General features: G+C 36.4%; 5 protein-coding genes and 3 pseudogenes across 25 annotated transcripts; 6 read left to right on the top strand and 2 right to left on the bottom strand.

Moving 5' to 3' along the window:
* Positions 1-7,532: 7,532 nt before the first annotated feature.
* LOC116189760 lies at positions 7,533-9,438 on the bottom strand (annotated as a pseudogene).
* Positions 9,439-9,574: 136 nt separating this feature from the next.
* LOC116189763 lies at positions 9,575-14,612 on the top strand (annotated as a pseudogene).
* A 1,126-nt stretch (positions 14,613-15,738) lies between these two features.
* Positions 15,739-21,106, top strand: LOC116189759. 8 transcript variants are annotated; one of them, XM_031519479.1, is made up of 9 exons: positions 15,751-16,501; positions 16,608-16,750; positions 17,279-17,668; positions 17,898-17,939; positions 18,121-18,249; positions 18,765-18,872; positions 19,048-19,234; positions 20,021-20,061; positions 20,534-20,972. In XM_031519479.1, the coding sequence occupies exons 6-9, from the start codon at positions 18,837-18,839 to the stop codon at positions 20,834-20,836; spliced, it is 567 nt and encodes a 188-aa protein (XP_031375339.1). In that variant the 5' UTR covers positions 15,751-16,501; positions 16,608-16,750; positions 17,279-17,668; positions 17,898-17,939; positions 18,121-18,249; positions 18,765-18,836; the 3' UTR covers positions 20,837-20,972. The 8 variants fall into 8 exon arrangements, 6 of the variants coding, with proteins under 6 accessions (XP_031375339.1, XP_031375341.1, XP_031375342.1 ...); XR_004152472.1 differs by lacking the exon at positions 18,121-18,249 and having other exon boundaries at positions 15,740-16,501; positions 18,765-18,986; positions 20,534-21,106; XM_031519481.1 differs by lacking the exon at positions 18,121-18,249 and having other exon boundaries at positions 18,780-18,872.
* Positions 21,107-22,681: 1,575 nt separating this feature from the next.
* On the top strand, positions 22,682-27,683 carry LOC116189758 (disease resistance protein SUMM2-like). Its single transcript, XM_031519475.1, has 2 exons — positions 22,682-24,648; positions 24,729-27,683. Exon 2 carries the CDS (start codon positions 24,742-24,744, stop codon positions 27,514-27,516), a length of 2,775 nt encoding a protein of 924 aa, XP_031375335.1. The 5' UTR covers positions 22,682-24,648; positions 24,729-24,741; the 3' UTR covers positions 27,517-27,683.
* A 15,175-nt stretch (positions 27,684-42,858) lies between these two features.
* Positions 42,859-44,766, bottom strand: LOC116189757 (annotated as a pseudogene).
* A 136-nt stretch (positions 44,767-44,902) lies between these two features.
* LOC116189756 (ribonucleases P/MRP protein subunit POP1-like) lies at positions 44,903-49,936 on the top strand. 7 transcript variants are annotated; one of them, XM_031519468.1, is made up of 12 exons: positions 44,903-45,063; positions 45,161-45,245; positions 45,457-45,904; positions 45,994-46,090; positions 46,226-46,333; positions 46,418-46,648; positions 46,991-47,109; positions 47,181-47,681; positions 47,808-47,916; positions 47,997-48,493; positions 48,812-48,979; positions 49,400-49,936. In XM_031519468.1, exons 2-12 carry the CDS (start codon positions 45,221-45,223, stop codon positions 49,596-49,598), a joined length of 2,502 nt encoding a protein of 833 aa, XP_031375328.1. In that variant the 5' UTR covers positions 44,903-45,063; positions 45,161-45,220; the 3' UTR covers positions 49,599-49,936. The 7 variants fall into 7 exon arrangements, with proteins under 7 accessions (XP_031375328.1, XP_031375327.1, XP_031375333.1 ...); XM_031519467.1 differs by having other exon boundaries at positions 45,454-45,904; XM_031519473.1 differs by lacking the exon at positions 49,400-49,936 and adding an exon at positions 49,060-49,377 and having other exon boundaries at positions 45,454-45,904.
* Positions 49,937-51,066: 1,130 nt separating this feature from the next.
* Positions 51,067-56,432, top strand: LOC116189761. 8 transcript variants are annotated; one of them, XM_031519486.1, is made up of 9 exons: positions 51,078-51,827; positions 51,934-52,076; positions 52,605-52,994; positions 53,224-53,265; positions 53,447-53,575; positions 54,091-54,198; positions 54,374-54,560; positions 55,347-55,387; positions 55,860-56,298. In XM_031519486.1, exons 6-9 carry the CDS (start codon positions 54,163-54,165, stop codon positions 56,160-56,162), a joined length of 567 nt encoding a protein of 188 aa, XP_031375346.1. In that variant the 5' UTR covers positions 51,078-51,827; positions 51,934-52,076; positions 52,605-52,994; positions 53,224-53,265; positions 53,447-53,575; positions 54,091-54,162; the 3' UTR covers positions 56,163-56,298. The 8 variants fall into 8 exon arrangements, 6 of the variants coding, with proteins under 6 accessions (XP_031375347.1, XP_031375348.1, XP_031375346.1 ...); XR_004152474.1 differs by lacking the exon at positions 53,447-53,575 and having other exon boundaries at positions 51,067-51,827; positions 54,091-54,312; positions 55,860-56,432; XR_004152475.1 differs by lacking the exon at positions 53,447-53,575 and having other exon boundaries at positions 51,068-51,827; positions 55,347-55,443; positions 55,860-56,432.
* Positions 56,433-60,715: 4,283 nt separating this feature from the next.
* Positions 60,716-62,019, top strand: LOC116189754 (disease resistance protein SUMM2-like). Its single transcript, XM_031519466.1, is given in 2 exon segments — positions 60,716-61,749; positions 61,752-62,019. Coding segments are annotated over 2 exon segments (1,107 nt in total). The 5' UTR covers positions 60,716-60,834; the 3' UTR covers positions 61,944-62,019.
* Positions 62,020-62,025: the final 6 nt, after the last annotated feature.

The following is a 62,025-nucleotide window of genomic DNA, read 5'->3' as shown; positions in this document are numbered from 1 at the left end:
AGAGAAGAGGAAACTATAAATAAAGTGCAAAAGAGATACGACCATATAGAGTTAGGCACATTTTCTAACTATTACCATCTTTGTATTCTCTCATAATCTATATGTGCTAATTAATGATTTTAATGTAACATGAGTTCCATCGTATTTCATCTTCACGAGGACACAAGATTTTATATACATTTTAGGTGATATTTTAACACCTTATTTAGAAAATATGTGTATGACTTTTATTTCTTATTTTCAAATCAAATTTTCTTAATTATTTTCTCACGAGTTCATATATGAGTTTTCATATATACAGAGTACTCATTACTAATATTCCACAAGTAATCCAGTTATTGACAATCTCATATAAAACATTTGATTAATGGGTGATGCTGTTCAATGAACTCAAGTATCTAAACTGAAAATCTTTGGCTACTGTATATTTTTTATTCATGTGAGTAGGATTTTATAGTTCATACACATATAATGTATGCCTTATAAAATATAGTGCAATAATTTAATAAGATAATTCAAGACCACAATCATACTATGTACTCATGATAAAAGTTAATAATAATACTTCTTACTAGTTAAGCATATAAATAAGCTAATTCATATAGTTGAATAATTTATAATTGATTCAAACAATACCTAATTGAAGTTGTTGTCTCCCGCCGCGAAGCACGGGCCTTCTTTTCAAGTATAAGCTATTATTGTACTCTTTATATAGTTATACATGAAATGGTTCAGTATTTTATAGAAATAATGTGAAATGTATTTGATATCAATTACCTTCTCAAATATAGTATCTTCTTCGTAAAAAAAAACATTTTTATATATCATTTATACAAGACATTATTCGGTGATCTTACTTCGCCACATGGCATGAGGAAAAACTAATTAAATTGTAATAAACTAAATAATAAGTGTTAATCACTCGATTAATTGTGGTAAGTCTTCTTAATTGAAAAAATCTTATTGGTTCTCCTCGCCGCATCATTATGAGGTAGGATCAATTAATATTTTCTCAAGACTTTCGAACACAAAATAATATGCATTATATGTACACATATTTACACATATTGAAATGATATATGTTAATATCGGATTTTATGTGCCTATGAAGTTATAATTATTCTAATGTTATTTATCACTTACAATATTAAAAATTCTATTAAAAAAAGTTAAAGAATATTAAAAATTCTATTAAAAAAAGTTAAAGATTATATCTGGGCATTACCCATGCAAAGCCCAGGTTTTCACATGGTTTTTTATCAATTGATTTCAGCTTGGTTTGAAGAGTTATTGCTGATGGGCAAGTACTGAAATAAAATTACTGAAAAATGATTGTTGATTTTAGAATAAATTTAAGTGTTTCGAAGAAATAATTTAAAATCGCTGAAAGTAAGAAATGAATTATTATTGGCAGATTCTATGATGAAACGCTAATTTTATTCCATGGTGCGATGCTATTTTTTATAGTCCTTCTAATATTGAAGATAACATTTCCTCCTATAGAACTTTCAATTTCGTCGCAAATCCATCGAGCTATATATAAGGTCAAATAATTTATATGTGCAACCGCTTACATGTCGAAATTAGTATTGATGATGTGGCCGGATTATAGTGGACCGTTTTTCTTTTGAAACTGGTTTATACGGTCCGAAAGCAACCCTAATCTCTACTTCAACGGGAAATTCCCAATGCGAAGTTTCTGCCAGAGCACGATATTTGATCGTTATGATTGCAATTTAACAATCATGCAATTTGTGAGCTTGAGCTAGCTTTAGTTGTTTATTTCTTCCTCTATTTTTTTTTCCATGATACTCTATTAATTTATCCGAGCATGGAAGAAATCAAACAGCAAAAAGTTACATCTACGAGATTTTAATGATTTTGTCCATAGCCAAGTCCCTTAGGATTTTAATCCATGAGAGGAAGCTGAAGACTCTACGAGATTGATTGGATTAACTGTAGTCTGTATTCATTCTTATGCTGATGTGTTATCCATTTGGTTAGTTACCTTTCCAAAGCTGTTTATTGTTTTGATCCAAATCGTTATATGGAACAGGTGACGCTGGGGATTGGTTCTGGCACAAATAAAAGTGTCGTTCATTGTAGTTTGCAGGAAGATCAGGAGAACCTGGAGGTTAAGCTTCGCCGAATTATAGAAAACGTTCCCGTGCCTGTTAGCAACACCTCCGGTAGCTCTGCTGGTTCCAGTTCCGGGCGACTTTCACGAGGTTATTTGATTTTTCTAGAAGGTGAATGGCAAGCTTTGCATGGTGTTCGTCTCGTCTGAGCTTTATCTCTCTGGTGAATAAATTGATGAAATATTCGCGAGCATCAACTGTCGTTCTGAGCGTGCATGCTGTCAGAAGGACATGTCTTTGCGATCTTTGGCTCTTCCATGGATGGGTGCCGGCTTTCTGCTTGACACTTCTTTAGTAGAGTGAGGATGGGAAAAAAAAAAATCTGAAGCAGGTTCTTAAAGGTGGAGACACTAGATTAGTTGATAAGAGGGAATGGACATCTTACAAGTGAAAAGAACTTTGAAGATTCTGCTGAAGGTTTTTGAGTTGAGACGGTGAAGATAGAATCCATTAGTGGGTGTCCCACAGCGAGCAAATATAGTTACTGGTCTGGTGGTCCTGTCGAGTATATGAAAATTTTTCCATCGGAGTTTAGATGTGAGGAGCCATGGAGAAGGGACTGTGATTGCTGAAAGATTCAATTAAGAACAAAAAAGTGATTGAAGACCAAGTACAAGGTCGTGGACTACCTGATTTTCTTTTTCTTCTCAGTACTAGTAAGTGCCACATAGCCAGTTATTGGGTGCGGCTTAATCATTCATTTGAGCTTTCACCTTGTGATAGTGATTATGTTTTGGAAAAATATGGAGCTTACTGTAGAGTTTATCTACCACTCCTTAGGTTGTCATCATTGATTTATTTTAGATTATTTTAGAAGATGTTATGGAGGTTTATCCAAGTCATAGATAAATTTGGTGGAAGAATCATCTCAGTAATGCCATTGGAGTACTGAAGCTGTTTTCTTTGTAGAGAGATGGGACATTTGAAGAGTGAGCGTCTGTCTGAGATGCTTCTCTGTTGTTAAGCAATTGGGAAGCACCGCACAACCTTTAGGAAATCCATATTGAACTGACGCTCTTGGAGTTTGAGGGGCAACGGTTTGCCCACCACTCCATTGTTTGCACTTGTTCTTCATTCTGCAAGATGGGTATTGATTACTGAAATCTTGAACTGACTACTTCTGTTTTTCTTCTACTGGCTTGTAATATTGTCAGATTTGTTGGGTTTCTGTCTATCGGCTTATGATTTATCAACTGTGGCTTTTTCTTCTTATCCATTTATCCACAAGTAAGTAGTGCAATCTCCTTTGCGTTTTATAGTATCAGGCCATCTGCAGATGAGAAGGAGCAGAATCTAATGATACCAATGTAACTCCGAGCCGAATACCCTTTTTTTCTTAACTTGATAAGTCAAACATCATTAAGTTTTTTTCACAGCTCTTTCGAAATCCTCCCTCTCCCCTCGAATATTATGGCCTGTAATGTTCAATTTAGCATAAGTTGTCGGTTTACCCTTTTATAAACTGATCTTACTTTTAGTTTTACTAGTGAAACTTCCCGCCTCTTTGCGGCTAAACATTTTCTGTTCTTATTATATACAATATCAACTCATTAATAATGACAAGAAAAAGTTAGACGATCATATATAAATACTATATTTTTTGCTCGTGCAATGCATGGGTTATTATCTAGAAAGGTTATTTTTAGATGTATTTTTAAAAATTTGACATCAAAATCAAAATTTTCATTAAGTTCTATATATATATATTATTAAGTTGAAGCATTTAAATATTAATGCATACAATACAATAACAAATTTAGAATAATTGAAAATGAATTATTACAAAATATAGATTAAGAAAATGATTTACTTAGAAAACATATCACATTTTCTTAACTATCAAATTCTAAAAAAGTGTAATAAATGACCTCCACGTATTTTGTAAAAAATTCATCTATTTTTTAAAAATTTAAAAATATTCATCTATTACTATTTCAAAAGTGTTCAATATTTAAATGTACTTATTGCATATAGTAGATTTTTCTTTTAATTACTAATTATGTCAAAAAAATTTATAGATATTTAGTTTAAGAAAGTATGTTTTTATATATAAAGTTTGAGATTATATATTTTAAATCAAGAATGTGCTTGTATAATTAAATTACCAAATGTATGATGATTTATATGCATTTACTAATTTAGTCCTAATTGTATATACATTTATAATTGTATATTTAGACATTTACCTTTATGACTTTATATCATATATAAAATTATTTTTCTAATTCTATTTATTATGGGGATACAACTTTATCTATATATATATATATATATATGATCATTTACTATGTTACTCAACAATAGTTCTAGAATGATAATTAACAAACTCATAGAAAAATAAATATAATTTGAAATATCACATTACTTAGAAAATGTTGTTTGAATTATTGTTTCAAATATCTTAATTTAGAAATTGACAAAAAAAATCCTAATTTAGACACATATATATACTAATAAAAAAAAGATTATTAGGTTACATAACTTAATATCTTTTGGTGGATTCCTTAGTATTTTTTTCAAATTAACATCGTTGAATCCTTCAAAAATTAAGCATAATTATTTTATTGTTCAATATGAAATTCTCCTTATTGACATTTAAAAGAGGGTTATATAATTAAAAAAAAGTAACTTGTTTAAAAATAAAACTATTTTAAAAATTTAAACAAATGTCTTAAATTAGAAAATTATTACCATTTTGAAATATTAAATTATTAAAATCCCACCACCTAATTTTAGTTTTAATATATAAAGAAGATTTCTTTTTTCAAATGAATTAAAATAATATATTTGTTTAACTCTATGAATGACATGTGGAGGCTTAAGAGAGCTCCTTTGAAACTCTTCTTTAGCCTAAAATATAGACATAAATATAGATATAGATATAGATAGATTAGTTATAGACTTGCTCTTTACTGTGGACCATATCATTTTTTCCAAGAGCAAATTCTTAATATATATTTATTACATATTTATATAAATACTTAATGTTATATGGAGATTTATGTGTTCGTACAATATATACATATATATATATATATATTGCATTATGCAACATGCACTAATCAATTTAAACAGCTTAAAATATTTTCTATACTTTAATTTCCTCGATTTAGGTTATTCATGGAAGGTGGAAACTCTATAAAGTTTAGATGGATAAAGTGAATGAGTTTGTTGGGAAAAAAAAATAAGTTTGTTGGAAACTTGAATCTCAAGAAAGAATAAATAAATAAAAATTCTTCTTCAATATTTTTTTTAAAAGAAAGAGTAAAAAAGAGGAGAGGAAATTTTACAATATTATAAAGTATTGGCACGAATCGTTCCATAAGTTTGTTTAAATGGATATGAATGGCATGAGAAAAATATTAATCTTTCTTTTTCTTTTTCTTTTTAGAAGAAAATGGTCGATATTGCATTGGAGTTGGATTTGGAGGAGGGAGAAGAGAAGTGGGAGGCGTCGACCGATTCGGGGGGCTGGGGGTGTCGAACTGGGGCCTTGACCCCCCCTTCTAAGGTTTTCCTATGCATAAGTGAACAACCTTGTCAATTCAATATCTGCTCCCCTAACAGAAAGAATCTATCTTTAATCCTTTTGTATAAGTTGTCATTTTGCATTTGTTGTTTTTTTTTTTCGAGGTATTGTATGGTTTGTACTATGTGATAGGTTAGTTCAAATTATTATAACATTATATGATAAACTCTTGGATTAATTGCCTAAAAAATACAAACTTTTTTTCTTGACCTCAAAATGCACGAACTAATAATTTGATATCAATTTTAACATGCCTCAACTTTTTCGTTAATTTAAACGAGAATCTATGGCTACACCATCCGATAGAGATAGCCGAGGTCGTCGGTGACCTTATTGGGACAGCGATGGCCCCGATGAGGCCCTCATTGCCCAAATTAGAAAAAGTAAAAGTAAAATCGAGAAAAGAATGAAGATGGTACATGGTAAAAGTCTCATCGGCGGTCACCATCCCCCTAATTAGGGTTATTAGAGACCTTTGCGTCATGGCCAATCTGGATTGGGTGGACAATGGTTGTCGTTGAGACCCACCTATCGAAAAAAAGGAAGTTGTTCTAAAATTGTTATCAAATTGATAGTTTGTGTATTTTTAGATCAAGAAAAAAATTCATACTAAAATTGATAAATTGTGAAAAGTTTGTATTTTTTTGGCAATTAATCCTAAATTCTTTCGCTTTAAACATTGGTTCCACTTAAAACTGCTATTTGCCTAAACTAATATGCTCAAGAAAAAAAATAATATGCCAATTATAAGTTAGTTTGAACCAAATCTAGTACTTGTTCTAACTAATGTGTTTTGCATAAATTAATAATGTTCATCTTCGTCTTAAGGAGTAAGATATTTATATAATTGATTCCATTCCTTAAATAACTTGTAATTGGAAATACATATTTAAACTAAAGTTACAAACAAATAATTGTAAATAACATTAAAATAAAAAATAATGGTAAATTATGCTAAAAATAAAAGTGAAAATAAATTTAGTTTTATAAAATAAAATAATTATCTAAAATAAAAAAAGTCCAAGATAAAGTTATAGTATAAAAAAGTTTGCCCCAAAAACTCACTTTGCCATTAATCCACATCGTTTAAAATCATATTTATTAGTTTGTTATAATTTAATGTATTCACTAATAGCGCTATGAAGGTGGAGTTTATAATGGGCTCAACATCAGTTACAATTATCTCTGCATACACATAAATTGGATTCCGAGTAGAAATCAAATCAAGATCCGAAATATAGAATCCTTACATACCTCAATCTTGCTGGCAGAATAGAATCTCAAAGACATCCCTATTAATCCGAAGGAATGGGGATAAAAACGCTCGTTGAAGAGAGCTTTTAAATCTAGAATTGTAATTTTACATTAGACATCATCATTGCAAGTTCACAAACAGTAATAGTGGGCATCAACAAACACGCAATCTTAGAAAACACTCAACGAGACCCCGGAAGTACATTGTGTAGCTGATTCACTTTGAACTTTTGTCCCCTCTTCACATTCAGTAGCATGTCATTAAACTATTGCAAAGTTCTCGACCACCTTCGGTGTGATTCGAGTCGAATAAGAATACATGTTTCAAGGCCTTTGCATGATCTCGTGCAGTTATGAAGAGCGTTGGACCTCTTATGGATGGTCTTGACAACATGATTAGCACATGCATTACTTTTCAAACTGGACCATACTCCCCTGATTTTGATCAAAATAGGAATATGGCTGCCATGACAAGGGAATCAAGCTCCCCTAATATACGGCATAGTGGCACACGTCCTAGTCTGGTAATAACGAAGTTCCATGATATAGCACTATAACTTGTATCCGCTACTACATTGAGGAATGACTAAATTGAAAATAATCAGCACCAATCAACAAAGTTAAGGGGATATTTCTTATTGGAACATATTCAAAACAATCTATCCATCCATATTCAAGAGCAATACACAGTGTGAGGATGAACGAAATTTCGCTGCATGCTCATTTTTTCTCTAAGGATGATTCTTCTATATACTGGAAGAAAGTAGCCGAACAGTGGCAATTCGAGTCAAATAGGAAACCAAAGGGAAAGGGGAGACATAATGGAACAGAACACATGCTTCGGCCTTTGCATGAACGATCTCATGCAATTCACAAGGGAAGAGCGAGTTGGACCTCTGCTGGATAATCTTGACAGCATGATCAGTTGCATCCTGGACCTAAGGATATGCACGGGCACTTCTTTCCAACCCAAACCATCCTCCTCTGTTTTTTTTTAATCAAAATGGGGATTAGTTCTCCAAAACACATTCGAAACAAAATATTTCACCAAAGAAGGGAGGAAAAAAAAAAGCTGCTATAAGATTGGCAGGTCAATGTGAGATATATGATCATGATGAACTTGAAAACACAATGATTTTCGAGGGTGCCTTAATTGAAAACAGTGAGCAATAATGAATATAATCTTTATTACCACATATGCCTCTCATCTTCGATAGGCAAGCTCAAGAAAAAGGACTACTCTGAGCATTTTCTATGACACAAGATCGTCGGCTATGAGTTTTATCCACTAGTAACATGCTCATGTTACCTCCCCAACCGATGAGGTGGCATATCAGAAAAGCAGCCTAGTACTAATTAAGTATGTTATTCCTTCCAAGCATACTACAGACATAGTACTCTATCAAACTCAGCAAAACTTTAGTCCCACAAACTTCATCCACTTTCTTCCTATCCGAACTATATACAACAATGCGTCGTACGAACAATATATGTTTGGAGAGAAAATCTAAGAGTTCAGGAGTTGATTAAGTCAATTTATCCAATCCAAACAATATGGATGGTGTTCTCAAGGAACTAAGAAAGCAGCAGTTAGTTAGAGCATACGGAATTTGGCATGAATTGCTGCAATGTTGTCAACTACCTTTCCAAGCATTAAAATTCGAAAAAGTGAACGAGGGGACATCACCAGCGTGCTTGAATTCCTGTAGTTCTTTGAAGTTCAGCCACAGCTTCACCCACACCTTCGCTTCATATAGCTTCTTCTTCCCAGTATCAATGGCCTCAATTGTAAGATGATGAAGGGTCCCAGCAACCACCTGTTCTTGCCTTCACCACCCTCACAAACTCGAGCAGTGCATTCTTCAACCAAGAGACCCCAGTTAAATAAACAGTTCACTTGAAACTACATTTTCGAGTCTGAATCATAAAATTCATACATTCAATACCGAATGAATCATGAGGGATTTTTAATGCAAAATCGAGTTTTTCCCCTTCCGAATGTCTTTATCGTTAGCGTACTTCAGACAAGGTAGCAAATTTACTTCATCTTAGTCGAATTAACCGCAACATTGCCATTGTTAAAGGCTACTGAGCCTGAACTATGGCAAAGTAAAGCCGAATCCCTTTACGGTTAATTGTGCCTCGAGATCGAATTGCTAGCAGGTACACGCATCGACGGAGAGCTTGAAGCATGCGAAATCCCATTGCAAGGAAATCAAAAACCGTCATCTCGCAACAATTATCTAGAAATGGATATTTCATATCAAAAAACAGACTCAAAAATCAAACCCCAACTCCAACTGCTGAATCAATCCAAAGTGTTCATATACATACCTCCTTCTTGTTGTGCTCGGCAGGGTTAAACGAGCGAGGTCCTCGACGTCGGCGCCGTTCTTCGCGCCTCGAGGCTCGTGGACTCCTCCAAGCATGGTCATCCGGTCTTGGTGGCGGTGGTGGCGTCCTGCTCCTTGCGGTGGTGGCTGCAATTGGTTGCTGGCTCAGAAAGGAATCAAATTCAGTCCGGTTCCGATTTATTCACAAGACATCGACTCGGTTAGGTTCGGTTCGGTTCGGCTCTTCAAGTTTTGGTCCCCGGTTCGATTTTCGATTTGAAGGTTGAACCGGTTTGGCACCATTAAGCAGCGTCGGCTGTTCCTCCGTTCCCTCTATTAGGGAGCTGCTTCCTCAGTGGGCGGTGCTTCGCTGTGCTCTCTCCCGCCGGCTATATCTCTGAAGGGTTCAGCCACTTCCGATTCTCCGATCGCCGCCTGTGATTCTCTCCCGGTACTCGGTGCTAACGAGGCTCCGCTCACGGTAATATCCTCTCTCTCTCTGCTCTGCCGCTGTTTCCCGTTTCTCCGAGGCTGTCTTCTGCAACTGATTAATATACCTCTGCTCTTTGCTACCAGAATGTTGTGTAACTGTTGTCTCCTGCAAGCTTGATTGTGTATTCTTCCCATTCTTCCTCCATGAATGACTCCGTCCACAGCCAAGGTGTGGTTAGCCTGATATTGTTTCAGTAGGATCATGTATTCTGTCCTCGGAATGTTCTGGCTTATTCAGTTTTCAGGTTAAGGAGGAGAATTATCTGGTCTGTCGATTGCTCATTGTTCTAGGATGACTGTTGCAATACTAGGATCTCTTGTTTATAATTGGTTTGCTGCTTGCCGTATGTTCTCATTATTGGTTTGGTCGTGTTAAGAAGGAAATCTCGGACCGTATTTAGCAGCAACTATGGGCCCGAGTGGAAGCAACGGACAACTGGCTCCTCGGACGATACGTGTGCAGAAATTTGCTGAGGCTAGAGGCCCTGAACTTGAGAGACTTCACTCAATTGTTGCCCAGCGGCTTGGCAACAATTTCCGGTCTCAGAGAAACAAGAGGAGGAGGACCACTTCTCATGATAACCAAGCTTCGAATAGAAGAAGAAGGAAGAGGCAAAAGGGCTTACAATGTGACAATCCTGAACTCAAAACCCAAGAAAAGCTTCCTCGCCGCGTTAGGCGTAGGAACGAGCTCAGGATGAATCCTCAAAGCGGTTTCTCTACCTCTGGGGATGGAACGAAGAGGTTGAGAACACATGTGTGGAATGCCAAGAGGTTTACTATGACCAAGTTATGGGGGTTTCACCTTCCTCTTGGTTTGCATGGCAGGTAGTAGTTTTGTTTGGATGAATCTGGGCAGGATTATTCTTCCAAAACGGTTTATGCATTTATCTTGTTAATGTTGTAATGATACAGAGGGAGAGGTTCAAGGGCTCTCTTGAAAAGGTGCAGGGAAGGAGTAGTTGTGCATGATGCTAGCTACCATCTTGCTGTCCAATTGGACGGTCCAGAGGTAGGTATTCCATATTACTACTGTTTCCAGCGTGTTTTATGATTGCCCACTGCAAACCTTCTAAAATGCGTGGCAATTCTCTCTCGGTGATATAATGAGATTGTCGCAATTGGTTTACGTGGTAATAAATTCCAGGATTCGTTAATATCAATCTTGAGGATGGTACTGGTTCCCTCTCCTCGCGGGCATCCTATAGATGGGCGGCCTTCTGTTCTATGTGGCTCTACATACGAAAGTGCAATGGTAAATGACTCGTGAACTCCATCTGGACAACGGATGACCTATATTTGCATATATGAAACTTTTCTTTCTCATCCTCTTTTGCAGCTTCACCACGTTGGAGAACCAACAGGTCGGCCAATTTGTCCAGTTATCTGTATATGGCGACCTTTGAATGAGAAGAATTTAGAAAATGCTGAACTAGATTATTCTGATAATGGCCATACTGAACCACGGAATAGTGAGGGCTCCAAACTATTTCGCCAGCTGTGGGTGTGGATACATGCTTCAGCTTTTGGAGAAGGATATAACGCTTTGAAATCTGCATGTCAGAAGGAGGTGATTATTGATGATGATTTTCTAGTCTACTTTACCAATTTTTAAGCCAACACCCACCCATTTTTCATGCTTAAAAATCAGTCTGAGTGTGAAAACTGAGGTGGGTGCAAAACAAGTAGCTAACAATTTGAGCTGATAGATCACCAACCAGCCGTATTTGATTCCTTCTCTTGCATTCTCTGTTTATCCCTAAAGCTAATTTTTAGTTCACTGGTTGGGCCAAGTATATTTTTGTAAATGTGATCAGTTTTCACCTGTTACTCCAGAATGTTTCCATCTCTGTAGCCAACAAATAAATAGTTCCATCCATATGCTTAAAAATTTGCTTGTTTGATCTGTCAGATGGATGCAAAGAGTATTTCCATCAACTGCTTTTCACTCGAGGGTCGCATTGCAAAATTAGAACTCATGGGATCAGGGGCTTTTCAACTTCTCAAAAAGATATTGCATCCCATTTCATGGTGGGTACACACTTTGAATCAGCTCATATTGTTTGGAGTTAAGAAAACAAAGTTGACTCATTATGCTGCAGTGTTCCAGGAAAATCTTTTCAGTTGAAGAAGCATTCAGAAGCTGTCAGCAATGATGACAAGATGAAGGATCATTCGTCTCTTAAAGAGGAGCAATTTTCTGACTCCACAGTTCTGTCCCTAGTAGTGAAGGACCCAAGGGCATATAGGGAGGAAGGAGTTACCGATGTTAAATCGGTAACTACTACTAAAGTTGAGTTTACATCGCCTGTTCAAGTTGAAGAGCATACAATACCTTCAGATGACCATGGAGTGTCACCCCCTTCATCACTTGTATATCCTGAAATTGAAGATTTATGGGATGCTAGTAGAGGAATAAAACCACCAGTGGACGAGAGTGTCCTTTGCCAGGAGAGACATGACAAGCGCCTGGAATTTTATTGCCTTAGTGATCCGAACTGCAGGACTTCGAGTACTTTGGAAGCCTTTCAGTCTTCAACATGCCCTATTATGCTTCTGAGGAAACACAGCCAAGCACACAGCCAAGAGCACACATCACTGGGGTAATTGCTTACTTCTTTTCAGATTTATCCAATTTGCTTTTTGATTTACCAAATGACTTCATTTTTGGTTATTCCGATTTGGAAGAATTCTTCATTGGTCTTTAAATCTCGTGCTCATCCTTTCAGATGGTTCATTATACTCCCTTTGAGTTGGGTCAAGGCGTTTTGGGTTCCTCTTGTTACTATGGGGGCTCATGCAATCGGATTGAGGGAGAAACGCTGGATCTCGTGTGAAGTAAGTTGTGTGAATTCACATTTAAATTCAGGCGATCAAGCTTGAGATAACAGCTAATGCTTATGTTTTTTATCTTACAGGCTAGTCTTCCATATTTTCCTTCTGATTTCCCGACTGCAGTGCGTACACTTCCTTAGTGGCAGCTGAAGCTGCTGCTTCTAGTTCAAAAGCAGATCTTCGGCCTCGTAAATTAAGACCTATGAAAATTCCCATTCCACTTCCTTGGAGTACTGTTCAAACTGCTTATGACGAAGTACCTTCTTTGGAGGGAAATTCTCAGATCCCAGCGGGGAGAGAAATATATAACATGAGGACATCTCGTGAACTTGGTTTATTTAATGAAAGGTTTGGTGGTCATTTGCTTCTATTTCCTCATGGAGTGGGGAATGAGGGGAGCCTGCAAAAGGCTTTGATTAATGAAGTTGTACCGTGCCAAGATGGCATAATTCAATTCAAGGATGAAAAGAAGTTATATTTCCTTAGAGTCATTCTGCGCGCTTTCAGAGAAGGTGCTTTTGAAGAAGGAGCAGTTGTGTGCACTCCTCATTTCTCTGACATATCGTTGTGGTCTTCAAGGTATGTCAGATCTCAGGATTCTTTCTATAATTTACGGCTTGACAGTAAAATGTGAGATAATGTCCTCTAATTTTCTGAATTTCTATCTAATAACATAGTTACTCCATATTTGTGTTTAATAAATCTGATTGGATATATGTGAGACGCCGCACTATTTTCCATATGAATGAGGAAATATGAGAGAAATCTGAGTTCTGCCTTTGCAGTCTTGAGATGATCACCATACAATTTTTGTCAAATGGTTTAGTTAAATTTGCAGTGTTTCCTCTTCTTATTCCTTGATCTTTGATAAGTGGGATCTGTGCCACTTCCTCCTAGGCCAGAGAACTATGGAAAAGGACTGCAAATTTCCGAATCGGCTGTGGCGTCATACTTTAAGGAGGAGTCCTCTGGCACATGGGTCCTCCAAACACCATTGGACCCGCTTGCAAGGGAATCTCACCGTCGGGGAATTGGATTTGTCACCACAGGGTTCGTCCGAGGGAGGTCAGTGAATCCTCTCTTCTTTCATACATAGAAATCTGGAATTTGTATGAAAGTATCGAGATATTTCCCTCTTGTGGTAGTTTAAAGCCTTCACGGCCTCAAAATCATCATCGTCCTAGCCAGCTGCTATGACCAGGAATGGATGTGTCTAGTCTGGTTCTTGAGAATCGGCTTGAAAGCATGTGCATCAGTGCTACCAGTTGCTACCTGGATGATGAACCTGGTCTGGTCCTGTCTCCAGTTGAGACTGAACTGGATAATTGCCAATATTTCTTTTATTTCAAATTCAGTTTTCTTCTTAATTTTCTCAATGTAAGTCATAGAAGCTGTTGGACCCATAGGATCTCTTCGAACTATGAACCCATGCCTCAAGCCATGCAATGGCTAGGCGAAAAACTGACCAGAGCGTCAAATTACATGTGCAGTAAGAAGCCTGCTGCTGTGGCTATCTGCGAGGCAACCTCGCTAGCTCGACTCAGAGCAGAGCAATGGAGTGAAATGCCGTGAAGCGGAGGAAGGAAGAAATATATGTCCTGGTCCGGAACTTGAGGTCATCTGCTTATAGGCTTGCTCTCGCCACAATTGTCTTGGAACATCAGAAAGAAGATGTAAAGTCATTGTAATCAGACTTGTTAATAGGTAGAGATAAGATGTCTCGCCACAGTTGTCTTGGAACATCGGAAAATGTGAAGCACATTGAAATTGGCCTCGGTTTTTGCCATAACACAGGAAAGAGATATCGGGTTAAAGAGACTTACCAAGTGGATGGATGCTGGTGGAATCAACTCCTTGGGTCCAATGGAGTTGCTTATTTCATGCGAGAGGAATGTACTTTTTACTGAACTCGAAGAAATATTTCTTGAAAATATCTAATTGACTGTATTAATTTATTAGTTAATGGAATATTCTTCTATATTTTCCGGAGAATTATTTTCCAATAAAAGAAATTGGGAATTTATTACTTTATTGGGAGAAACAAGTCTTATATTTTCTAATTATTATTATTTTGTTTTTTATTGGGAAGTAAAGTAAAGTGGGGGAGTCCACATTCGGATACGGATAAAGCTTGATACTGATGGGAGGGGAAGCATGAAAAACGTCTCTCTCCATTTGGCATTCACATGTAAGTTTGCGCCTCCCATTTTTTCCTTCTCTGGTGTTGGGATGTCACCCTCAAGTTGATTGCGTCGAATTTCCTTTTCCTTTTTCCCTAAACAAACTAATCCTCGAATCCAAATTCAACATCTTAAGGCTCTGCATCCTCAAGTTTCTCTCCCTTCTTCAAGCCATGTCGACTTGGGGATTTGGGAGTTGGCAATCGTTGCGAACGGCATTTAATGTGATAAAAACCCACTATTCTTCTATCCCTTTCAGTTTTCTTCTTAGCATGCTTTTAATCTGGTGAACGAGTTTTGAGTTCAGACTTAGTCTATCGGTGACATGATTTCTAAGTAGTCGGTGGATGACACCGCATTGAATTATTGGATGCATGCTCCATCCAATTATGTATTAGGGACATTTTCGCAGTGTTGAATTTGTCATGCAAGCACAAGTTATTCATCGTCTCCGTGTGGCCTTGGGTGAATGCAATATATAGATGGCTTGAGGTCTTGTTAGTCGCGTAACAAAGAAATGAAATTGAATGGATTTGATAGAATGAGATGGAATGATATTTAAAGAAAAATGAGATTTTTATAGTTAAATTTGAAAAAGATAATGAGAGAACATTTTTTTTTAAAGAAAAAAAAGAACTTACCTATAAAGAAGGCATTTAAATATATAGAATTTAAATACAAAGGGTGATTATGAGCAAGAATAAATAAATAAATAAAACACAGAGTGTGATACTTATATAAAAAGTTAATTAAATGGTGAGGGATGATTGACGAGCATTATTTTTTTAAGTAATAGTCATTTTAACAAGTTTAAAAAGAAATGTCATCATAAACAAAAAAAAAATTTCAATTTATTGAAGTAATATCAAATAGGAAAATATAATGAAAAATACTCTCTTTTATTTCTTTTCATCCGACGCATTAAGCTTAATCTAATGAAGAATGTGGATTTTACATATGATTATGAATTTTAGGGAGTTGTAAAAAAGATCATGTTTAATTGAAAAGTCAGCAAAGTTGGCTCAGCTGTGTTTTAGAGAGTTGCAAAAGAGATCATGTCGAGCTTTGTTTCTCGAGGTTTTCTCCAAAAAAGAGAGTTATTTTTACCGGCGCCATCAGAACAACGCCGCCGTCTCTGGGTTTTCTCCAATCCTCCACCGGAAGGAATTTTACAGACATCTCTTCCGCTTCAAACATCAAACCCCGCCCATTCTTTCCTCTGCCAATTAGAGAACGTGCCTTACTGTTTTCGGCTTTTGAGCTGTTGTTTTGTTCGGAAACCGCGAAAGTTAACTTTTCGGCTTTTGAGCTGTTGTTTTCAGGGCGGGAATCGGACACGACAATGGCTGATTACGATACGAGGAAGATCAGGAACATATGTATTCTAGCACATGTTGATCATGGGAAGACCACGCTTGCCGACCACCTTATCGCGGCCTCTGGGGGCGGGGTCCTACACCCGAAGCTCGCGGGTAAGCTCCGGTTCATGGACTACTTGGACGAGGAGCAGAGGCGAGCTATTACCATGAAGAGCTCTTCGATTGGTCTCCACTATAAGGACTACTCCATCAAACTGTCGGATTCCCGCGGAGTAATTTTAGTTCCGAGCCGTCTGAGCTTGTAGTGCTTCTTCCCGCTCAGTTTCCAGTTCTCCTCCGAGCTGCGATCTCGTAGATCTGAGGTGCTGTCGTATCCGGCGAACTTCGGTGATGTCGATGCTCCGAGGTTTCTCCGCCGCCGGTACTTTTAATTGCTGCCGTTCTTGCTGTCTTAACTCTATTCAACGTCTCATTTGTTTAAAACGATAATGTTCAAACTTATAATTGGTGAGAAATTGTCGGAACAGTTGGGCAGCTCCGTCTCCTGCTCTGTTCGCAGTTGGAAGATTCCGAAACCAGGAAGTTGTCGAAATTGTCGCTTCCGTGACATTCTTCTCCTTGGAAAACAGTGTGCTGACGATGTAATTCTGTCTTCCTCATTCGAGTGAAGGTTTGTGTTCTTGGGGGCTGTATTAGCTGTGAAATTAAGTTCTTTGACTTCGTATCTGTGCATTTGCTTCCTATTTCTGCAATTTCTTAAGCAATTTAAAGTTGAGCTTTCAGTGCTTTATATAAAAAGCTGGTCAAATTCATCCTTTGCATTTTAATCTGTCTCACTCGTCCCGGTGTGATTTGGTTGCTAGATCTAAGGGTTTTTGGTATATCCTTCTGGGCCTCAATGCTTTTCTGGGGTTAGTAGTTTTTTTCTTGACAGTTGGGGAAAGCAGCATTTAATTATGAACACAATGCTTTTAGTCCCAATTAATGCTTTTTATTATCTTAAGCAACAGTTTCTTCATCTGGGCACTGTATAAATTTCTTGCTTTCCCGGTAAAGGGTTGCCTTAGATGTTGTAAATTAAGATTTTAAGCGTTGTCGACAATGCAAATTTTACTCGAACAAGGAGCAGTGTAGTTCTTATTGCTGGCAGAGCATTTATTCACAGTACATTGAAGTTGTGCTCGATTTCCCATTGCAGGAATATCTGTAGATCTCCTGTGTTCCCTTCTGAATCTTTTGGCTGTCTTCTGCATTGTTTCATTGAGCGATGCCAGTGTGTCTTCGCAGGCTATCCCTGATATTCCCTTGCGAGCTAATATACCGACCCATAGAACATGGAAGAAACACGTCTCCCCTCTGAGAGCACCAGAACCTGGTTTTGTCATATCACCAGCACATCCACCACACTATGGCCCCTTGATTACTTCTGGTCATCCTCCTGCAAGTTCTCGTCTGTCCAGACCATCAATGAAGAGCAGCACTCTGGTGCCTCCACCAGTTGGCATGCAAGTCATTGCCCCTTCTCAGTACGTTCCCGGTGCCGTTCCTGGCGGTTGAGCTGAGCCTCCACTGACACCTTATGCCTCACGTAAGTTGCATCTCGATCGTATTTTCATACTCTCCATCTATATATCTTCTGTAGTTGCATTGATCACTGAAGAATGATGAGAAGTGCTTTATCGATACATAATGGCATAACTATTATGTGGGATCCTGGTCTTTTCAAATTTAATTAGATGCTTCTACTGTTAAGACTAGTTCTTTTCCCTTAATGTCCAGTATTGTTTGACGTAAAATTTTATTTTTCTTTATTCCAGATTGTTGCAAACTAGACACGGTGTTGAAACGAGGGGTTCAAGGTTGTCACTGTGTCTACCCCATAAAACTTGATCTCTTGCTTCTGAATATTTCCCAGAATCCGGATTGGAATCTTTTTCTTGTAGATTTTGCTTCCCAGCTAGGATTACGAGTGTCTCAGATAGAGTTGATAAATTTCTGTGTAATTACCTTATCAAGTTTAAATATCTCATTCGCACACAGGAATGAGTTTCTCTAAAAGTGATGCTTCTGCTATAAATTCTTCACTTTCTCTGCACAAAGTCCATCTATGCCTGGGTGATTATGAACTTCTCAACTTTACCTGGTTCAAGCCACCTCAACTTTCTCAAAGTAATAATGGCATTCCTCTGATATGCTAAATTCTCACTGCAACAAATGTTTTAGTCTAATCTAGCTTTGCATCAAAGGACATTTTTGATATGATATGTGACTATAAAAGGATTATTTTTCTGCTATAGGAGTTTTTATGGTTCTATGAACAATAGAAAAAGCTATGTAACATTCTGACATCCAATGCCAGTAAATTTCTCCTCTGTACGTTTGTACTTATGAGTTGCTAGGCATTCACTTATAGAGAATATCTGCATGTTTGTTATCTTAAGGATGTGTTGCCTTGATGGACAAAAGAAGTATGGAAATGGATCATTGCTAAGTATATAGAAACATAAATGTAGAAGGGAAGGATTGGAAACGCATTTAAGTTTTCTCTTAGGAGTTAGTAGTTCTAATACTATGCTTGATGTTCCATGACTGAGAATTGCAGCTTATGGAGATGGTTTATTTTCCCCTGTCCTTTTCATATCTACTTTGTTTCTGAATGAATTCTTTTATTGGCTCTGATGCAGCTCCTCTTGTGGCAGCATCGCCTATAGCAGCGCGACCACATCAGCCTACTGCCAAGCCGTCTGCCGCTTCAGATGGAGAAAGTCATTCCAATCTGGTTTTTATTATCGGTATTGCTGCTGGGATTGCAATTGTTCTTTCTATAGCTATGATAATTATTTGTGCATGCGAATTCAGATGAGGAAATACTAAAGCATCTGAGGAAGTCGTGGATAAGGATATTGGTATGTATATTATGTGATTAGAGACTATGATATGTTCCATCATAATCAAGTGTTTCCACAGGATGCACTGTTCACGGTTGGTGGAACAGCCAAAATGTCCGCAGCATTCTGGTACCCTGTTAATGGAAACCCATGGCATGGATCGGGCCACTTTTTCTTCAACTGCGACTGGGTCTCAATGGACATATCCTCTGGCAAGTCACTCCTCACAAAGACTGCCTCGTCGGGTAGTTCATGGGATGCTGCAGGTGCTTTCTCTCTACTATTCTTGGTGATATCCCTGTGCCTCTGTTTTCATAGCCTATTGGATTTTTGGACCCAAGTCCGCTTAATATAAGCCCATGGAGATATCTCTAGGGTAGTTTGCTTTTGTCCTACATTTTAAGGAATGACTGTACTGCTTTGCATAGGTTTCAGTACTTCAAAGTTTTGCCATTCAGAGTCCAATTCTTTAGATCAATCAAGTCTCACTTTTTTTTTTCCCTTTTTTGAGGGCTTTTTCATAAGTAGGGGGTGTCCTTATTTAATTCCAGTTTTGTGCTGCTTTTTGGTTTTCATAACTGGAAGGGGGCATGGTGGCATAGCAGCCTCTCTGTTCAGTCAGTTATTTACGTTTTTCAATTTTTCCATATTCAAAGGCTATCTATTATTTGGATTAATGAGGTGGCCAAATGCTGATAGTATTAGATCAACATGGTTCAATTAGGATGGCTGTTATTGATTAGAGTTGTGCTGGCACAATAAACACGCAACTTTGATCATTTAAGCATATAAATGCCATTTGGTCCATCCTTACTGCAGACAGTGATTACTACTTTGTTTACCCTATGCCATGAGCTGGAAAAAGTAACTGATTTGACTGGTTGACAAGCGATTAGTATTTTGGTCTTTAACACTGGAAGAACTTAGCCTTTTGATATTCCATCTTGATAATATGAAGGGGTCGATTTTTATGTAAATATTAGCCTTATAACTTTAACCTCTGTATTGGCTTAGTATGTAACATGGCATATTTCAAATTTTATGCCTTTCAGGTTTTGTTAAGACGGTCCATATGCTTCAAATGGTCAGAAGGGTACATATTACTTTGAATTCTCACAGCCTTTGAGAACGATGGATCGCCTTCAATGGGTCAAAAAGTCATCTCTGATTTTCAGATTTCTTTTTTTTTTTATTTTTTTCTATGTGCTGGATAGAATGTTCTGCATTGCTGGCAAAAAGTTGTTTTATATATGTCCATGTTCTATGAAAATATCTTGCTAAAGAAAAGCACTGCAATAACTTTCAATTGTTTGGACAAAGGATGAACTTAATACGGCATTTTAAAGAGTATACACCATCATGTTCTTAATATATCAATCGTTGGTTGATTGATATATCAGTTGCTTTGTAAATTGTAACCTTCTTTTGTGTGCAATTTCTGTTTTATCTGAGAAACAGACAATACCTTGTATACATGCAATTTCACTCCAAAATCCAGAAATTTATCCTTTGTTTAGAAGCTTAGATATGTTGCATCATAATCAAGCATTACCCGATTTCCACAGGATGCACAGTTCACGGTTGGTGGAGCGGCTGAAATGTTCGCAGCATTCTGGTACCCTGTTAATGGAAACCCATGGCATGGATCGGGCCACTTCTCCATCAACTACGACTGGGTCTCAATGGACATATCCTCTGGTAAGTCACTACTCACAAAGATCGCCTCGTTGGGTAGTTTGTGGGATGCTGCAAGTGCTTTCTCTCTACTATTCTCGGTGATATCCCTGTGCCTATCTGTTTTCATAGCCTATCGGATTTTCGGACCCAAGTCCGCTCAATATATGCCCATGGAGATATCTCTAGGGTAGTTTGCTCTTGTCCTACTTAGGAATTGGACTGTTGATAAATGAGAGACTGTACTGCTTTGGGTTTTAGTACTTCAAAATTTTGCCATTCAGAGTCCAATTCTTTAGATCAATAAAGTCTCACTTTATCTTTTTTTCTTTTTGTTTTTGAGGGCTTTTTCATAAGTAGTGGGTGTCCTTATTGAATTCCACTTTTGTGCTGCTTTTTGGTTTGCTTTCTGTGTCATGTCCTTACAGTTTATTAATAAATACATGCCCTTATCTTCTTGTGAATGATTGTTTGTGCCTCTTGCTCGGACGAGTTCGGAGGGAAATCGAGAATGCTACTCTTTGTATTTGCAAATACGAGCTTCCTCGTGGTCTTAACTTACTTGATGCCCTCGATGTATATGTAAACTTCTGAATTAGTATCTTAGAATAAATCCATGTTTATGTTGGCACTATAAGAGATGTTATGGAGAATATGACAATTTAGTCTGAGTATTCTGAAAGTGTTGTAAAACCAAATTCTCATGAACGTGGTAAATCCGGTGTAAACAGTATGCTTAGACCGGGGGAAGGGATTTGGTTGCGTCTGCAAAGGAAAATTTATAAAAGGTCTAAAGAAAATGAAGTGGGAATAAAATTGACTCAAAAGAAATTTAGCACCCAAAAAACTAAAATCTTTCATCAATTTTCTATTTGAACAATACATTATGAATAATTGTGGCACGATTACTATATATATACACAATTAAGATGTTATCATTTATAAGACTTTTAATATTAAGTTGGTTCCTAGAAAGTCATTTTCCTACATTCCAATTTTGGTTGCATTGCATAATTAAAAACTAAGCATATTATCGCAGATCTACCAAAAATTGATCTTTCACGCATGGTGTGTATTTTTTAGATTTAACAGTGCGTAACAAATCCTAGCAAGTCGAGTACTCATTATATACATGCATGGTGTGTATTTTTATATTAATACTAATCGTGGAGCCTGTGCGTTGCACGTGATAAATTTAATAATTGTTTTGGAAGAATTTTATAATATAGTGTTTTAAACATTTATATATATTAATATACATCATTATAATTTTTATTTCCTTTAATATTATTATTTATGAGATTAAATAATAACTTTGATCATAATCTAATAATTCTGATTAAAAAATGAGAAACTGAAATTATTATGTTAGTGTATAAGATATAAAATGGGAAAAAAATTGAAAAATTCACGTTTTTAAAATTGAAGAGCTCACATGTACCTTAGCAAAATAATAGACATTTTTGGTCTTTGACATTGTCAATACTTGTATGGTGTTACATTGTATTAAAAATTGAGCTTTTGAAAAGAAATATTTTATAAATTTGTTCTTAAAATTAATACACCCAAAAGGATAAAATTAATTCATCTTTTATTATTCTTTTCAATTAATACATTGAAGTATATAATTACTATATGTATATATATGTATACCATGATGATTAAACTTCCAATCAGAACTATCAAGCATAATTAAATCAAAAAGACATTATTAACGGAGCATAACCATCTCTCCGTTTGATTGTCTTCCTCAACTATACATATGGTGAGCAGCTAAAACTATATATATATATATATATATGCAATTGGAGTTGGAAAGATAAATAATAATGAACTTCAATTAAATAATGTTGAGTCAAGAATAAAGGAATTTAATTATGAAATTTGCACACGAAAAATTATAGACCAAGCAATATATAAATTTAGCAGAATTAATATATATATATATATATATAGTTTCATCCAAAAGAAATAATATATATATATATATATTTATATATATGTATATGAATATGTAGCTTGCATGCAAGTGAATGAGATGCGGATACATATAGAATTACGTGGAAAACCATATTCGATAAAAATTATATGTACGGCTTGGAGGGAGATCTTTCTTTCATATTTTTCGAGACTCACCTTACAATATGAGATTAAAAAGTCAAAATAAATTATTTTAGCCCTCATAAATAGAAAACTAATTCTTAAATCCCTTTCACACTCATGTCACGTCGTATCACAATGTGATAAAAAAATCAATAAAAAAGATCCTATGCCGGATTAATCGTATTCTGGGCTGGAGCAATGAACCTAAGCTTCAGTCATCATGTATTGAACAGAAGCAAAAGCCTCAGTAACAATTGGACGGTAGTAAAAAGTCATAGCAAACCCCGTAGCTGCTTGTACTAAAAAACAAGTGAGCGTAACTCCTCCTAGATAATAAAATATATTGACATGGGGAGGAAGCATAATGGTTAAATTTGTAAAAAGCAAAAAGCACAGGAGATTCGGTAATGTAAACCTCCAATCATGAACCTCCAGCACACCTCGATTTAAAAGGAATATATTGAATTTATATGTAGAGAATTTTGGATATTTATTACCTGATTTGGAATTTCCAATACACTTAGTTGATCCGTAAAACTCGACCGAAGTAAATTGATTTTGTGCAATTGATGACGGTTTGATATCGTTGACAATGAGAGACCGTACTGCTTTGCGTAGGTTTTTCGCCATTCTTTTTTTGAGTGTTTTTTCATAATTACTGGGTGTCCTTATTGAATTCCACTTTTTGTGCTGCTCTTTGTTATGCTTTTTCATAAGAAAATTCTCTTGAACGCGGCAGATCCGGTGTGAACGGGATGCTTAGACGGGGAAAGGGATTAGGCTGCATCTGAAGAGGAAAATTTATAAAAGGTCTAAAGAAAATGAGGTTTTAATGAATTGGATTCAAAAGGCTCCAAAAAAACTGAAATCCCTAATCAGAACTGAACACTTTAAGAAGTAAATCTGATTTTGATTTTGTGCAATTGATAACGGTTTGATAAAGAATTCCAAAATAATCTGTTGATAATTATATAATCAAATATAATTAATTTTGGAAGATTTTCAAGAGATTTTATTGATAATTTTGTAATGGAAAATAATAAAATAAAAAACTTTAACTCAAAAAATTTGAGAATATCTCATTCAGAAACGGAACGTTTCGAGGGCATTTGGCTCGGTTCGCCTTGTATCTATGTATAAAAGATGATGTAGTGATGAGTTTTAATTCTTTTTTATTTGGAGATTGGAGTTATTGATAGTTGGACATTTTTGGGTGGTAGAAAAATCAGCGATGTGGACTGTGTCCCCTAATCATCTAAAATCTAATTACGCCTGGCCCCACTCGACCTTTATATTTGTCGTTTGCTTTCCGTTTGGTTTACTTATAATCATGATTTTAATTTTAAAATTTATTTATTAAATAATAAAAATATACATTTTTCAAATTAAATTTATAATATTATCTCTTTTTTTTTACAATTAAAATTAAAATTAAAATTATTTTAATTTTGAAACCAAACACCCCTTAATTTTCCTAAAGAATTGATGAGTGACTCACACCCGCCCACAACCTTTTCCCCAATACCATTACTACGACAGTGTGAATGCATGGGAAAGAAAAAGAAAATAATAATAATAATAATGTGGGTTTGATCTCTAAAGCTGCCGTGTGAAAAGAAAAGAAAAGAAAAGAAAAGAGAAAAAAGGGGACCACTCTGCTTTGTATTGTGAAAAACGGGCGTATGTGAAAAGAATCTTCTTTCAAATTATGTCATCGTCTGCCTTCTTCATCGGCAACGACCTCGATAGTCCTCGTCCCAACACCAGCGTGTTATCAACGAGCTCACCTCTGTCTTATCTTCTGGGATCCGGAGACCAGCACGCTTGACTCTATCGCTAGCTCCTCCTCAGTAGCGGCGGCTCGCCACCGTGCCCCTCCTCCCAAGCGTGATAATACTCAAAGGTAACTGATCAGGCGAACTCATATTTTGGACACTAAATTCATCTTCTGGAACTGTTACCGTCATCATTTTCAACTTTCAGTCAAAAGACCCAAATGGCGGATATCGCGAACGCTGTGTTTGGCGCTTGCCTCACGTGCTGGGATCGCACGGCGAATTACAGAAGGTACATCAAGAGTCTCGGTGACAATTTGACTACCCTCGAGAGCAAGATCGGAGAGCTGGGCCATGTCTATGATGACGTGGACCGACTGGTCTCAACAGCTGAAGAAGGAGATCGATGGATCCGAAAGCACGACGTGGCTGGCTGGTTGCACAGGGTGGAAACCCATAGGGAGAAGGCCGAAGAGATTCTGGTCAAGGGGAAGGATATGATGGGAACGAATTGCCTGTGCGGACTCTGTCTCAGCAACTGCCGCTCACGTTACAAGCAGTCGAAGCTTGCCGAGGCAAAGGGAGTCGAGATAGAGACTGCGCTGGTCGAAGGCCGTAACTTCAAGGTCAAGGAAGATGTTGCCTACGAGCCTGCTGATCCCCCGATGTTTGAGATACCTCTCGAGCCGCCAGTGGGCTTAGATTCCAGCTTTGAGGAGGTATGGAAGTGGGTTCAAGATGACAGCGTGAGACGTATAGGGATATATGGCATGGGCGGTGTGGGAAAGACCACCCTCCTAAAGAAAATCCACAATGAATTCCTGGGAATTCGGAATGATTATGATGTTGTTGCTTGGGTTGTGGTGTCCCAACCAATTGATCCTACAAAAATTCAGAAAGCCATCTGGGATAAATTGAATCTCCCTAAATCGGAATGGGATCGCACCAGTGAATTCGATAGAGCTCCCAAGATATTGAACATCATGAAGAGAAAGAGTTTTCTGCTCTTTTTGGATGACGTATGGGACGAAATAAATCTCTTGAATATTGGCATCCCTTATCGCGGTCATCAACGGCAGTCAAAGATCATCTTCACAACCCGATCAGGGGAAGTATGTGGTCTAATGCAAGCTGAGAGGACAAAGAAGATTGGTTGTTTGCCACGAGATAAAGCCCTCGAACTATTCCGAGAGAAGGTGGGTGAAGAAACTTGGACCGCCCATGTTGAAATCCCAAGGCTTGCCGAATCTCTAGTTAAAGAGTGCTCGTACTTGCCGCTTGCTCTTATTACTGTAGGGGCAGCTATGGCCGGTAAGAAGCATCCCGATGAGTGGGGACGAGCTATTAAATATTTGGAGAATCGCCCATCAGACTTTACAAGAATGACAGAAAGGGTGCTCTCCGTGCTAGAATTTAGCTATGATGCTTTGCCAAATGAAACGCAGAAGAAGTGCTTCTTGTATTGTTCAATATTCCCAGAGGATTATGTATTTGATGTGGATGAGTTGATTGATCTATGGATGGGGGAGGGCTTTCTCAGCGAATGTGAATGTTCACATGAAGCACGTGATTGGGGAATCGATATAATCAGATACCTCATACGTGTTTGTTTGTTGGAGGTAGTTGACGAGGGTATTGGCGAAGATTTTAAAATGCATGATGTAGTTCGAGATATGGCTTTATGGTTGGTATCTGAGCATGGGCAGAAGAAGAATAAGATAGTATGTTTGGAAAAGCAGAGGTCCTTTGAGCCGAAGGAATTTATGAAGTGGACTAATGCAGAAACAATTTATCTCCAGCTTGGGTATCAAAAGATGGAAAACTTCGCTGTAACACTCCCGGCTTTTTCCAGTCTATCTACTCTGATAATACGAGGAACCAGCATGAATACATTTCCGAAAGGATTCTTTTCTTCCATGCCATTGTTGAGAGTGCTGGATTTGTCATCCAATAGTGACTTGGAAGATTTACCTAATGATATTGGAGCACTAGTAAATTTGACGTACCTTGATTTGCGGTGGACAAGTATAATCAAGCTGCCTGTGGAGCTGAAGACACTGACAAAGTTGGTGTTTCTGCTTTTAGATGATAAATGTGATGTTCCGAGGGGACTGATCCCAAGTCTTCCATCCTTAAGAGTGCTTTGGATGTCTCGTCCACAAATAGATGATGAGGGAGAAGAGCTCAATGTGATTGAGGAGCTGATGAATGGCATGAACAACCAAATAGATGATGTTTCCTTGCATTTAATGGTTGCCGCTGATGTCCAAAAGTTACTCACGGACTGTCCTCACTTGCAGAGGTGCTTAAGACAACTCGATCTTACAGAGTGTGAGGGTTTGCGGTCACTTATAATCCCGAAGCCATCATTGAGGAGAATGGAGAATCTGAGAGCTCTAAGGATTTGGGAGTGTGGATTGGAGGAGATAAGCGTAGTCAAGGGAGAATCATACTGTTGCGGCGGTGAGACTGGAAGAAGTGATGGATCTGGATCTCCTCCTCATCCTCTTCCTTCTTCTTATTATCCAGAACTAACTTCAACTTCAAGTTGCCTGGAAAGTCATAACTGCTTCCGTAGCCTCAAAAAGATAGTCATCGGGGATTGTGATAGCTTAAAAGAAGTGACAGCTGTAATTTATCATGCTCCCAGCCTTACCTACCTCGCAATCGAGCACTGTGACGCGATGCGGGAACTGATAAGTGGGGATGTTGAAGATTCCCGCGTGGTCAGAACGCTCTCATGCCTCATCCACCTTCAGTTAACAAATCTTCCGGAATTGGAGAGCATCTGCAAGAGAGGTCTGCCCTTTCCTTCGCTGAAATCATTACTGGTTATGGAGTGCCCAAAACTGAAGAAGCTCCCACTGGATAGCAAGAGCAGAGCCGGGGCAAGACAATTAAGCCGAATTGAAGGAGGAGAGAAGTGGTGGGATGGGTTGCGGTGGGATGATCCCGAGACCAAGCAATACTTCTCTACCAAGTTTGTCGGCCGTTGATTCCTTTTCCGAATAAAATTTCTTTCTCATGGTCATCCATCCATCCATACATATCTATGCAAGAGGGCCCATGAATGATGACACGCACACGGCTTCTTAAAATTTTAGTATTGTGATATAATTTTGCGAGAAACCAACAAAAGAGTTTGTTGTTTTTTATATATAGATATAGAATAGAATATTATGTTGAATCATAACATTTTGGACATTCTATTTATGTATAATAACAAATTCTATTTCATTGGAATCTGGACTCTTCCAGATTGCTACATCAACAACTAAAATTTTGCAAACTTTACATAATATTTTATACTGAGAAGATTTTATACATCACATCATTATTTTATACTGAGAAGATTTTATATTCTTTTATCAAGAAAATATTCTTATAAAGCTAGATTATTATAATTAAATATATTCATAAATTTTCTCATTTAATATTAAGGAAATTAGATGTATAATGGAACATACAATATATATAGACGTCGTTTGATATATATATACACACACATAGAATTAATCACATTTGAAAAGCATGACATTTGCACTTTTTTTAAATATAGTATAACTTTTGAAAAATGCACAGAAAAGTATGACTTTTGGATTTAGTTGCGCATCTAACACGACGACAATTGTAATGGTAACGGCCGATGTGAACTTAATATTACCACGTGACACAACATGATCAGTTGAGTAGACCCCAAATGCTTTCATTTAATTTAAAATAATTCTAAAAATAAAAATAAAAATAAAAAAGCAAAAAAGAAAGAAGAAAGGGGAGCAGGCCGACAGTTGTGGCCAAGCCGGCTGCCACTACCCCCCACTGTTGTGGCTAGCGACTCTGATTGAGATGGTGGTGGTCGTAATCGAGGCCAACACTGCCAATGTGGCTAGGGGCCCCGATTGGGAGGGTGGTGGCCAAAATTGGGATTCCTACCATTGGAATCAAAGAACCCTCAAATCATTTGGGGCTCCTTCAATTCCAGCAGTGGGAGACCAATTGCGGCCACAATCGCTGACCCTCTCCCCATTTCCTCTAATTTAGTTGAATCTCCCTTTCTTTTTTAATTTTTTACATTTACTTTTGATTAAATAAAAACATATGGAGTCAACTCATCCAATCATATTGTGCCACATGACATCGTTAACTCCACGTTAATCGTTACTGTTAGAATTGACGAAACTAATCATGTTAGATGCGAAACTAAATCTAACGATTGTGCATTTCTATACTGTTTTTCAAAATTTGTGCTATATTTAGAAAAAAGTGAAAATCTTATGCTTTTTTAGGTGATTAACTCATATACATAATATTGTGGAATATTTTAATGAATAGGAAAGGAATATTTCATATTTAATTTTTAAGGAGATAATTTTCATGTGTATCTTATTATGAAAATATTAAATTATAAGAAAATTTAAAAATATGCTCAATATAATAATATTTACTAATTTGCAGTTAATAATGAGATAATTTATATGTGCAGTTTCCTATTACGTTTTCTTAACTCATAGGATAAAATCCTATATATTGTGTGATATACAACTACAAATTTCGTATTCCATGTCCTCCACCTTCGAGCTCTCGCTTTAGGCTTTTCTCTCCCTTCAAACTCTAGTATCGTCTTCCTAATATATACAAGCTTATGTTTACATGCAATTTGTCATACTTTATTTTGACGCGAAATCGCATGTTCTTACATTAAAAAAAGATAGTTGAATAGTTTTAATCTTTTTTTTAATCTAAATCCATGTAATTATGTTTATATTTTTTTAGGAACAATTTATTGTTGAAAAATCAATTTTGGAAATAAACTACTTATAAAATTTATAAATTAAGCATAGTTGTTGTATTAGTATTTTTTCTGTGGATCATACTTTTGTTAGCTGATTAATTTATACCATATTTTTTGAATTTCTTTTTTTATAAGTAATAGTTTTTTAAAATTTCAAATATAAGAAAACTAGATTAATGTCACACTACGCACGGGTCTTTATTAAGCTCCTTAATTAAATTTTCGTGACTTTCACAATAAAAGATTATTTGATATAATAATGAATATTATAGTATGCAATTTTTAGCACGTGAGTGGATTTAGTAGATGGAGATAGAGAGAAGTGGGAGAGGGAGAAATAGGTGGAAAGAAGTGGGTAGTTATCTATTGAATTTAATGGCTCTTATAATTGAAGTATAATAAGCATGGACATTTTGGAAAGCTACTCGATACTAATTATTATTAATTTATTATTGTTGTTGTTGTTGTTGCTGCTGCTGTTGCTGCTGCTGCTACTATTGTTATTGCTTTTGCTACTATTGCTGTTGCTATTGTTGTTGTTACAGCTACTGTTGTTGTTGTTTGTTGCCGATGTTATTATTGTTGTTGTTGCTGTTGTTTAGGATTATATTCTACTATTAATTTAAAGGCATTTTTTTAGATATTTACTAAAATGTTATTAAAATTTTTAGTTTCTTTTAGTTAATCCTGTACAACACACAGGTCATCATCTAGTATTATAATATGTTAGGATTTGTTATATAGCTAGAAAAGTGTCACGAAAAATTTATAAATTATGCCACAATTTAAATATATACGATTAGTGACTGAAATTTATGATAAGAATAGGAAGACAAAATATGATTACAAGAGAAAAGTCTATCATTGCTTAGACAAAAACATATTAGAACTCATCATGAAAAAAATGAATAAAAAGACATTTTTAGTCCTCAACCTTTTTAGTTTTTGTCGTTTTGGTCCTAAACCTTTTTTATGCCATTCTCAAGCTCAACCTTTTTTCTTTTTTCATTTTAGTCCAACTGTCTATTTTCCGTTAAAAAATATATTTTTTATCCAAAAATAACTTTTAAAATAATAATGTTCTTAAAAAAATATAAAAAGTGAAAAAAAGGCAACTGCCCCGACCGAGGGTAGGGGTGCCCTTGCTGAGACACCAAACGCACCCCCTTGATTGAGGTTAGCGGCCGAGGGGGTGTGTGTGTGGAGCGGGGGGACACCCCCTCAAATTGAGGGAAATCAAATCTTTGCGTAAAAGGGTGCCCCCGCCGGCTCCCCCAACCCCCTCCCCCCTCCCCCTCCCCCCTCCCCCCTTCCTTCTGCCGTGGCAACAGGGTCAATAGAATCAGGAGGCGGTGGTCGGCGGGCCAGTCTCACCTCCTATTGAGGTAGCTGCCTTTTTATGTTTTCTTGGTTTTCTTATACTTTTAAAATTGTTATTATTGTAAAAATTAATTATTGGACAAAAAATGGGGTTTGTAGCAGAAAAATAGATGGTAGAACTAAAGCGGCTAAAAACAAAAACAAAAGGTTTAGTATGAGAATGGCAAAAAGAAAATTTTAATATCAAAATGACAAAAGTACAAAAGTTGAGGAAAAATTGTCTCTTTCTCTAAAAATTTTATCAGGGATTAAAACTTCACAGAAATGTCAGAGAAGAATAGGAATTGGACACTTGAGTTTATCAATTGATTTAATGAAATTTAACTCATTTTATTATATTATTTGTAATTTTTAGATTGATTAGTTGAGATCTAAAAATTTATTAGTTATGACGGTGTTTATAAATATATATATATATATATACATATATATGCAAACTTTTATAATAGTAATTTTTTGTTTAAAAAAAGAAAAAGGCATATGACAACATAGCAATATCCAGACACTCCAATAACACCAACTTTATTGTAATTTTTCCACAAATTTTATAGAAATAAAGGTTGCACTTAATGTGATTTTTAGAGAAAGAAAAGAAAATACACGTGAGTGTGAAAATGATACCCTATGCACTTTTATAGGATTTTCTCTGGATGAATGTAGGAAAAAATAAAAAGAATGGACAAAAAATGAAAATAAAAAAGAATCAAAGTTTGTAGTTAAACTTAACAAATGAGAAAATAAATGGTTGAAAATGAAAAAACAATTAGAAGGGGAACACCCGGCTGCTTTTGCTTTAAACAGACCAGAAAATTGTTACTTCACCTGAAAATTGGGCAGAATTTTCCCCTAAAATTCCTGATAATTAAAAACCTACTAAGTGAAAAATAATAATATTTATAAACTTCCAAATGCAGCAATTATCTCAATCAATTTAACCAGTTACCTCAATCAGTAAGTCACATATAACGTCTCAAGGGAAGCACCTATAATCTTCAAAAAGAATTAGAGAGAAATTCTCGATACAACCCAACAAGCTATAGGATAATCAGATGTATCGACAAAATACTCAAACTTAGTTTCGGTATTAAAATGGTTCTCTCTAGCTCGTCTGATATTATGCAACAATGAAAGCTTGAAAATGAGCAAAAAATTAAAAAAAGAAAAAAAAAGGGAACATGTGGCTGCTTCTGTGTTATAGGACTGGATTTAGTTTAAGATTATTCATCTAGAAAATCATGACCTTACACTTTTTTCAAATATAGCATAATGAAAGAATAGTACAAAAAAGGCACAACTTTCAATATAGTTATGATTCTTGCACGACGTCAATCATTTCGTCAGATGTAACGGTTGTAGGTACCATGTCGCACAACATGATTAGATAAGTGGGTCCCTCACGTTTTTATTTAATTAAAAATAATTGTAAATTTTTTTTTAAAAAAGAAGAATTTTTAAAATTTTAAAATAAAAAGAAAGGAGCGGATATTAATTAGCCACGGGGTGCCGGAATTGAAAATCCCTCAATTTCTAGACTCTTTTGATTTCGACAATGGGGCCCCCAATAGAGGCCACTACCCACCTAATCTGGGCTGTCAGCCACAGCATATTGAATCAGCGACTTCAACTGGGGGCACTGTTATTAGAACCAAACCAAAATTAGGAATTGAGAGCCGGCACCCTCAGAGGTCCGATCTGTGTAAAGACCCAATATGCAAGATTGAGCTGTTGAACCCACGAAATCACTCGATTTCTAAGCAAAATCCTTTTGAACCAGTTGATTTAATGGGTTTGCTTTATTTTTTAATGAGTATAAATGTGTTGGAGTAAAAAATGTAAAGGTCGTGCCTTACTGTGCAAAATTTTCAAAGGTTGCTTGTTTAGGTTGTTAATCATTTATAGTTTATTAATACAATATAATATAATATAATATAATATAATAAATTTTTAGGATAATATCGTAAAATTATACTAAACAATGATTTGAGGTTTGTCTTTCCATTAGGGCGAGTGGGGATGTTTTTCCCAACCGCACCCTTCTTTATTTTACTTTTTTCTTAATCATTGCCACTTTTTGTTATTTAATTTCTCCGACGTATCATATTCGGTATTCAAAACTCGATAGGTCCGACTAATTGGTCTTCGAGTAAGGTTTGTTCACTATCCGGTGAAACCTTTACATTTGTGGATTTTCTGTATTCATAAAAATTGAATGCGATAATTCACTTAAAGCATTACTATCACATGAGCAATTATTTTATCCATTTAAAATAAGAAAAATAGAGAAGAGGAAACTATAAATAAGGTGCAAAAGAGATACGGTCTTTGTATAGAGTTAGGCACATTTTCTAACTATTTCCATCTTTGATTCTCTCATAATCTATATATGTGCTAATTAATGATTTTAATGTAACATGAGTTCCATCGTAATTTCATCTTCACAAGGACACAAGATTTTATATATCATTTTAGGTGGTATTTTAACACCTTATTTAGAAAATCTGTGTATGACTTTTATTTCTTATTTTCAAATCAAATTTTCTTTAATTATTTTCTCACAAGTTAATATATGAGATTTTCATATATACAGAATACTCGTTGCTAATATTTCACAAGTAATCCGGTTATTGACAATCACATCTAAAACATTTGATTAATGGGTGATCCTGTTCAATGAACTCAAGTATCTAAACTGAAAATCTTTGGCCACTGTATAATTTTTTATTCCTGTGAGTAGGATTTCATAGTTCATACGCATATAATGTATGCCTTATGAAATATAGTGCAATAATTTAATAAGATAATTCAAGACCACAATCATAATATGTACTCATGATAAAAGTCTAATAATAATACTTCTTACTAGTTAAGCATATAAATAAGCTAATTCATATAGTTGAATAATTTATAATTGATTCAAACAATACCTAATTGAAGTTGTTGTCTCCCGCCGCGAAGCACGGGCCTTCTTGTCAAGTATAAGCTATTATTGTACTCTTTATATAGTTATACATGAAATATTTCAGTATTTTATAGAAATAATATGAAGTGTATTTGATATCAATTGCACTCTCCAAGTATCGTATCTTCACATAAAAACATACATTATCAATTAGTTTAAGGTTATTCACCTAAAAAATCATGAGCTTACACTTTTTGTTAACTACAACACAACTTTCAGAAAATAGCATAGAAAGACACAATTTTTACACTTTTTTCCTAAATATAGCACACCCTTTGAAAAACAGTATAGACAAGAACGATCTTTGCACTTTTTTCTAAATATAGTATGATTGAAAAATAACAAAAAATGGCCCGACCTTCAAGTATAGTTGCGATTCTAGCACAACAACAATTATTCTGTCAAATGTAACGGTTACAGTTCACGATTGGATAAGTGAGTCCCATATGTTTTTATTTAATTAAACATAATTGTAAAAAAAATAAAAAAAGAAGATTTTTTTTTTCAAAAAAAGAAAGGAGCAGATTGTAGATAGCCGCGGGCGGGGTGTTGGAATGGAAAAGCCCTCAATTACGGGGCTCTTTCGATTTTGATTGTGGGGGCCCTGATAGAGGCCACCACCCACCTCATCAGGGTCATCGGCCACAACAGAGGTAGTCAGCTAGCCCAATTGGGGGCACTATTATCAGAACCGGACAGAAATTGGGAACCGAGAATCGACACCCTCACCGATTCGGTCTGTGTAAAAACCCAATATGGAAGATTGAGCCGTTGAACCCACGAAACCGCCATATTTTTAAGCAAAATCCTTTTGAACCGATCAGTTTAATGGGTTTAAGGGTTTGCTTTTATTTTTTAATGAGGTATCAAATAAATGTGTTAGGAAAAAAATGTAAAGGTCGAGCCTTACTATGCAAATTTTTCAAAGGTCGTGTTTTATTTAGGAAAAATACAAAGGTTGCTTGTCTAGGTTGTTAATCCTTTATAGTTTATTAATATAATATAATAATTTTTTAGGATAATATCTTAAAATCATACAAAACAATGATTTGAGATCTATCTTTCTAATGGGGGGAGTTAGGATTTTTTCGCAGCAGCACCCTTCTTTTTTTTTTTTTTACTTTTTTAATCTTTGCCACTTTTTGTTATTTAATTTCTTTGATTTGTCGTATCTGGTATTCAGAACTCGATGGGTTCAACTAATCGGTCTCTGAGTCAAGTTTGTTCACTATCGAGTGAAACTATTCCATTTGTGGATTTTATGCATAGAATTAAATGAGCGATTATTTTATCATTGTCCATTTGAAATGAGAAAAATAGAGAAGATGAAACTATAAATAAAGTGCAAAAGAGATACGGTCATGAGGTCCCTCTTTTCACTGGGGTGAGTTGGGATGTTTTTCCCAACCACACCCTTCTTCTTTTTAAAATTTTTTTTTTATCTTCGCTGCTTTTTGTTATTTAATTTCTCCGATGTGTGGTATCTGGTATTTAAAACTCGATTGGGTCCAACTAATTGGTCTTCGAGTCAAGTTTGTTAACTATCGGGTGAAACTTTCAAATTTGTGGATTTTTTGCATTTACAAGCGCTGAATATGAGAATTCGCTGAAAGCATTACTATTACATGAGCGATTATTTTATCAGTGTCCATTTAAAATAAGAAAAATAGAGAAGAGGAAACTATAAATAAAGTGCAAAAGAGATACGACCATATAGAGTTAGGCACATTTTCTAACTATTACCATCTTTGTATTCTCTCATAATCTATATGTGCTAATTAATGATTTTAATGTAACATGAGTTCCATCGTAATTTCATCTTCACGAGGACACAAGATTTTATATACATTTTAGGTGATATTTTAACACCTTATTTAGAAAATATGTGTATGACTTTTATTTCTTATTTTCAAATCAAATTTTCTTTAATTATTTTCTCACGAGTTCATATATGAGATTTTCATATATACAGAGTACTCATTACTAATATTCCACAAGTAATCCAGTTATTGACAATCTCATATAAAACATTTGATTAATGGGTGATGCTGTTCAATGAACTCAAGTATCTAAACTGAAAATCTTTGGCTACTGTATAATTTTTTATTCATGTGAGTAGGATTTTATAGTTCATACACATATAATGTATGCCTTATAAAATATAGTGCAATAATTTAATAAGATAATTCAAGACCACAATCATACTATGTACTCATGATAAAAGTTAATAATAATACTTCTTACTAGTTAAGCATATAAATAAGCTAATTCATATAGTTGAATAATTTATAATTGATTCAAACAATACCTAATTGAAGTTGTTGTCTCCCGCCGCGAAGCACGGGCCTTCTTTTCAAGTATAAGCTATTATTGTACTCTTTATATAGTTATACATGAAATGGTTCAGTATTTTATAGAAATAATGTGAAATGTATTTGATATCAATTACCTTCTCAAATATAGTATCTTCGTAGAAAAACATACATTTTTATATATCATTTATACAAGACATTATTCGGTGATCTTACTTCGCCACATGGCATGAGGAAAAACTAATTAAATTGTAATAAACTAAATAATAAGTGTTAATCACTCGATTAATTGTGGTAAGTCTTCTTAATTGAAAAAATCTTATTGGTTCTTCCTCGCCGCATCATTATGAGGTAGGATCAATTAATATTTTCTCAAGACTTTCGAACACAAAATAATATGCATTATATGTACACATATTTACACATATTGAAATGATATATGTTAATATCGGATTTTATGTGCCTATGAAGTTATAATTATTCTAATGTTATTTATCACTTACAATATTAAAAATTCTATTAAAAAAAGTTAAAGAATATTAAAAATTCTATTAAAAAAAGTTAAAGATTATATCTGGGCATTACCCATGCAAAGCCCAGGTTTTCACATGGTTTTTATCAATTGATTTCAGCTTGGTTTGAAGAGTTATTGCTGATGGGCAAGTACTGAAATAAAATTACTGAAAAATGATTGTTGATTTTAGAATAAATTTAAGTGTTTCGAAGAAATAATTTAAAATCGCTGAAAGTAAGAAATGAATTATTATTGGCAGATTCTATGATGAAACGCTAATTTATATTCCATGGTGCGATGCTATTTTTTATAGTCCTTCTAATATTGAAGATAACATTTCCTCCTATAGAACTTTCAATTTCGTCGCAAATCCATCGAGCTATATATAAGGTCAAATAATTTATATGTGCAACCGCTTACATGTCGAAATTAGTATTGATGATGTGGCCGGATTATAGTGGACCGTTTTTCTTTTGAAACTGGTTTATACGGTCCGAAAGCAAACCCTAATCTCTACTTCAACGGGAAATTCCCAATGCGAAGTTTCTGCCAGAGCACGATATTTGATCGTTATGATTGCAATTTAACAATCATGCAATTTGTGAGCTTGAGCTAGCTTTAGTTGTTTATTTCTTCCTCTATTTTTTTTTCCATGATACTCTATTAATTTATCCGAGCATGGAAGAAATCAAACAGCAAAAAGTTACATCTACGAGATTTTAATGATTTTGTCCATAGCCAAGTCCCTTAGGATTTTAATCCATGAGAGGAAGCTGAAGACTCTACGAGATTGATTGGATTAACTGTAGTCTGTATTCATTCTTATGCTGATGTGTTATCCATTTGGTTAGTTACCTTTCCAAAGCTGTTTATTGTTTTGATCCAAATCGTTATATGGAACAGGTGACGCTGGGGATTGGTTCTGGCACAAATAAAAGTGTCGTTCATTGTAGTTTGCAGGAAGATCAGGAGAACCTGGAGGTTAAGCTTCGCCGAATTATAGAAAACGTTCCCGTGCCTGTTAGCAACACCTCCGGTAGCTCTGCTGGTTCCAGTTCCGGGCGACTTTCACGAGGTTATTTGATTTTTCTAGAAGGTGAATGGCAAGCTTTGCATGGTGTTCGTCTCGTCTGAGCTTTATCTCTCTGGTGAATAAATTGATGAAATATTCGCGAGCATCAACTGTCGTTCTGAGCGTGCATTCTGTCAGAAGGACATGTCTTTGCGATCTTTGGCTCTTCCATGGATGGGTGCCGGCTTTCTGCTTGACACTTCTTTAGTAGAGTGAGGATGGGAAAAAAAAATCTGAAGCAGGTTCTTAAAGGTGGAGACACTAGATTAGTTGATAAGAGGGAATGGACATCTTACAAGTGAAAAGAACTTTGAAGATTCTGCTGAAGGTTTTTGAGTTGAGACGGTGAAGATAGAATCCATTAGTGGGTGTCCCACAGCGAGCAAATATAGTTACTGGTCTGGTGGTCCTGTCGAGTATATGAAAATTTTTCCATCGGAGTTTAGATGTGAGGAGCCATGGAGAAGGGACTGTGATTGCTGAAAGATTCAATTAAGAACAAAAAAGTGATTGAAGACCAAGTACAAGGTCGTGGACTACCTGATTTTCTTTTTCTTCTCAGTACTAGTAAGTGCCACATAGCCAGTTATTGGGTGCGGCTTAATCATTCATTTGAGCTTTCACCTTGTGATAGTGATTATGTTTTGGAAAAATATGGAGCTTACTGTAGAGTTTATCTACCACTCCTTAGGTTGTCATCATTGATTTATTTTAGATTATTTTAGAAGATGTTATGGAGGTTTATCCAAGTCATAGATAAATTTGGTGGAAGAATCATCTCAGTAATGCCATTGGAGTACTGAAGCTTGTTTTCTTTGTAGAGAGATGGGACATTTGAAGAGTGAGCGTCTGTCTGAGATGCTTCTCTGTTGTTAAGCAATTGGGAAGCACCGCACAACCTTTAGGAAATCCATATTGAACTGACGCTCTTGGAGTTTGAGGGGCAACGGTTTGCCCACCACTCCATTGTTTGCACTTGTTCTTCATTCTGCAAGATGGGTATTGATTACTGAAATCTTGAACTGACTACTTCTGTTTTTCTTCTACTGGCTTGTAATATTGTCAGATTTGTTGGGTTTCTGTCTATCGGCTTATGATTTATCAACTGTGGCTTTTTCTTCTTATCCATTTATCACAAGTAGTGCAATCTCCTTTGCGTTTTATAGTATCAGGCCATCTGCAGATGAGAAGGAGCAGAATCTAATGATACCAATGTAACTCCGAGCCGAATACCCTTTTTTTTCTTAACTTGATAAGTCAAACATCATTAAGTTTTTTTCACAGCTCTTTCGAAATCCTCCCTCTCCCCTCGAATATTATGGCCTGTAATTGTTCAATTTAGCATAAGTTGTCGGTTTACCCTTTTATAAACTGATCTTACTTTTAGTTTTACTAGTGAAACTTCCCGCCTCTTTGCGGCTAAACATTTTCTGTTCTTATTATATACAATATCAACTCATTAATAATGACAAGAAAAAGTTAGACGATCATATATAAATACTATATTTTTTTGCTCGTGCAATGCATGGGTTATTATCTAGAAAGGTTATTTTTAGATGTATTTTTAAAAATTTTGACATCAAAATCAAAATTTTCATTAAGTTCTATATATATATATTATTAAGTTGAAGCATTTAAATATTAATGCATACAATACAATAACAAATTTAGAATAATTGAAAATGAATTATATTACAAAATATAGATTAAGAAAATGATTTACTTAGAAAACATATCACATTTTCTTAACTATCAAATTCTAAAAAAGTGTAATAAATGACCTCCACGTATTTTGTAAAAAATTCATCTATTTTTTAAAAAATTTAAAAATATTCATCTATTACTATTTCAAAAGTGTTCAATATTTAAATGTACTTATTGCATATAGTAGATTTTTCTTTTAATTACTAATTATGTCAAAAAAATTTATAGATATTTAGTTTAAGAAAGTATGTTTTTATATATAAAGTTTGAGATTATATATTTTAAATCAAGAATGTGCTTGTATAATTAAATTACCAAATGTATGATGATTTATATGCATTTACTAATTTAGTCCTAATTGTATATACATTTATAATTGTATATTTAGACATTTACCTTTATGACTTTATATCATATATAAAATTATTTTTCTAATTCTATTTATTATGGGGATACAACTTTATCTATATATATATATATATATATGATCATTTACTATGTTACTCAACAATAGTTCTAGAATGATAATTAACAAACTCATAGAAAAATAAATATAATTTGAAATATCACATTACTTAGAAAATGTTGTTTGAATTATTGTTTCAAATATCTTAATTTAGAAATTGACAAAAAAAATCCTAATTTAGACACATATATATACTAATAAAAAAAAGATTATTAGGTTACATAACTTAATATCTTTTGGTGGATTCCTTAGTATTTTTTTCAAATTAACATCGTTGAATCCTTCAAAAATTAAGCATAATTATATTTATTGTTCAATATGAAATTCTCCTTATTGACATTTAAAAGAGGGTTATATAATTAAAAAAAAGTAACTTGTTTAAAAATAAAACTATTTTAAAAATTTAAACAAATGTCTTAAATTAGAAAATTATTACCATTTTGAAATATTAAATTATTAAAATCCCACCACCTAATTTTAGTTTTAATATATAAAGAAGATTTCTTTTTTCAAATGAATTAAAATAATATATTTGTTTAACTCTATGAATGACATGTGGAGGCTTAAGAGAGCTCCTTTGAAACTCTTCTTTAGCCTAAAATATAGACATAAATATAGATATAGATATAGATAGATTAGTTATAGACTTGCTCTTTACTGTGGACCATATCATTTTTTCCAAGAGCAAATTCTTAATATATATTTATTACATATTTATATAAATACTTAATGTTATATGGAGATTTATGTGTTCGTACAATATATACATATATATATATATATATTGCATTATGCAACATGCACTAATCAATTTAAACAGCTTAAAATATTTTCTATACTTTAATTTCCTCGATTTAGGTTATTCATGGAAGGTGGAAACTCTATAAAGTTTAGATGGATAAAGTGAATGAGTTTGTTGGGAAAAAAAAATAAGTTTGTTGGAAACTTGAATCTCAAGAAAGAATAAATAAATAAAAATTCTTCTTCAATATTTTTTTAAAAGAAAGAGTAAAAAAGAGGAGAGGAAATTTTACAATATTATAAAGTATTGGCACGAATCGTTCCATAAGTTTGTTTAAATGGATATGAATGGCATGAGAAAAATATTAATCTTTCTTTTTCTTTTTCTTTTTAGAAGAAAATGGTCGATATTGCATTGGAGTTGGATTTGGAGGAGGGAGAAGAGAAGTGGGAGGCGTCGACCGATTCGGGGGGCTGGGGGTGTCGAACTGGGGGCCTTGACCCCCCCTTCTAAGGTTTTCCTATGCATAAGTGAACAACCTTGTCAATTCAATATCTGCTCCCCTAACAGAAAGAATCTATCTTTAATCCTTTTGTATAAGTTGTCATTTTGCATTTGTTGTTTTTTTTTTTCGAGGTATTGTATGGTTTGTACTATGTGATAGGTTAGTTCAAATTATTATAACATTATATGATAAACTCTTGGATTAATTGCCTAAAAAATACAAACTTTTTTTCTTGACCTCAAAATGCACGAACTAATAATTTGATATCAATTTTAACATGCCTCAACTTTTTCGTTAATTTAAACGAGAATCTATGGCTACACCATCCGATAGAGATAGCCGAGGTCGTCGGTGACCTTATTGGGACAGCGATGGCCCCGATGAGGCCCTCATTGCCCAAATTAGAAAAAGTAAAAGTAAAATCGAGAAAAGAATGAAGATGGTACATGGTAAAAGTCTCATCGGCGGTCACCATCCCCCTAATTAGGGTTATTAGAGACCTTTGCGTCATGGCCAATCTGGATTGGGTGGACAATGGTTGTCGTTGAGACCCACCTATCGAAAAAAAGGAAGTTGTTCTAAAATTGTTATCAAATTGATAGTTTGTGTATTTTTAGATCAAGAAAAAAATTCATACTAAAATTGATAAATTGTGAAAAGTTTGTATTTTTTTGGCAATTAATCCTAAATTCTTTCGCTTTAAACATTGGTTCCACTTAAAACTGCTATTTGCCTAAACTAATATGCTCAAGAAAAAAAATAATATGCCAATTATAAGTTAGTTTGAACCAAATCTAGTACTTGTTCTAACTAATGTGTTTTGCATAAATTAATAATGTTCATCTTCGTCTTAAGGAGTAAGATATTTATATAATTGATTCCATTCCTTAAATAACTTGTAATTGGAAATACATATTTAAACTAAAGTTACAAACAAATAATTGTAAATAACATTAAAATAAAAAATAATGGTAAATTATGCTAAAAATAAAAGTGAAAATAAATTTAGTTTTATAAAATAAAATAATTATCTAAAATAAAAAAAGTCCAAGATAAAGTTATAGTATAAAAAAGTTTGCCCCAAAAACTCACTTTGCCATTAATCCACATCGTTTAAAATCATATTTATTAGTTTGTTATAATTTAATGTATTCACTAATAGCGCTATGAAGGTGGAGTTTATAATGGGCTCAACATCAGTTACAATTATCTCTGCATACACATAAATTGGATTCCGAGTAGAAATCAAATCAAGATCCGAAATATAGAATCCTTACATACCTCAATCTTGCTGGCAGAATAGAATCTCAAAGACATCCCTATTAATCCGAAGGAATGGGGATAAAAACGCTCGTTGAAGAGAGCTTTTAAATCTAGAATTGTAATTTTACATTAGACATCATCATTGCAAGTTCACAAACAGTAATAGTGGGCATCAACAAACACGCAATCTTAGAAAACACTCAACGAGACCCCGGAAGTACATTGTGTAGCTGATTCACTTTGAACTTTTGTCCCCTCTTCACATTCAGTAGCATGTCATTAAACTATTGCAAAGTTCTCGACCACCTTCGGTGTGATTCGAGTCGAATAAGAATACATGTTTCAAGGCCTTTGCATGATCTCGTGCAGTTATGAAGAGCGTTGGACCTCTTATGGATGGTCTTGACAACATGATTAGCACATGCATTACTTTTCAAACTGGACCATACTCCCCTGATTTTGATCAAAATAGGAATATGGCTGCCATGACAAGGGAATCAAGCTCCCCTAATATACGGCATAGTGGCACACGTCCTAGTCTGGTAATAACGAAGTTCCATGATATAGCACTATAACTTGTATCCGCTACTACATTGAGGAATGACTAAATTGAAAATAATCAGCACCAATCAACAAAGTTAAGGGGATATTTCTTATTGGAACATATTCAAAACAATCTATCCATCCATATTCAAGAGCAATACACAGTGTGAGGATGAACGAAATTTCGCTGCATGCTCATTTTTTCTCTAAGGATGATTCTTCTATATACTGGAAGAAAGTAGCCGAACAGTGGCAATTCGAGTCAAATAGGAAACCAAAGGGAAAGGGGAGACATAATGGAACAGAACACATGCTTCGGCCTTTGCATGAACGATCTCATGCAATTCACAAGGGAAGAGCGAGTTGGACCTCTGCTGGATAATCTTGACAGCATGATCAGTTGCATCCTGGACCTAAGGATATGCACGGGCACTTCTTTCCAACCCAAACCATCCTCCTCTGTTTTTTTTTTAATCAAAATGGGGATTAGTTCTCCAAAACACATTCGAAACAAAATATTTCACCAAAGAAAAGGGAGGAAAAAAAAAAGCTGCTATAAGATTGGCAGGTCAATGTGAGATATATGATCATGATGAACTTGAAAACACAATGATTTTCGAGGGTGCCTTAATTGAAAACAGTGAGCAATAATGAATATAATCTTTATTACCACATATGCCTCTCATCTTCGATAGGCAAGCTCAAGAAAAAGGACTACTCTGAGCATTTTCTATGACACAAGATCGTCGGCTATGAGTTTTATCCACTAGTAACATGCTCATGTTACCTCCCCAACCGATGAGGTGGCATATCAGAAAAGCAGCCTAGTACTAATTAAGTATGTTATTCCTTCCAAGCATACTACAGACATAGTACTCTATCAAACTCAGCAAACTTTAGTCCCACAAACTTCATCCACTTTCTTCCTATCCGAACTATATACAACAATGCGTCGTACGAACAATATATGTTTGGAGAGAAAATCTAAGAGTTCAGGAGTTGATTAAGTCAATTTATCCAATCCAAACAATATGGATGGTGTTCTCAAGGAACTAAGAAAGCAGCAGTTAGTTAGAGCATACGGAATTTGGCATGAATTGCTGCAATGTTGTCAACTACCTTTCCAAGCATTAAAATTCGAAAAAGTGAACGAGGGGACATCACCAGCGTGCTTGAATTCCTGTAGTTCTTTGAAGTTCAGCCACAGCTTCACCCACACCTTCGCTTCATATAGCTTCTTCTTCCCAGTATCAATGGCCTCAATTGTAAGATGATGAAGGGTCCCAGCAACCACCTGTTCTTGCCTTCACCACCCTCACAAACTCGAGCAGTGCATTCTTCAACCAAGAGACCCCAGTTAAATAAACAGTTCACTTGAAACTACATTTTCGAGTCTGAATCATAAAATTCATACATTCAATACCGAATGAATCATGAGGGATTTTTAATGCAAAATCGAGTTTTTCCCCTTCCGAATGTCTTTATCGTTAGCGTACTTCAGACAAGGTAGCAAATTTACTTCATCTTAGTCGAATTAACCGCAACATTGCCATTGTTAAAGGCTACTGAGCCTGAACTATGGCAAAGTAAAGCCGAATCCCTTTACGGTTAATTGTGCCTCGAGATCGAATTGCTAGCAGGTACACGCATCGACGGAGAGCTTGAAGCATGCGAAATCCCATTGCAAGGAAATCAAAAACCGTCATCTCGCAACAATTATCTAGAAATGGATATTTCATATCAAAAAACAGACTCAAAAATCAAACCCCAACTCCAACTGCTGAATCAATCCAAAGTGTTCATATACATACCTCCTTCTTGTTGTGCTCGGCAGGGTTAAACGAGCGAGGTCCTCGACGTCGGCGCCGTTCTTCGCGCCTCGAGGCTCGTGGACTCCTCCAAGCATGGTCATCCGGTCTTGGTGGCGGTGGTGGCGTCCTGCTCCTTGCGGTGGTGGCTGCAATTGGTTGCTGGCTCAGAAAGGAATCAAATTCAGTCCGGTTCCGATTTATTCACAAGACATCGACTCGGTTAGGTTCGGTTCGGTTCGGCTCTTCAAGTTTTGGTCCCCGGTTCGATTTTCGATTTGAAGGTTGAACCGGTTTGGCACCATTAAGCAGCGTCGGCTGTTCCTCCGTTCCCTCTATTAGGGAGCTGCTTCCTCAGTGGGCGGTGCTTCGCTGTGCTCTCTCCCGCCGGCTATATCTCTGAAGGGTTCAGCCACTTCCGATTCTCCGATCGCCGCCTGTGATTCTCTCCCGGTACTCGGTGCTAACGAGGCTCCGCTCACGGTAATATCCTCTCTCTCTCTCTGCTCTGCCGCTGTTTCCCGTTTCTCCGAGGCTGTCTTCTGCAACTGATTAATATACCTCTGCTCTTTGCTACCAGAATGTTGTGTAACTGTTGTCTCCTGCAAGCTTGATTGTGTATTCTTCCCATTCTTCCTCCATGAATGACTCCGTCCACAGCCAAGGTGTGGTTAGCCTGATATTGTTTCAGTAGGATCATGTATTCTGTCCTCGGAATGTTCTGGCTTATTCAGTTTTCAGGTTAAGGAGGAGAATTATCTGGTCTGTCGATTGCTCATTGTTCTAGGATGACTGTTGCAATACTAGGATCTCTTGTTTATAATTGGTTTGCTGCTTGCCGTATGTTCTCATTATTGGTTTGGTCGTGTTAAGAAGGAAATCTCGGACCGTATTTAGCAGCAACTATGGGCCCGAGTGGAAGCAACGGACAACTGGCTCCTCGGACGATACGTGTGCAGAAATTTGCTGAGGCTAGAGGCCCTGAACTTGAGAGACTTCACTCAATTGTTGCCCAGCGGCTTGGCAACAATTTCCGGTCTCAGAGAAACAAGAGGAGGAGGACCACTTCTCATGATAACCAAGCTTCGAATAGAAGAAGAAGGAAGAGGCAAAAGGGCTTACAATGTGACAATCCTGAACTCAAAACCCAAGAAAAGCTTCCTCGCCGCGTTAGGCGTAGGAACGAGCTCAGGATGAATCCTCAAAGCGGTTTCTCTACCTCTGGGGATGGAACGAAGAGGTTGAGAACACATGTGTGGAATGCCAAGAGGTTTACTATGACCAAGTTATGGGGGTTTCACCTTCCTCTTGGTTTGCATGGCAGGTAGTAGTTTTGTTTGGATGATATCTTGGGCAGGATTATTCTTCCAAAACGGTTTATGCATTTATCTTGTTAATGTTGTAATGATACAGAGGGAGAGGTTCAAGGGCTCTCTTGAAAAGGTGCAGGGAAGGAGTAGTTGTGCATGATGCTAGCTACCATCTTGCTGTCCAATTGGACGGTCCAGAGGTAGGTATTCCATATTACTACTGTTTCCAGCGTGTTTTATGATTGCCCACTGCAAACCTTCTAAAATGCGTGGCAATTCTCTCTCGGTGATATAATGAGATTGTCGCAATTGGTTTACGTGGTAATAAATTCCAGGATTCGTTAATATCAATCTTGAGGATGGTACTGGTTCCCTCTCCTCGCGGGCATCCTATAGATGGGCGGCCTTCTGTTCTATGTGGCTCTACATACGAAAGTGCAATGGTAAATGACTCGTGAACTCCATCTGGACAACGGATGACCTATATTTGCATATATGAAACTTTTCTTTCTCATCCTCTTTTGCAGCTTCACCACGTTGGAGAACCAACAGGTCGGCCAATTTGTCCAGTTATCTGTATATGGCGACCTTTGAATGAGAAGAATTTAGAAAATGCTGAACTAGATTATTCTGATAATGGCCATACTGAACCACGGAATAGTGAGGGCTCCAAACTATTTCGCCAGCTGTGGGTGTGGATACATGCTTCAGCTTTTGGAGAAGGATATAACGCTTTGAAATCTGCATGTCAGAAGGAGGTGATTATTGATGATGATTTTCTAGTCTACTTTACCAATTTTTAAGCCAACACCCACCCATTTTTCATGCTTAAAAATCAGTCTGAGTGTGAAAACTGAGGTGGGTGCAAAACAAGTAGCTAACAATTTGAGCTGATAGATCACCAACCAGCCGTATTTGATTCCTTCTCTTGCATTCTCTGTTTATCCCTAAAGCTAATTTTTAGTTCACTGGTTGGGCCAAGTATATTTTTGTAAATGTGATCAGTTTTCACCTGTTACTCCAGAATGTTTCCATCTCTGTAGCCAACAAATAAATAGTTCCATCCATATGCTTAAAAATTTGCTTGTTTGATCTGTCAGATGGATGCAAAGAGTATTTCCATCAACTGCTTTTCACTCGAGGGTCGCATTGCAAAATTAGAACTCATGGGATCAGGGGCTTTTCAACTTCTCAAAAAGATATTGCATCCCATTTCATGGTGGGTACACACTTTGAATCAGCTCATATTGTTTGGAGTTAAGAAAACAAAGTTGACTCATTATGCTGCAGTGTTCCAGGAAAATCTTTTCAGTTGAAGAAGCATTCAGAAGCTGTCAGCAATGATGACAAGATGAAGGATCATTCGTCTCTTAAAGAGGAGCAATTTTCTGACTCCACAGTTCTGTCCCTAGTAGTGAAGGACCCAAGGGCATATAGGGAGGAAGGAGTTACCGATGTTAAATCGGTAACTACTACTAAAGTTGAGTTTACATCGCCTGTTCAAGTTGAAGAGCATACAATACCTTCAGATGACCATGGAGTGTCACCCCCTTCATCACTTGTATATCCTGAAATTGAAGATTTATGGGATGCTAGTAGAGGAATAAAACCACCAGTGGACGAGAGTGTCCTTTGCCAGGAGAGACATGACAAGCGTCTGGAATTTTATTGCCTTAGTGATCCAAACTGCAGGACTTCGAGTACTTTGGAAGCCTTTCAGTCTTCAACATGCCCTATTATGCTTCTGAGGAAACACAGCCAAGCACACAGCCAAGAGCACACATCACTGGGGTAATTGCTTCCTTCTTTTCAGATTTATCCAATTTGCTTTTTGATTTACCAAATGACTTCATTTTTGGTTATTCCGATTTGGAAGAATTCTTCATTGGTCTTTAAATCTCGTGCTCATCCTTTCAGATGGTTCATTATACTCCCCTTGAGTTGGGTCAAGGCGTTTTGGGTTCCTCTTGTTACTATGGGGGCTCATGCAATCGGATTGAGGGAGAAACGCTGGATCTCGTGTGAAGTAAGTTGTGTGAATTCACATTTAAATTCAGGCGATCAAGCTTGAGATAACAGCTAATGCTTATGTTTTTTATCTTACAGGCTAGTCTTCCATATTTTCCTTCTGATTTCCCTGACTGCAGTGCGTACACTTCCTTAGTGGCAGCTGAAGCTGCTGCTTCTAGTTCAAAAGCAGATCTTCGGCCTCGTAAATTAAGACCTATGAAAATTCCCATTCCACTTCCTTGGAGTACTGTTCAAACTGCTTATGACGAAGTACCTTCTTTGGAGGGAAATTCTCAGATCCCAGCGGGGAGAGAAATATATAACATGAGGACATCTCGTGAACTTGGTTTATTTAATGAAAGGTTTGGTGGTCATTTGCTTCTATTTCCTCATGGAGTGGGGAATGAGGGGAGCCTGCAAAAGGCTTTGATTAATGAAGTTGTACCGTGCCAAGATGGCATAATTCAATTCAAGGATGAAAAGAAGTTATATTTCCTTAGAGTCATTCTGCGCGCTTTCAGAGAAGGTGCTTTTGAAGAAGGAGCAGTTGTGTGCACTCCTCATTTCTCTGACATATCGTTGTGGTCTTCAAGGTATGTCAGATCTCAGGATTCTTTCTATAATTTACGGCTTGACAGTAAAATGTGAGATAATGTCCTCTAATTTTCTGAATTTCTATCTAATAACATAGTTACTCCATATTTGTGTTTAATAAATCTGATTGGATATATGTGAGACGCCGCACTATTTTCCATATGAATGAGGAAATATGAGAGAAATCTGAGTTCTGCCTTTGCAGTCTTGAGATGATCACCATACAATTTTTGTCAAATGGTTTAGTTAAATTTGCAGTGTTTCCTCTTCTTATTCCTTGATCTTTGATAAGTGGGATCTGTGCCACTTCCTCCTAGGCCAGAGAACTATGGAAAAGGACTGCAAATTTCCGAATCGGCTGTGGCGTCATACTTTAAGGAGGAGTCCTCTGGCACATGGGTCCTCCAAACACCATTGGACCCGCTTGCAAGGGAATCTCACCGTCGGGGAATTGGATTTGTCACCACAGGGTTCGTCCGAGGGAGGTCAGTGAATCCTCTCTTCTTTCATACATAGAAATCTGGAATTTGTATGAAAGTATCGAGATATTTCCCTCTTGTGGTAGTTTAAAGCCTTCACGGCCTCAAAATCATCATCGTCCTAGCCAGCTGCTATGACCAGGAATGGATGTGTCTAGTCTGGTTCTTGAGAATCGGCTTGAAAGCATGTGCATCAGTGCTACCAGTTGCTACCTGGATGAACCGTCTGGTCCTGTCTCCAGTTGAGACTGAACTGGATAATTGCCAATATTTCTTTTATTTCAAATTCAGTTTTCTTCTTAATTTTCTCAATGGAAGTCATAGAAGCTGTTGGACCCATAGGATCTCTTCATACTATGAACCCATGCCTCAAGCCATGCAATGGCTAGGCGAAAAACTGACCAGAGCGTCAAATTACATGTGCAGTAAGAAGCCTGCTGCTGTGGCTATCTGCGAGGCAACCTCGCTAGCTCGACTCAGAGCAGAGCAATGGAGTGAAATGCACGTGAAGCGGAGGAAGGAAGAAATATATGTCCTGGTCCGGAACTTGAGGTCATCTGCTTATAGGCTTGCTCTCGCCACAATTGTCTTGGAACATCAGAAAGAAGATGTAAAGTCATTGTAATCAGACTTGTTAATAGGTAGAGATAAGATGTCTCGCCACAGTTGTCTTGGAACATCGGAAAATGTGAAGCACATTGAAATTGGCCTCGGTTTTTGCCATAACACAGGAAAGAGATATCGGGTTAAAGAGACTTACCAAGTGGATGGATGCTGGTGGAATCAACTCCTTGGGTCCAATGGAGTTGCTTATTTCATGCGAGAGGAATGTACTTTTTACTGAACTCGAAGAAATATTTCTTGAAAATATCTAATTGACTGTATTAATTTATTAGTTAATGGAATATTCTTCTATATTTTCCGGAGAATTATTTTCCAATAAAAGAAATTGGGAATTTATTACTTTATTGGGAGAAACAAGTCTTATATTTTTTAATTATTATTATTTGTTTTTTATTGGGAAGTAAAGTAAAGTGGGGGAGTCCACATTCGGATACGGATAAAGCTTGATACTGATGGGAGGGGAAGCATGAAAAACGTCTCTCTCCATTTGGCATTCACATGTAAGTTTGCGCCTCCCATTTTTTCCTTCTCTGGGTTGGGATGTCACCCTCAAGTTGATTGCGTCGAATTTCCTTTCCCTTTTTCCCTAAACAAACTAATCCTCGAATCAAATTCAACATCTTAAGGCTCGCATCCTCAAGTTTCTCTCCCTTCTTCAAGCCATGTCGACTTGGGGATTTGGGAGTTAGCAATCGTTTCGAAACGGCATTTAATGTGATAAAAACCCACTATTCTTCTATCCCTTTCAGTTTTCTTCTTAGCATGCTTTTAATGCGGTGAACGAGTTTTGAGTTCAGACTTAGTCTATCGGTGACATGATTTCTAAGTAGTCGGTGGAAGACACCGCATTGAATTATTGGATGCATGCTCCATCCAATTATGTATTAGGGACATTTTCGCAGTGTTGAATTTGTCATGCAAGCACAAGTTATTCATCGTCTCCGTGTGGCCTTGGGTGAATGCAATATATAGATGGCTTGAGGTCTTGTTAGTCGCGTAACAAAGAAATGAAATTGAATGGATTTGATAGAATGAGATGGAATGATATTTAAAGAAAAATGTGATTTTTATAGTTAAATTTGAAAAAGATAATGAGAGAACATTTTTTTTTAAAGAAAAAAAAGAACTTACCTATAAAGAAGGCATTTAAATATATAGAATTTAAACACAAAGGGTGATAATGAGTAAGAATAAATAAATAAATAAAACACAGAGTGTGATACTTATATAAAAAGTTAATTAAATGGTGAGGGATGATTGACGAGCATTATTTTTTTAAGTAATAGTCATTTTAACAAGTTTAAAAAGAAATGTCATCATAAACAAAAAAAAAAATTTCAATTTATTGAAGTAATATCAAATAGGAAAATATAATGAAAAATACTCTCTTTTATTTCTTTCATCCGACGCATTAAGCTTAATCTAATGAAGAATGTGGATTTTACATATGATTATGAATTTTAGGGAGTTGTAAAAAAGATCATGTTTAATTGAAAAGTCAGCAAAGTTGGCTCAGCTGTGTTTTAGAGAGTTGCAAAAGAGATCATGTCGAGCTTTGTTTCTCGAGGTTTTCTCCAAAAAAGAGAGTTATTTTTACCGGCGCCATCAGAACAACGCCGCCGTCTCTGGGTTTTCTCCAATCCTCCACCGGAAGGAATTTTACAGACATCTCTTCCGCTTCAAACATCAAACCCCGCCCATTCTTTCCTCTGCCAATTAGAGAACGTGCCTTACTGTTTTCGGCTTTTGAGCTGTTGTTTTGTTCGGAAACCGCGAAAGTTAACTTTTCGGCTTTTGAGCTGTTGTTTTCAGGGCGGGAATCGGACACGACAATGGCTGATTACGATACGAGGAAGATCAGGAACATATGTATTCTAGCACATGTTGATCATGGGAAGACCACGCTTGCCGACCACCTTATCGCGGCCTCTGGGGGCGGGGTCCTACACCCGAAGCTCGCGGGTAAGCTCCGGTTCATGGACTACTTGGACGAGGAGCAGAGGCGAGCTATTACCATGAAGAGCTCTTCGATTGGTCTCCACTATAAGGACTACTCCATCAAACTGTCGGATTCCCGCGGAGTAATTTTAGTTCCGAGCCGTCTGAGCTTGTAGTGCTTCTTCCCGCTCAGTTTCCAGTTCTCCTCCGAGCTGCGATCTCGTAGATCTGAGGTGCTGTCGTATCCGGCGAACTTCGGTGATGTCGATGCTCCGAGGTTTCTCCGCCGCCGGTACTTTTAATTGCTGCCGTTCTTGCTGTCTTAACTCTATTCAACGTCTCATTTGTTTAAAACGATAATGTTCAAACTTATAATTGGTGAGAAATTGTCGGAACAGTTGGGCAGCTCCGTCTCCTGCTCTGTTCGCAGTTGGAAGATTCCGAAACCAGGAAGTTGTCGAAATTGTCGCTTCCGTGACATTCTTCTCCTTGGAAAACAGTGTGCTGACGATGTAATTCTGTCTTCCTCATTCGAGTGAAGGTTTGTGTTCTTGGGGGCTGTATTAGCTGTGAAATTAAGTTCTTTGACTTCGTATCTGTGCATTTGCTTCCTATTTCTGCAATTTCTTAAGCAATTTAAAGTTGAGCTTTCAGTGCTTTATATAAAAAGCTGGTCAAATTCATCCTTTGCATTTTAATCTGTCTCACTCGTCCCGGTGTGATTTGGTTGCTAGATCTAAGGGTTTTTGGTATATCCTTCTGGGCCTCAATGCTTTTCTGGGGTTAGTAGTTTTTTTCTTGACAGTTGGGGAAAGCAGCATTTAATTATGAACACAATGCTTTTAGTCCCAATTAATGCTTTTTATTATCTTAAGCAACAGTTTCTTCATCTGGGCACTGTATAAATTTCTTGCTTTCCCGGTAAAGGGTTGCCTTAGATGTTGTAAATTAAGATTTTAAGCGTTGTCGACAATGCAAATTTTACTCGAACAAGGAGCAGTGTAGTTCTTATTGCTGGCAGAGCATTTATTCACAGTACATTGAAGTTGTGCTCGATTTCCCATTGCAGGAATATCTGTAGATCTCCTGTGTTCCCTTCTGAATCTTTTGGCTGTCTTCTGCATTGTTTCATTGAGCGATGCCAGTGTGTCTTCGCAGGCTATCCCTGATATTCCCTTGCGAGCTAATATACCGACCCATAGAACATGGAAGAAACACGTCTCCCCTCTGAGAGCACCAGAACCTGGTTTTGTCATATCACCAGCACATCCACCACACTATGGCCCCTTGATTACTTCTGGTCATCCTCCTGCAAGTTCTCGTCTGTCCAGACCATCAATGAAGAGCAGCACTCTGGTGCCTCCACCAGTTGGCATGCAAGTCATTGCCCCTTCTCAGTACGTTCCCGGTGCCGTTCCTGGCGGTTGAGCTGAGCCTCCACTGACACCTTATGCCTCACGTAAGTTGCATCTCGATCGTATTTTCATACTCTCCATCTATATATCTTCTGTAGTTGCATTGATCACTGAAGAATGATGAGAAGTGCTTTATCGATACATAATGGCATAACTATTATGTGGGATCCTGGTCTTTTCAAATTTAATTAGATGCTTCTACTGTTAAGACTAGTTCTTTTCCCTTAATGTCCAGTATTGTTTGACGTAAAATTTTATTTTTCTTTATTCCAGATTGTTGCAAACTAGACACGGTGTTGAAACGAGGGGTTCAAGGTTGTCACTGTGTCTACCCCATAAAACTTGATCTCTTGCTTCTGAATATTTCCCAGAATCCGGATTGGAATCTTTTTCTTGTAGATTTTGCTTCCCAGCTAGGATTACGAGTGTCTCAGATAGAGTTGATAAATTTCTGTGTAATTACCTTATCAAGTTTAAATATCTCATTCGCACACAGGAATGAGTTTCTCTAAAAGTGATGCTTCTGCTATAAATTCTTCACTTTCTCTGCACAAAGTCCATCTATGCCTGGGTGATTATGAACTTCTCAACTTTACCTGGTTCAAGCCACCTCAACTTTCTCAAAGTAATAATGGCATTCCTCTGATATGCTAAATTCTCACTGCAACAAATGTTTTAGTCTAATCTAGCTTTGCATCAAAGGACATTTTTGATATGATATGTGACTATAAAAGGATTATTTTTCTGCTATAGGAGTTTTTATGGTTCTATGAACAATAGAAAAAGCTATGTAACATTCTGACATCCAATGCCAGTAAATTTCTCCTCTGTACGTTTGTACTTATGAGTTGCTAGGCATTCACTTATAGAGAATATCTGCATGTTTGTTATCTTAAGGATGTGTTGCCTTGATGGACAAAAGAAGTATGGAAATGGATCATTGCTAAGTATATAGAAACATAAATGTAGAAGGGAAGGATTGGAAACGCATTTAAGTTTTCTCTTAGGAGTTAGTAGTTCTAATACTATGCTTGATGTTCCATGACTGAGAATTGCAGCTTATGGAGATGGTTTATTTTCCCCTGTCCTTTTCATATCTACTTTGTTTCTGAATGAATTCTTTTATTGGCTCTGATGCAGCTCCTCTTGTGGCAGCATCGCCTATAGCAGCGCGACCACATCAGCCTACTGCCAAGCCGTCTGCCGCTTCAGATGGAGAAAGTCATTCCAATCTGGTTTTTATTATCGGTATTGCTGCTGGGATTGCAATTGTTCTTTCTATAGCTATGATAATTATTTGTGCATGCGAATTCAGATGAGGAAATACTAAAGCATCTGAGGAAGTCGTGGATAAGGATATTGGTATGTATATTATGTGATTAGAGACTATGATATGTTCCATCATAATCAAGTGTTTCCACAGGATGCACTGTTCACGGTTGGTGGAACAGCCAAAATGTCCGCAGCATTCTGGTACCCTGTTAATGGAAACCCATGGCATGGATCGGGCCACTTTTTCTTCAACTGCGACTGGGTCTCAATGGACATATCCTCTGGCAAGTCACTCCTCACAAAGACTGCCTCGTCGGGTAGTTCATGGGATGCTGCAGGTGCTTTCTCTCTACTATTCTTGGTGATATCCCTGTGCCTCTGTTTTCATAGCCTATTGGATTTTTGGACCCAAGTCCGCTTAATATAAGCCCATGGAGATATCTCTAGGGTAGTTTGCTTTTGTCCTACATTTTAAGGAATGACTGTACTGCTTTGCATAGGTTTCAGTACTTCAAAGTTTTGCCATTCAGAGTCCAATTCTTTAGATCAATCAAGTCTCACTTTTTTTTTTCCCTTTTTTGAGGGCTTTTTCATAAGTAGGGGGTGTCCTTATTTAATTCCAGTTTTGTGCTGCTTTTTGGTTTTCATAACTGGAAGGGGGCATGGTGGCATAGCAGCCTCTCTGTTCAGTCAGTTATTTACGTTTTTCAATTTTTCCATATTCAAAGGCTATCTATTATTTGGATTAATGAGGTGGCCAAATGCTGATAGTATTAGATCAACATGGTTCAATTAGGATGGCTGTTATTGATTAGAGTTGTGCTGGCACAATAAACACGCAACTTTGATCATTTAAGCATATAAATGCCATTTGGTCCATCCTTACTGCAGACAGTGATTACTACTTTGTTTACCCTATGCCATGAGCTGGAAAAAGTAACTGATTTGACTGGTTGACAAGCGATTAGTATTTTGGTCTTTAACACTGGAAGAACTTAGCCTTTTGATATTCCATCTTGATAATATGAAGGGGTCGATTTTTATGTAAATATTAGCCTTATAACTTTAACCTCTGTATTGGCTTAGTATGTAACATGGCATATTTCAAATTTTATGCCTTTCAGGTTTTGTTAAGACGGTCCATATGCTTCAAATGGTCAGAAGGGTACATATTACTTTGAATTCTCACAGCCTTTGAGAACGATGGATCGCCTTCAATGGGTCAAAAAGTCATCTCTGATTTTCAGATTTCTTTTTTTTTTTATTTTTTTCTATGTGCTGGATAGAATGTTCTGCATTGCTGGCAAAAAGTTGTTTTATATATGTCCATGTTCTATGAAAATATCTTGCTAAAGAAAAGCACTGCAATAACTTTCAATTGTTTGGACAAAGGATGAACTTAATACGGCATTTTAAAGAGTATACACCATCATGTTCTTAATATATCAATCGTTGGTTGATTGATATATCAGTTGCTTTGTAAATTGTAACCTTCTTTTGTGTGCAATTTCTGTTTTATCTGAGAAACAGACAATACCTTGTATACATGCAATTTCACTCCAAAATCCAGAAATTTATCCTTTGTTTAGAAGCTTAGATATGTTGCATCATAATCAAGCATTACCCGATTTCCACAGGATGCACAGTTCACGGTTGGTGGAGCGGCTGAAATGTTCGCAGCATTCTGGTACCCTGTTAATGGAAACCCATGGCATGGATCGGGCCACTTCTCCATCAACTACGACTGGGTCTCAATGGACATATCCTCTGGTAAGTCACTACTCACAAAGATCGCCTCGTTGGGTAGTTTGTGGGATGCTGCAAGTGCTTTCTCTCTACTATTCTCGGTGATATCCCTGTGCCTATCTGTTTTCATAGCCTATCGGATTTTCGGACCCAAGTCCGCTCAATATATGCCCATGGAGATATCTCTAGGGTAGTTTGCTCTTGTCCTACTTAGGAATTGGACTGTTGATAAATGAGAGACTGTACTGCTTTGGGTTTTAGTACTTCAAAATTTTGCCATTCAGAGTCCAATTCTTTAGATCAATAAAGTCTCACTTTATCTTTTTTTCTTTTTGTTTTTGAGGGCTTTTTCATAAGTAGTGGGTGTCCTTATTGAATTCCACTTTTGTGCTGCTTTTTGGTTTGCTTTCTGTGTCATGTCCTTACAGTTTATTAATAAATACATGCCCTTATCTTCTTGTGAATGATTGTTTGTGCCTCTTGCTCGGACGAGTTCGGAGGGAAATCGAGAATGCTACTCTTTGTATTTGCAAATACGAGCTTCCTCGTGGTCTTAACTTACTTGATGCCCTCGATGTATATGTAAACTTCTGAATTAGTATCTTAGAATAAATCCATGTTTATGTTGGCACTATAAGAGATGTTATGGAGAATATGACAATTTAGTCTGAGTATTCTGAAAGTGTTGTAAAACCAAATTCTCATGAACGTGGTAAATCCGGTGTAAACAGTATGCTTAGACCGGGGGAAGGGATTTGGTTGCGTCTGCAAAGGAAAATTTATAAAAGGTCTAAAGAAAATGAAGTGGGAATAAAATTGACTCAAAAGAAATTTAGCACCCAAAAAACTAAAATCTTTCATCAATTTTCTATTTGAACAATACATTATGAATAATTGTGGCACGATTACTATATATATACACAATTAAGATGTTATCATTTATAAGACTTTTAATATTAAGTTGGTTCCTAGAAAGTCATTTTCCTACATTCCAATTTGGTTGCATTGCATAATTAAAAACTAAGCATATTATCGCAGATCTACCAAAAATTGATCTTTCACGCATGGTGTGTATTTTTTAGATTTAACAGTGCGTAACAAATCCTAGCAAGTCGAGTACTCATTATATACATGCATGGTGTGTATTTTTATATTAATACTAATCGTGGAGCCTGTGCGTTGCACGTGATAAATTTAATAATTGTTTTGGAAGAATTTTATAATATAGTGTTTTAAAACATTTATATATATTAATATACATCATTATAATTTTTATTTCCTTTAATATTATTATTTATGAGATTAAATAATAACTTTGATCATAATCTAATAATTCTGATTAAAAAATGAGAAACTGAAATTATTATGTTAGTGTATAAGATATAAAATGGGAAAAAAATTGAAAAATTCACGTTTTTAAAATTGAAGAGCTCACATGTACCTTAGCAAAATAATAGACATTTTTGGTCTTTGACATTGTCAATACTTGTATGGTGTTACATTGTATTAAAAATTGAGCTTTTGAAAAGAAATATTTTATAAATTTGTTCTTAAAATTAATACACCCAAAAGGATAAAATTAATTCATCTTTTATTATTCTTTTCAATTAATACATTGAAGTATATAATTACTATATGTATATATATGTATACCATGATGATTAAACTTCCAATCAGAACTATCAAGCATAATTAAATCAAAAAGACATTATTAACGGAGCATAACCATCTCTCCGTTTGATTGTCTTCCTCAACTATACATATGGTGAGCAGCTAAAACTATTATATATATATATATATATGCAATTGGAGTTGGAAAGATAAATAATAATGAACTTCAATAAATAATGTTGAGTCAAGAATAAAGGAATTTAATTATGAAATTTGCACACGAAAAATTATAGACCAAGCAATATATAAATTTAGCAGAATTAATATATATATATATATATATAGTTTCATCCAAAAGAAATAATATATATATATATATATATTTATATATATGTATATGAATATGTAGCTTGCATGCAAGTGAATGAGATGCGGATACATATAGAATTACGTGGAAAACCATATTCGATAAAAATTATATGTACGGCTTGGAGGGAGATCTTTCTTTCATATTTTTCGAGACTCACCTTACAATATGAGATTAAAAGTCAAAATAAATTATTTTAGCCCTCATAAATAGAAAACTAATTCTTAAATCCCTTTCACACTCATGTCACGTCGTATCACAATGTGATAAAAAAATCAATAAAAAAGATCCTATGCCGGATTAATCGTATTCTGGGCTGGAGCAATGAACCTAAGCTTCAGTCATCATGTATTGAACAGAAGCAAAAGCCTCAGTAACAATTGGACGGTAGTAAAAAGTCATAGCAAACCCCCCGTAGCTGCTTGTACTAAAAAACAAGTGAGCGTAACTCCTCCTAGATAATAAAATATATTGACATGGGGAGGAAGCATAATGGTTAAATTTGTAAAAAGCAAAAAGCACAGGAGATTCGGTAATGTAAACCTCCAATCATGAACCTCCAGCACACCTCGATTTAAAAGGAATATATTGAATTTATATGTAGAGAATTTTGGATATTTATTACCTGATTTGGAATTTCCAATACACTTAGTTGATCCGTAAAACTCGACCGAAGTAAATTGATTTTGTGCAATTGATGACGGTTTGATATCGTTGACAATGAGAGACCGTACTGCTTTGCGTAGGTTTTTCGCCATTCTTTTTTTGAGTGTTTTTTCATAATTACTGGGTGTCCTTATTGAATTCCACTTTTTGTGCTGCTCTTTGTTATGCTTTTTCATAAGAAAATTCTCTTGAACGCGGCAGATCCGGTGTGAACGGGATGCTTAGACGGGGAAAGGGATTAGGCTGCATCTGAAGAGGAAAATTTATAAAAGGTCTAAAGAAAATGAGGTTTTAATGAATTGGATTCAAAAGGCTCCAAAAAAACTGAAATCCCTAATCAGAACTGAACACTTTAAGAAGTAAATCTGATTTTGATTTTGTGCAATTGATAACGGTTTGATAAAGAATTCCAAAATAATCTGTTGATAATTATATAATCAAATATAATTAATTTTGGAAGATTTTCAAGAGATTTTATTGATAATTTTGTAATGGAAAATAATAAAATAAAAAACTTTAACTCAAAAAATTTGAGAATATCTCATTCAGAAACGGAACGTTTCGAGGGCATTTGGCTCGGTTCGCCTTGTATCTATGTATAAAAGATGATGTAGTGATGAGTTTTAATTCTTTTTTATTTGGAGATTGGAGTTATTGATAGTTGGACATTTTTGGGTGGTAGAAAAATCAGCGATGTGGACTGTGTCCCCTAATCATCTAAAATCTAATTACGCCTGGCCCCACTCGACCTTTATATTTGTCGTTTGCTTTCCGTTTGGTTTACTTATAATCATGATTTTAATTTTAAAATTTATTTATTAAATAATAAAAATATACATTTTTCAAATTAAATTTATAATATTATCTCTTTTTTTTTACAATTAAAATTAAAATTAAAATTATTTTAATTTTGAAACCAAACACCCCTTAATTTTCCTAAAGAATTGATGAGTGACTCACACCCGCCCACAACCTTTTCCCCAATACCATTACTACGACAGTGTGAATGCATGGGAAAGAAAAAGAAAATAATAATAATAATAATGTGGGTTTGATCTCTAAAGCTGCCGTGTGAAAAGAAAAGAAAAGAAAAGAAAGAGAAAAAAAGGGGACCACTCTGCTTTGTATTGTGAAAAACGGGCGTATGTGAAAAGAATCTTCTTTCAAATTATGTCATCGTCTGCCTTCTTCATCGGCAACGACCTCGATAGTCCTCGTCCCAACACCAGCGTGTTATCAACGAGCTCACCTCTGTCTTATCTTCTGGGATCCGGAGACCAGCACGCTTGACTCTATCGCTAGCTCCTCCTCAGTAGCGGCGGCTCGCCACCGTGCCCCTCCTCCCAAGCGTGATAATACTCAAAGGTAACTGATCAGGCGAACTCATATTTTGGACACTAAATTCATCTTCTGGAACTGTTACCGTCATCATTTTCAACTTTCAGTCAAAAGACCAAATGGCGGATATCGCGAACGCTGTGTTTGGCGCTTGCCTCACGTGCTGGGATCGCACGGCGAATTACAGAAGGTACATCAAGAGTCTCGGTGACAATTTGACTACCCTCGAGAGCAAGATCGGAGAGCTGGGCCATGTCTATGATGACGTGGACCGACTGGTCTCAACAGCTGAAGAAGGAGATCGATGGATCCGAAAGCACGACGTGGCTGGCTGGTTGCACAGGTGGAAACCCATAGGGAGAAGGCCGAAGAGATTCTGGTCAAGGGGAAGGATATGATGGGAACGAATTGCCTGTGCGGACTCTGTCTCAGCAACTGCCGCTCACGTTACAAGCAGTCGAAGCTTGCCGAGGCAAAGGGAGTCGAGATAGAGACTGCGCTGGTCGAAGGCCGTAACTTCAAGGTCAAGGAAGATGTTGCCTACGAGCCTGCTGATCCCCCGATGTTTGAGATACCTCTCGAGCCGCCAGTGGGCTTAGATTCCAGCTTTGAGGAGGTATGGAAGTGGGTTCAAGATGACAGACGTGAGAACGTATATGGGATATTGGCATGGGCTGGGTGTGGGAAAGACACCCTCCTAAGAAAAATCAATGAATTTTCCTGGATTATGATGTGATGATTGCTTGGTTGTGGTTTGGTTTGTGGTGTCCCAACCAATTGATCCTACAAAAATTCAGAAAGCCATCTGGGATAAATTGAATCTCCCTAAATCGGAATGGGATCGCACCAGTGAATTCGATAGAGCTCCCAAGATATTGAACATCATGAAGAGAAAGAGTTTTCTGCTCTTTTTGGATGACGTATGGGACGAAATAAATCTCTTGAATATTGGCATCCCTTATCGCGGTCATCAACGGCAGTCAAAGATCATCTTCACAACCCGATCAGGGGAAGTATGTGGTCTAATGCAAGCTGAGAGGACAAAGAAGATTGGTTGTTTGCCACGAGATAAAGCCCTCGAACTATTCCGAGAGAAGGTGGGTGAAGAAACTTGGACCGCCCATGTTGAAATCCCAAGGCTTGCCGAATCTCTAGTTAAAGAGTGCTCGTACTTGCCGCTTGCTCTTATTACTGTAGGGGCAGCTATGGCCGGTAAGAAGCATCCCGATGAGTGGGGACGAGCTATTAAATATTTGGAGAATCGCCCATCAGACTTTACAAGAATGACAGAAAGGGTGCTCTCCGTGCTAGAATTTAGCTATGATGCTTTGCCAAATGAAACGCAGAAGAAGTGCTTCTTGTATTGTTCAATATTCCCAGAGGATTATGTATTTGATGTGGATGAGTTGATTGATCTATGGATGGGGGAGGGCTTTCTCAGCGAATGTGAATGTTCACATGAAGCACGTGATTGGGGAATCGATATAATCAGATACCTCATACGTGTTTGTTTGTTGGAGGTAGTTGACGAGGGTATTGGCGAAGATTTTAAAATGCATGATGTAGTTCGAGATATGGCTTTATGGTTGGTATCTGAGCATGGGCAGAAGAAGAATAAGATAGTATGTTTGGAAAAGCAGAGGTCCTTTGAGCCGAAGGAATTTATGAAGTGGACTAATGCAGAAACAATTTATCTCCAGCTTGGGTATCAAAAGATGGAAAACTTCGCTGTAAACACTCCCGGCTTTTTCCAGTCTATCTACTCTGATAATACGAGGAACCAGCATGAATACATTTCCGAAAGGATTTCTTTTCTTCCATGCCATTGTTGAGAGTGCTGGATTTGTCATCCAATAGTGACTTGGAAGATTTACCTAATGATATTGGAGCACTAGTAAATTTGACGTACCTTGATTTGCGGTGGACAAGTATAATCAAGCTGCCTGTGGAGCTGAAGACACTGACAAAGTTGGGTGTTTCTGCTTTTAGATGATAAATGTGATGTTCCGAGGGGACTGATCCCAAGTCTTCCATCCTTAAGAGTGCTTTGGATGTCTCGTCCACAAATAGATGAT

This window comes from Punica granatum, unplaced genomic scaffold (genome assembly GCF_007655135.1).
Source record: "Punica granatum isolate Tunisia-2019 unplaced genomic scaffold, ASM765513v2 Contig00012, whole genome shotgun sequence".
Taxonomy (NCBI): Eukaryota; Viridiplantae; Streptophyta; class Magnoliopsida; order Myrtales; family Lythraceae; genus Punica; species Punica granatum.
The sequence above is the reverse complement of the archived record's forward strand: the minus strand, read 5'-3'. Positions and strand labels throughout refer to the sequence as shown.

What these genes read in the sequence shown, in the direction of transcription:
- LOC116189759 (XM_031519476.1), top strand. Translation starts at nt 18,837, where the DNA reads ATGGAGAAAGTCATTCCAATCTGGTTTTTATTATCG. An exon ending in CAATCTGGTTTTTATTATCG is followed by an intron (nt 18,873 to 19,047) that starts GTATTGCTGCTG and finishes GTGTTTCCACAG; the next exon opens with GATGCACTGTTCACGGTTGG. An exon ending in TGCTTCAAATGGTCAGAAGG is followed by an intron (nt 20,062 to 20,533) that starts GTACATATTACT and finishes CGATTTCCACAG; the next exon opens with GATGCACAGTTCACGGTTGG.
- LOC116189758 (XM_031519475.1), top strand. Translation starts at nt 24,742, where the DNA reads ATGGCGGATATCGCGAACGCTGTGTTTGGCGCTTGCCTCACGTGCTGG.
- LOC116189756 (XM_031519467.1), top strand. Translation starts at nt 45,221, where the DNA reads ATGAATGACTCCGTCCACAGCCAAG. An exon ending in CCTCTTGGTTTGCATGGCAG is followed by an intron (nt 45,905 to 45,993) that starts GTAGTAGTTTTG and finishes GTAATGATACAG; the next exon opens with AGGGAGAGGTTCAAGGGCTC. An exon ending in AACGCTGGATCTCGTGTGAA is followed by an intron (nt 47,917 to 47,996) that starts GTAAGTTGTGTG and finishes TTTATCTTACAG; the next exon opens with GCTAGTCTTCCATATTTTCC.
- LOC116189761 (XM_031519483.1), top strand. Translation starts at nt 54,163, where the DNA reads ATGGAGAAAGTCATTCCAATCTGGTTTTTATTATCG. An exon ending in CAATCTGGTTTTTATTATCG is followed by an intron (nt 54,199 to 54,373) that starts GTATTGCTGCTG and finishes GTGTTTCCACAG; the next exon opens with GATGCACTGTTCACGGTTGG. An exon ending in TAGTTCATGGGATGCTGCAG is followed by an intron (nt 54,561 to 55,346) that starts GTGCTTTCTCTC and finishes TATGCCTTTCAG; the next exon opens with GTTTTGTTAAGACGGTCCAT.